Source organism: Diabrotica virgifera, chromosome 9 (genome assembly GCF_917563875.1).
Source record: "Diabrotica virgifera virgifera chromosome 9, PGI_DIABVI_V3a".
Classification (NCBI taxonomy): Eukaryota; Metazoa; Arthropoda; class Insecta; order Coleoptera; family Chrysomelidae; genus Diabrotica; species Diabrotica virgifera.
Window position 1 is genome coordinate 177,959,555 of NC_065451.1, and position 72,089 is coordinate 178,031,643.

The following is a 72,089-nucleotide window of genomic DNA, read 5'->3' on the forward strand; positions in this document are numbered from 1 at the left end:
AAAATGTATGATTTATTTTGCAAATTTCTAAGCAACCAATAAGGATAGTCATATTCAGCAAACGCCATATTGAAGTTTTTTATACGATTTATGAGTTTATTACTCTCAAATTTGTTTAGAATGCTAAATTTTTAGGCAATAGACGAAAAAAGCGAAAATTTACCGTTTTTTGATCTTTAATTGTTTATAATTATGTTAGCCTGGAGGGGGTTGTGTCACCAACGGGATGTATTTTTTCCTTATTTCTCTGAACTAAAAGCAAAAGTTTTCTTAAGCCAAAAGCCGATCATAATGACGAAACGTCCAATAAAGGGGTATTTTATAAAATTTGTGCTTTATACCACAGATAGCCAAATAGTTGATAAATATATAAAAGTGCGTACTCACATGACCATTTTTCTCTGAACGAACCGAAAGGGCAGAGCGCGATGTAACAAATTGCTCTAGTTCATACGTGTTCGCGAGCAAAATTCTGAGAAACCGAAAGAGGCGATAATTTTTGGAGGAGTGTCGATAACCGTTGAAAGATTAAAAGCGAGCATTTGTTAGTTCATGCTCAGTGGGTATTGGCGTTATAACCAGATTCTTTGCTGCCGTGGTCGGACGAACACTGAAATAAAATTAGTAAAACATGGGAACACGGCGAATAAAATGAACACTTCAAATTACCTGAGAATTTACTTGTCGAGTCAGTACGCGCCTTTAAATATCAATAGCATGACAGGTTACTTTCAGTACCCTTTCAAACTAGGGATGGAAAAAACCTACCGGTTTAAACCTAAAACTGGTTTTTTTACTTCGCAATAACCGGTTTTACCGGTTGTTTTTTTGTCCCGGCTATAACCGGTTTTTTCTTTTTAAAGTAAAAACCGGTTATTAGGTTTTTACGGTGATTAGGATTAGGTTAGGTATTATTTCGGATCCCAATCATAATTATTATTCTCAAGTAATTATTCCAAACAAAACCATAATTCAAATTTTATTTTATTTTGTAAAATACAGAAGCAAACTGAAAGTGCAATCTCACATCAGCCAGAAACAATTATTAAGTTTTATTATAATATTTCCTTGAAAAGGTATTTGTAATCATAATATTTACATAAGAAGTTATCTGGTTGAATTAGACGCAAACATCATCTATTTTTCACACTTAACTCTTGACATTGAAAGTGGGTGAATTACTTTTTTCTGATTACCAAAAATAATGCTCTGACTATGAATATCGAATTACTAATTATGAATACGAATCTCCAAGAATTTCGCTACGTTTTCAAAACGATACACTCATACAGGAAGTATTAAATGAGTTAAAATGTTACCTATTCTACAAATATTCAAACGTGTTAAAAGTAATACATGTTCTTTCGATAGTACTAATTTTGATTATATTGATATCGAGTCGAATGGAGTATCGCAAACAAAAGTGTATTGTAAATGTAACTTTGTAACCTATTGGATTAAAAAAACCGAAAACCGGTTGTTCCAAAAACCGGTTTTTTTGGCCGGTTATAACCGCCAGGTTAAACCGTAAGCAAAAAAACCGGTATAACCGAAAACGGTGTTTTGTCAAAAACCGCCATCCCTATTTCAAACTAAGACACTGGTGTCTGACACCGGTGTCACCGGTGTATGGATTTCTGAAGAATGTTACTTTACAGATTGAAAAGTTTTAAGTATTTTATGAACGCTTCTCAAATAATTATTAGCCAATAAGGTATCAGCCGAGATATTTGTAGTTGAAAATGCAATGGCACAGCTATTTTAATTAATATATTGTGTCCCTTCATTTTTAACTTCAAATATCTCCAAAACTAATGAGTTTGTCGGTAAGAATGAAGGGTACAATATGTGCATAGAAAGTATTGGAGACAAGAAAAATTGTATTAAAATATTCCGCCAGTGGCGTAGAATATCCCGCCAATGGCGTAGAATGTGGGAACGGTCAGCCATTTACTTTCTCCTGTCGTACGCCTCTGGTAATAGCCAGAACGGTTTATTTAACAAATTTTAGTAGGGTGTACAGTATCTACACTTTCTACCAAGTATGATAAGGACATGCCAAATACTTTTAAACTACTGGATACAAATATTTAATATTTATGTAATAGGGATGTTTGATTTAAGAATTTAAAAATTATTTGTATTTAGTACTTTAAAAGTACCTAGTTGAAATATCTTTATCATATTTGCCAAAAAGCATAAGTACTGTACACCCTACTAATTTATGTTAAATAAACGTTTCTGTCTACTACCAGAGGCGTACAGGGGAAAGTGAATGGTTGACCCTTCATAAATTCTACGCCACTGACGGAATTCCCATTTTAGCATAATTTTTAGATTCTGCAATACTATCTATGTAAATAATATACTCTTTATTCGTAACGAGAGAATCATTAAATTTCGAGATATTTGAAGTTAAAAATGAAAGAGCGCAATACATTAATCAAACGAGCTATGCCGTTTCATTTTCAACTTCAAAAATCTCGAAAACTAATGATTTTATCGTTACGAATAAAGGGTATATTATTTACCTAAAAAGTATTAGAGAATAGAAATATTGTGCTAAAATAACAATTCCGCCAGTGGCGTAGAATTTGGGAAGGGTAAACCATTCACTGTACCCTGTCTTACGCCTCTGATAGTAGCCAGAAACGTTTGTTTATCATACATAATTTAGTAGGGTGTACGGTAACTATACTTTCTGCAAAGTATCATAAGTATATATGTATGTCAAATAGTTTTAAAGTAGTGGGCAAAAATAATTATTAAATTTTTAAACAAAACAACCAGTAACTCAATAACGAGGAACATTTTATTTAAGTGATTTGGGTTAACTCTTAATATTTTGAGGTCTAGAATCTATAACTCAAAGATTTGACATTCTTAACGAATCACTCTGTATATAGATGGACTTTTGTTAAAAAATGTTTCTCTTAAAAATCTGTAATAATTAATATGTAATACTCGTTGTTTGTTTTTTCATAGCAATTCTTAAAAAATATATAGAACTAAATTTTCAACGAAAACTTTTCGTTTATAAATTCGCAAAGTCTGTGCGTTGCCGCTCCTGCAATACTTAGAGCAGATTTATCGATGGATTCTTATATAGTTTTATCTTCTAAATCCAAATCTGAAAACGGCATTTCGATATCTCTAACCGTCTTCGAGATAATCGACCTTCTAATAAAGTCTAAAATGTGACCTCACAATCCTTTTATTTTCAGCCGACACACTAAGCGAACGGCTCCACGAGTGACAAGTTTACACCAGCAGTAGCCGTAAAACGAACTTAAGGTTCCGCGGAACGGAATAGGAATAACCGAACTGAACCGACTACGCACAAGTCCTGTAGTCGGTGCCTAAGAACGTTCGACAGTCGAATGTTCTTAGGCACTGCGCGGTGGCTCATTTATTTCCATGTATAGCAAAATCTGCCGATTGCTCTTAGCCGAGCCGATCGCTCTATGCCGATTCAGTGCACGGCCTGCTTAAGTTCGTTTTACGGCTACTGCTGGCGTAAACTTGTCGCTCGTGAAGCCGTTCGCTAAACATCAGTACAATACAGATGCTTTGTTGATCTGACTCCTCAGGTCCTTTACTGGGTCATGAGTGCTTGAAATATCATCTATGCCAAGATATATGTCGTACATTTAGCTTTGTTGGTAGAAATGTTCATATTTAGTTGGTGGCTTAATTGAAAGAGCTGTCTCTGAAGATCATCTTCTGATTCAGCAATAATTGCTACATCATCTGCGTAACACACCATACCAATTCTTTTGTTACCCATTCTATATCCGAGATTAAGAGATGTTACTTTGTTTATAATTTTGCCCATGAGTAGGTTAAACAAGAAGGGGCTTACACTGTCTCCTTGTCTAATTTCTCCCGGTGTTGGAATATCTTCAGTAAACTGGTCTTCTGCTCTAACTTTGGTTACGTTGTTGTTATTTAGGTTATGGACTATCTTTGTTATGCTGGTCGGTGTTTTATATTCTATTAATATTTAGAATGTCTCCCAGGCGAACTCTGTCAAACGCCTTCGTCAGAGCAATGAAGCAAATATACGCTGGCATGCCGAACTCTATAGCTTTTTCTTTTATTTGTTTTATTATTATAAGTCTTATAAGTACATCGTAAAAATGTTTTGATATGAATATTTCGTAATAATGGTTAAAATTAAATAAATTGAAAAATTATCTGCCCACACCTACGCCCGTAATAAACACAACAATACAATATAATACAATACAAATCCACACCGACATATTGGAATTACTTATAAATATTAATGTCGAAAATTGATCAATAAAATAATACAATCAACAGGCACCAAAATGTTTTCCACTATTGTCGAAATGAAGCTTCAGTTGCTGTTACACTGCTCCGGAATATGGTTGTATGCTCTTATCTTATCATTTATATCGCGTCAAGATACTGCTTAATTACTCTAAGGTTGGGAAACAGGTGACAGTTCAATCAGATGGTGCAACTGCTCGGTATTGTAGGTGTTTTATTGTGATTTTCTGTGAGTGTTGTGGCAATATACTTTACGTATGGAGAGAATAAATGCTTCAAACAAAAACCTTTTTGAGTGTCAAGTTCAATCTTGATGTTGAGTTTACGAACATACTAGTTTTATAGGTGAATAGTTTAAAAGAATTTAGTTTATTTAGAAATTTAATTCAATCAGAAGGTGCAATGGGCTGCTCGGTAATGTAGGTGTTTGTTATCATGTATGGTGGCAAAATTGGCTTCCGTACGGAAAAATTAAAAATATACTCCACGTAAAAAACTTTTTGAGTGTCAAATTTAAATTTAATGTTGAGTTTGCCAACAAACTAATACTATATAGCCTAATAAAATTTAAAAAAATCAAAATGTAATTCCGTACAGGTTGCAATAAATTTTATATCAAAGTTTAGTTGAATACAAAATATATTTTCAAAAAAGTATCCAAATCATATAAGGGGATCATTGTTTAAATAATTAAAAAGGGGTCATTTTTGCACAATATTTACTTTTTTAACTGCTGAGGTAATTTACATTTTAATAAAGGTCTTTAGGATTTTTGTCTATAAAGCTGAAGGATAAATCTTTTACCTAAGACTTACTAGATTAAATTTGACCCCCTATTTATTTAAATAATTGTATATAAAATTAAAAAATTAAATTTGCAAAAAGTTATTATTTTCGTTTTAAAAAAAGGACTATATATTATTTTATTTTATAGGAGAAGTTGCTACCAGTATTAGGCAAAAAACATTGGTTAAAAATATTTCATAATTTATGAGATATTTAATTTGTTTATTAAATGTAACTATTCTGGCTAATTGGCTCTGCCAAAGCCATTTTTCAAAAAAAAAAAAAAAAAAAAAAATGTAACTATGTTCTCAATTGCAAAAACGCGATTGTTACCAAAAGAATATAAATCTGTGTAAAACCTCATTACTTTTATTTTTATGTATATTTTCGATACATGTATTCAAATTTAAATTTAACTCGCCTCTAAAATGGCATTTGAAAATTGTTCTAATTTGTTTATAATTTGTTTTTTTAATAACGTCGTGGGGATTAAACATTATGAAATCCGGTTCCGATAATCGGGTTCCTGGAAATTTTTCACTAATTAACAATTTTTTTGGTCATTTTTTTTTTCTTCTTTTTTCCTTATAGTAAAAGATATAGTAGTTTTGCTTATAGAGGGGGTTTCATTAAGAATGTACTATCTCTCAGTTGTAGATTCTAGACCTCAAAATATTAAGATATAACTAAATTCGCTAAAATTAAATATGGCTCCCTATTGAGTTACAAGGTGTTTTATTAAAAAATTTAAAAAATATTTTTGCTAAGTATTTTAAAACTATTCTAAGTATCCTTTTCGTGCTTGGTAGAAAGTGTAAGTATTATACACGCTATGAAATTATGGTATATATAAGTTTCCAGCTATTACCAGAGGCGTACGACAGGGGACAGTAAATGGTTGACTCTTCCCAAATTCTACGTCGCTGGTGAAATTGCCATTTTAGCGCAATTTTTAGATTCTCCATACTCTATGTAAATAACACCCTGTTTACTCGTTACGATAAAGCCATTAGTTTTCGAGATATTTAAAGTTTAACATGTAACGGCACAGTTATTTAGTTATTTTGAATAATATATTTTGCCGCTTAATATTTAGTTAAAAATATCTCGAAAACTAATGATTATATTGTTAAGAATGAATAATATACTCTTTAGTCTTAACGATAACATCATCAGCTTTCGAGATATTTGAAATTAAAAATTAAGCGGCACAGAATATTAATCAAAATAAGTTTGCCGTTACATGTTTAACTTCAAATATCTCACAAACTAATGACTTTATCGTTACGAGTGAAGAGTAAGTTATTTACATAGAGAGTATTGGAGAATCTAAAGATTGCGCTAAAATGGCAATTTCGCCAGTGACGTAGAATTTGGGAAGGGTCAACCATTTGCTTTTCCCTGTCGTATGCCTATGGTAATAGCCGGAGACCTGTATTTAACATAATTTAATAGGGTGTATAGTACCTACACTTTCTGCCAAGTATGAAAAGGATACGTCGAATAGTTTTAAAATACTGAGCAAAAATACTTTTTAAATTTTTAAATAAAACACCCTGTAACTCAATAATGAGCCATATTTTATTTAAGTGATTTTGGTTAAATCTTAATATTTTGAGGTCTAGAATCGATAACGCAGAGATTGGACATTCTTAATGAAACTCCCTCTATAAGCAAAACTATATTTTTTACTTTTACTAAAAGGAAAAAAGAAAAAGAAGAAAAAACGACACAAAAAATTTGTTAATTAGTGAAAAATTCCCAGGAACCCGATTATCGGAACAGCATTTCAAAATGTTTAATCCGCGCGACGTTAAAAAAACAAATTATAAACAAATTAGAACAATTTTCAAATGACATTTTAGAGGGAGTTAAATTGAAATTTGAATGTATCAATACATTTATCGAAAACATACATAAAAATAAAAGTGAAGAAATTTTAAACATGCTCTATTCTTTTGGTAACAACCGCGTTTTTGCAATTGAAAATATAGTAATATTTGATAAACAAATGAAATATCTCATAAAATATTAAATATTTTTTAACCAATTTTTTTTTGCTTAATACTGGTAACTAGGGATGGCGGTTTTTGACAAAACACCGGTTTTCGGTTATACCGGTTTTTTTTGCTTACGGTTTAACCTGGCGGTTATAACCGGCCGAAAAAAACCGGTTTTTGGAAAAACCGGTTATCGGTTTTTTTAATCCAATAGGTTACAAAGTTACATTTACAAGGCACTTTAGTTTGCGATACTCCATTCGACTCGATATCAATATGATCAAAATTAGTACTATCGAAAGGACATCAATATCAATATAAATAAAACACAATTTTTAATAAATCCATTTTATTCTATTAATTAATATATTTATTTATTATCTAAAATATCCACCAATTTTCCTCTCCTCCCAAACTTAAAGAATTCTCCAACCATTTCAACTTATAAAAAATTTCCCAGACTCTTTGAAATGGGATTTAAACAATAATAATATCAACATAAATATTTTACTTAAAACTAAATTGGATAATTGGATGTATTACTTTTAACACGTTTGTATATATTTGTAGAATAGGTACATTTTAACTCATTTAATACTTCCTGTATGCGTGTATCGTTTTGAAAACGTAGCGAAATTCTTGGAGATTCGTATTCGTAATCAGTAATACGATATGCATATTCAGAGCATTATTTTTGGTAATCAGAAAAAGTCATTCAACCACTTTCAATGTCAAGAGTTAAGAGTTTAGTGTGAAAAATAGATGATGTTTGCATCTAATTCAAACAGACACTTCTTATGTAAATATTATGATTAGAGATACTTTTTCAAGGAAATATTGTAATAAAAATAACTGCTTCTGGCTGATGTGAGATTGCACTTTCAGTTTGCTTCTGTATTTATAAAATAAAATAAAATTTGAATTATGGTTTTGTTGGGAATAATTACTTGAGAATAATAATTATGATTGGGATAAAAAATAATACCTAACCTAATCCTACTCACCGTAAAAACCTAATAACCGGTTTTTACTTTAAAAAGAAAAAACCGGTTATAACCGGGACAAAAAAATAACCGGTAAAACCGGTTATTGCGAAGTAAAAAAACCGGTTTAAGGTTTAAACCGGTAGGTTTTTCCCATCCCTACTGGTAACAGCTCAACTTTTCCTATTAAATATTTTTTTGCATATTTCATTTTTAAATTTTATATATAATTATTTAAATGAATAGGGGGTCAAATTTAATTTAGTAAGTCTGAGGTGAAAGACGTGACCTCTAGCTTTGTAGAAAAAAACCATAAAGACCTTCATTAAAATATAAATTATCTCAGCAGTTAAAAAAGTAAATATTGTGCAAAAATGACACCTTTTTTTAAACGCTTTTATTTAGTTCAATAGTTTGCGTCAAATGTTTAGACGTTAATTTGCCTGCCTTTTCTTCAATGCAAATGAATGAAAATTTGCAGACATACGCATTCGCGGGAACAATACACGAATAGTCAATGAAAAAATTTTTTTCATGTTTATTAATTGTTTAAATAAAAAAAAACGATTTTAATGGAAAACGCTTAAATTCTCTTGTTTTTTACAATGTAGAAACTTAAAACTTTTACGGATTGTAGCTAATGATATGAACTATACATAATTTCACTTTTTACGTTAATTTTTTACGTTATGCTTTGTTAATAAACAATAAAGTTTCAAATTTTTTGCCGATTCCGACTACTTTTCATGTTAGTACATCATAATATGTTTTATACATATTTTAATAAACATGACGATATATTTTAATGTTTAAAAAGTGTAAGACTAAAAAGTAAAAAATAAAAAAATATGAAAAAAAAAATTTTTGAAACGCTTTTCTTTAGTTACGAGTGCCTAAAATTAAAAATATTATAAAAAAATCAACTAAAAGACAAAAAATAAAAATAAATTAAAAAAAATGTAACATATTCGGTAAAGAAAAGCGTGGGGCGAAAACCGTTTATTCGATGAACACGCGCCATGCTTTTCTTTGACGGATGTGTTAGATTTTTTTAATTTATTTTTATTTTTTGCCTTTTAGTTGATTTTTTTATAATATTTTTAATTTTAGGCACTCGTAACTAAAGAAAAGCGTTTCTTAAAAACTTTTTTTTTCATATTTTTTTATTAATTATTTAAACAATGATCCCCTTATACGATTTTGATACTTTCTTGAAAATATATTTTGTACCGGGTGTCCCAATAAGAATGGCTCTCGGCTATATCTCAGGAACCGTTTATAGTAGAGCTTTGAAATAAAAAATTTTGTAACAAAAGTTGCCTCAGGAAAAGCCTGGAAATTATTTTCATAATTGTGGGACCACCGCTAGAGGGCGTAATTGAATATCAAAAATTAAAAAATCTAAATTTTACAAAATTTTCCTAATGAAGGGGCACTGGAAATCCGATCGTCGTATTCTTCATAAAATTCTACGCATATTTGATTTGACGAGTTTAGGTCTACCTTTGGAAATAAGAGGTGGGGGTGAGTGGGAACCTTGTTATGAAAAACTGGCTGTGAGTCCGGTTCTGCTTAATCAAATTTTGCAAAATTGGTCTTGTTGAAGATAGATCTTTTTCATCAATGTAAAAGTTATGATTTCGAACCAACTTACTGAGTAATATGCCAGCTAGAAGGCGTTATTTAATTTTTTTCAGAAATCTAGTGTTCCTTGGAAAATATTAAATACAAACATGCATTTTTAATACCATATTACAAAATTAGACAAAATTAGCAACAGAATAGCGAAAACCGCATGTTAATACCTTTTTTCTATCTCGAGATATCTTACAAAACGTGTAAATTTAAAAACATAACTGTTACTGTTACCGGTAAACGAAATAATTCAATAAATGTAGTGTGCTATGGACACAACAAAGAAACATTTTCCAGCTGTCAACGTATATTAGGTCTTTTCAACGCTTCTCATTTGTTTCGAGCCTCGTTGATATCTCGTATATTAATATTATACACGGATTATACGGCATATGACAGAGGCTAGAAACAAATGAGAAGCGTTGAAAAGCCCTATTACAAAGAAATAAAAACAACTATTTAGTGATGACATAAACGTTCAAATTTTTGCCCATCATTTTCGTTGCAAACATTTACTCTTTCAAGAGTAGATTGAACAGCAGTCTCAATTTCTGCTCTCGATATGCTTTGAATGGCGTTTAGTATTCTCTGGATAATGTATTCTAGAGTAGTGTATGATGGGCAACAATTTGAATATTTAGGTCGTCACTAAGTAGTTCTTTTTGTTCTGTGTTATATTTAATTTTAATAGTATTGTTTCTCTTGATATTGTTGTTTTAATTAATTATATTTTTATACGTTGACATCTGGAAAATGTTATTTTGTTTTTTTCCACAGCACACTACTTTTCATTAACTTAGTTTACCGGTGATAGTAACAGTTATGTATAAAATTTACACGTTTCTCGAGATATCTTGAGATAGAAAAAAGGTATCGACATGCGGTTTTCGCTGTTCTATTGCTAATTTAATCTAATTTTATAAAGTATGATTAAAAATGCATACTTGTATTTAATATTTTCCAAAGAAAACTAGATTTCTGAAAAAAATTAAATAACGCCTCCCAGCTGGCTTATTACTTATTATAGGATGGTTCAAAATTATCACGCTTACATTGAAGAAAAAGATCTGTCTTCAACAAGTCCCAGTTTTCAAAATTTGATTTAGCAGAACCGGACTTACAGCCATTTTTTCATAACAAGGTTCCCACTCACCCCCACCTCTTATTTGCAAAGGTAGAGTTAAACTTGTTAAATCAAATATGCGCAGAATTTGATGAAGAATACAATAATCGGATTTCCAGTGCCCCTTCATTAGGAAAATTTTGTAAAATTTAGATTTTTTTTATTTTTGATATTCAATTACGCCCTCTAGCGGTGGACCCACAATTATGAAAATAATTTCCAAGCTTTTCCTGAGGCAAATTTTGTTAAAAAAATTTTTATTTCAAAGCTCTACTATAAACGGTTCCTGAGATATGGCCGAGAGCCATTCTTATTGGGACACCCGGTACACACCTAAATTTTGATATAAAATTTATTCCAACCTCTACGAATTTACATTTTGATTTACATGTAGTGTAATCTTATTTTACTAGACTAATAGGTGAATATTTAAAATTGGATTTTTTTATTACCTAGTAATTTTTAAATTATCAGAAAATCACTCGAAATTATCTTTTTGGAAAATACCGGGCCGGTAAATGTTTTTTAATTACAATGTATAACTAACTGACAGCAGATGTTTTTATAAAAATATACCTTTAACAATTTGATTATTTTTTGTGTATACAGGGTGTCCAGAAACTCTACCGACAAACGAAGACAGGAGATTCCTCAGAAAATTTTAAGACAATTTAACCCAATTCGCCTAGTCCGAAAATGCTTCCTAAAGGAGCTAGAGCTCTTTGAAGATGGCGTCATGTAATTAGTTTTTCTTAAATACCTCCAGAACGCTTCTATTTAGAAAAACGAAAATTGGCATGCACATTTACTTTTTAGAGGTGGATCGATTCCATCCATTGCGAATTTCTAGTACCGGTCATAGGCGTCCGTTTTGAGTAGGGCAACGGTTATTTTATCGCATAACTTTTTTGTCTTCAACTTTTATGCATTTTTGACACTGGATTATTAATTTGTGAGATATTCTAGTACTAAAAGGTACTCTTGCTTTAAGTCGGTAGGACACACCGTTTTCTAGAAAAATCGATTTGAAAGTTTTTCGTTTTTGGAATTTGAAAAAAAAAATTGAAAAAACTTAAAAAAAAGATGTATTTTACCAACGTAAAGTGAGAGTAACTTTTAGTACTCGAATATCTCATAATTTAATAATCTAGTGTCAAAAATGCTCAAAAATTAAAGACAAAAAAGTTATGTTATAAAATAACTGTTGACCTACCCAAAACGGACGCCTATGACCAGTACTAGAAATTCGCAATTAATGAAATCGATTTATGTCTGGAATATAAATAAATGTACCAATTTTCGCTTTTCTAAACAGTTTTTTTTTATTTTTCTTTTAATTCAAAAAGCGAAAAATTTCCATATCAATTTTTCTAGAAGACGTTGTGTCCTACCTACTTGAAGCAATAGTACCTGTTTGTACTAGAATACCTCACAATTTAATAATCCAGTGTCAAAAATGCATAAAAGTTAAAGATAAAAAAGTTATGCGATAAAAAAACAGTTGCCCTACCCAAAACGGACGCCTATGATCGGTACTAGAAATTCGCAATGGATGGAATCGATCCATCTTTGAAAAGTAAACGTGCATACATATGTTTGTTTTTCTAAATAGAAGCGTTCTGGAGGTATTTAAGAAAAACTAATTACAAGACGCCATCTTCAAAGAGCTCTATCTCCCTTAGGAAGCATTTTCGGACTAAGTGAATTTGGTTAAATTGTCTTAAAATTATTTGAAGAATCTCCTGTCTTCGTTTGTCGGTAGAGTTTCTGGACACCCTGTATATTGTGTGTTCTCTCCAGTTCTTTCTTGTTTGCCAGTCCCCTTCTTGTAGATTTCTTCTTTCCATTGCTTCGTCCACTCGATCTCTGAAAGATCTTCTGGGTCTGGCTCTCTTCCATCTTCCTATCAATTTCCACTCTGTTATTCTCTTTTTATCCAACGTTTTTGTCTGCTCTTCTGACATATCCGTACCAGATTAATCTCATCTGTTCTATGCAGTCTATTATATCTGAGTTCATTCCCGTTCTTTTATTAAATCTCTACATTATTTATTCGATCCCTTCTTGTTAGTTTACAGCTTCGCCTTATAGCCCAATAAAATAAAATAAAATCAAAATGTAATTAACGTACAGGTTGAAATAAATTTTTTATTAAAATTTAGGTCAAAACAAAAGATATTTTCAAGAAAGTATATGATTCATATGAGGGGATCATTGTTTAAATAATTAAAAATTGGTAATTTTTGCACAAAATTTACTTTTTTAACTGCTGCGGCAATTCTTGTTTTTATTAAGGATTATACAATTTTTTTCTGCAAAGATGAAGAAACTGTCTTTTATATGAGACTTACTAAAGTAAATTTGACCCTTAATTTATTTAAATAATTGTAAATCAATAAAATATTTTGTTTTGCAGAAAAAGTTGCGCTACTATAAATTGATACAAAAATTTGTTGATAAATATTGAGTAGTTTGTGAGATATTTAATTATTTGTTTATAAAAAATTACCATTTTTTATATATACAAGTGTTAAAGGTCTCATTTTATTTGCTTCAAAATGGCGTTTAAAAATTGGTGTAATTTGTTTAAAACTTGTTGCATCACCGGGATTAAAAATTTTGAAATTATTTTTCGATATTCGTGTCCCTGGTAGTTTTTCACACAACTACAAAAGAAAAAAAAATCCTAGATCCATTTTTTGCCGAGATAGCTTTTCCAAGTTTAAAAATTCATAATTTGTTTATGTATCAATATTAACATTTTAAAGTGCTTGAGTACATCTATCAATCTTACTACTTGACAATGTCATTTATACATAGAGTTAAAATTTTAGAATATTAAAAAAAATGATTTTCGTAGCGACCTTAATTGAAAACTATTTGCATGAAGGGTGGTGCAGTGGTACTTTGCAATATCTTCTTTAATAATGGACCAATTTCAATGTTTCTTTTTAGTTTATGGTAGCTTATAAAAATAGTAACATCTAAATGACACTTTTAACTCTAAATATTCGTCAATTTGTTATAAATAATTTTGTTTCAAATTTTTCATTTCTGTAGATGTTTTAAATAATTATAAATAATAAAAGTTGACACAAAAGATTTTTTCTACGAGCGTTTAAAAATGTCTACTTTCGCGCACGCGTTTTAGTTTAGAAAGTTTTACTTTTCCGCACGCGTTTTACTTTCCGCACGCGTTTAGATATTTTAATATGGCCTTAAAATAATTATAATAATGCAAAAAACTAATATTTAGATATTATTTACTATTTTATTTCAAATGTATCTTATTGTGTTCCTGTTTTAATGAAATTAACGCGACAATTCGATGAAATAAAATTATTTTGACATAATATTCGAAAGTCAAATCGGTAGACAATAACAGTAGTTTTGAATTATCGTCATGGAAACCAAGATTCGTCATGCTAACTAATTAAATTGAAAGTTTGGTTTTGACAACATTGTCAAAGAATTAATTTGTGTATGTATTTTCATATTAATTAAATTAATTGATTAAAATTTGGTCATTTTTTAAAGACTCGTAGAAAGAATATTGTTCTTAACTGTTGCAGAAAGTCTCTTTTCCGCACTCGACTGCTTGCCGAACTCCCGCTTCGCGTCGTTCAGCAAACTGTAGTCGCGTGCGGAAAAGTATGACTTTCTGCACTTGTTAGGAAAATAACTAATTTTTATAAAAAAAATAATACTGAATTAGCATTAAAAATTTGTTGACTTTTTTCTTTGTACAATATTCAAATATATGTTTTTTACATTTAATTTTATAATCTTTTTAACAGGTAATACACTAAAACTTATTGTGTATATATTATTATTTGTTAATTTTTATTCACTTATATACATTACATATACATATTTATATAGAGGTTGTCCTCCATTTTTTTATATATTATATTTTGTAGGTATTCACATTATCCTTGCGAGATTTTGCCAATGATTTGTACAAAGAAAAAGTTTTTATGATTCTTTAACAAAATTTTACTATTTTGTTAAATTTTTAAAATAAAAATTTGTTTTAATACTCTTTTGTGATTATCTTTGGTGCCAACTTTTATTTATTACAATACTAGACAAACATTTTTTTTTTGAAAAAAAAAATGGTTTATGACTAGTTAATGATTATTTATGGCAAGAAGGGTCATGCAGATGTTATTATTTTTATATGCTGCCCCAGATTAACAGAAAACATTGAAATTTGCTCATTATTAACGGAGATATTGGAAACCACTCCTCCGCCAATTTTCAGACAAAAAGTTTTCATTTAAGGTTCTACGAAAATTATCATTTTTCAAAATATTCTACAATTTTTATTGTGTGTATAAATGACATTGTTAAGTATTAAGGTTAATAGATGTAGCTACTCACGTTCTTTTAAATGTCAATATCAATGTCAAATTAAAGGCTTATTAAAGTTGATGAGACATTGGTTTGCCTAAAAACTACTGTAGATAAAATTGACAGTAGGGTTGTTAGTAATGACAATAGGATTATAAAAAATGAAGCCTATTTGGATGGTATTATGCAGGTTACACGGAATAATACTCTCAGAATATATGGGTTACCAGAACAGGAACAGGAGAATTTGCCTAGGGTGGTTAAAGAATTAATCCATTCAACAATGAAAGTCGAGAACTTAAGTGAAAATGATATCAATAATGTGTATCGACTGGGTAAGAGAGAACTTGATAATAATAAACCAAGAATTGTTTTACTCGAAATGGTATCCTATCTAAAGAAGAAAGAAATTTTGATTTCAAAAAAGTTGTTAAACGGTACCCACATATTTATTAGTGAAAACCTTACGAAGCCGCAATATCAGCTACTGAATGCAGCAAAACAAAAATACGGTAAACAAAATGCATGGTCCAGGGATGGCAAAATCTTTATTAAGGACGAAGGTATCAAAAATATTACGTCGCACCAAGATCTTTAAATCAGCTACTTAATGGTAAACGTGGCAACGTGACAAGATGGAGGTTTGGTCATTATGTGCGTAGTATCTAGTACAAACGATTTGGTACCTTCATTTATCTTTCCACTTTTTATGGTAGACATGTTTTTTTTTTTATTTTAATCTAATTTAGATACTAATATTTAGTTGTTTAATGTATTTGGGAACTCCTCATTTTGTTAATGATTGATCAGTACTTATAATTATTGCTTTCTTTATTTTTAATTATGGTATTATATATGGTAACAACTTGTTTTGTATTTAATTAGGTTTTTTGTTTAAGTTTTGCGTCCAAGGATATTAAATTAAGTAATTATTTTATATAAGTTGTATAATCAATTATGGAGCTCCAGAGTTTTTTTTAATGAAAATTAGCGCTTATTACCAAAATTCGAGGTTTAAGGACGAAAACGACAGATTTTTACCAAAGTTTGTTGATAGAAACCTTTGATATTATTGCTTTGACGGAAACCTGGTTAAGTAATGCCATTAATGATTCTGAATTGTTTGACGAAAGGTATGTGGTTTATAGAAACGATAGGGACCTTGTAAGGACGCGTAAGGCAAGAGGCGGAGGTGTTCTGATTGCAGTTCATAAAAAATATAAATCTAAACAAATCTTAGTAAATACTGAATTAGAGGTACTATTCGTTGAATTGGATGTATTTGGAAATAAATTAATTCTTAGTAACGTATATTTGCCCCCCCCCCCCCCCAGTCGAGCAATAACGATTATATAGCTTTTGTTGATCTGTTTTCGTACATAGATAATACAATGAACACATCTATTTTAGTTTTTGGAGACTTTAATTTACCTTGTGTAACCGGTGTTGACTATAAATTTGAAAACAACACTTCTCTCAAATATTTGTCAATTCATGAATTAATTAGTATGCATAACTTTCAGTCTTTCAATAACATTGTGAATGAGGATGTGCGAACCTTAGATCTAATTTTGAGTAATATTGATATTTTAGTTAGTAAAAATAACTATCCATTTACAAATAAGGATAAGAAACATCCAGTTTTGAGTATAGAATTTAACATGATAAAGACAGGAACAATCAATCATCATGAGATGAATAATCTAACTAACCAATTTAATTTTAAAAAAGCCAATTTTCCTATGTTGTGTGATTTATTGAGGAACTGTAGCTGGGATAATTTAGGATGTATACAAGATATTGACATTGCAGTTGACTATTTTTATCACAAAATTTATGAAATATTTGAGGTGTGTGTACCTAGATTTCGAACTAAGAGTAGAATAAACAAATTTCCTGTGTGGTTTACTCCAGACATTATTCGTTTGCAAAGGGAGAAAGAGTGTCATAGGGGTATGCAAAATGTAGCGGTTTATCATGTAACTGAATATAAAAGACTGCGAGCACTTTTAAAAAATAGGATCAGGGAAGCGCATGAGTCATACATACATAATGCCGAAAACAGTATCAATACTAGCCCTAACTTATTTTGGAATTTGGTAAATAGAAACAAGAAAGCGAGTATTGACACTGAATATATAATTAATGAAAACAATGAAATAATTTCTGACAGTAAAACAATTTCCCAAGAGTTTGCTGATTATTTTAAGTCTATATATGACCATAAATCTTCTACATACGATTTAAATTTTATTAATTCTAGTCACAATAATTCTCCTTTGCTCAGTTTCACTAAAGTTACAGTGCGTGATATACATAACGCATTTTCAAAATTAAAACCAAAGTTTTCTTCGGGACCTGATGGTATTCCGGGGTATATATTTAAAGCAAGTCGCGACTACCTTACATATCCTCTAATAATTATCTTCCAAAAAATAGTAGATAATAATTATTTTCCGAAATTGTTCAAAATGACTAAGGTAACTCCTATCCATAAAAAAGGTTCACGAAATGATTGCAAAAATTACAGACCTATTGCAATTTTGAATTGTATAGCAAAAATTTTTGAACACATCTTACATGAAAAAATGTATGCACATGTACAGAAAATGATATGCCCACAACAATATGGATTTTGTAAAAATAAATCTATTGAAGCTAATTTATTATTATTTACTAATTATATTAATGATGTCATAGTCAACAAGAACCAGGTAGACGTGGTATACACTGATTTCGCCAAAGCCTTCGATAAGGTCAACCATGATATTCTATTAGAAAAATTATTGTACTTTGGGCTAAGCAATTCATTGCTAGAACTTTTTGTAACATACTTGACAGACAGATGGCAATTTGTATCATATAAAGGAGATAAATCGGAGGTTTTCCTGGTGGAATCAGGTATACCACAAGGTTCAAATTTAGGACCGCTATTATTTTTACTGTTTGTGAATGAATTACCTTCTTTTATTACATCTCGGTGCCTTTTATATGCGGATGATTTAAAAATATTTAGAGAAATTAAAGATTTGAATGATTATTTTCAATTACAGTACGATTTAAACGAGATTTATGATTGGTCAATACGTAATAAATTGTATTTTAATTTGAACAAATGTACGATCATGACATATAGTCGTCAGGCAAACCCTAGTTATTTTATGTACAATATGGGAAATAATAACTTACATAGGGTCAATGAAGTGACGGATCTTGGTATTACGTTTGTAAATAATTTAAGTTTCAACTTACATGTGCAAAATATTATGTCTCAGTCATACAAAATGATGGGACTTATTAAACGTGTAATATATAAATTTCATAATATCGACTCAATTAAACGGCTCTTTAATTCATTTGTTAGAAGCAAATTAGAATTTGGGAGTATTGTCTGGAGTACCTTAATAAATAGTGGTCACATGCGCCAAATTGAATCAATTCAAAACAAGTTTATTAAATATTTATTTTACAAATAGCAAGAAATATCGCCAGAATATGATTCGTATCAACCATTAAGAAAAGAATTTAATATAAAAAAATTAGAGCAAAGAAGACTTCAACGTTGTTTAATTTTTCTCTATAAACTATGTAATCACTTAATAGACTCGCCTGATCTTTTGGGGCCAATACAATTTTATATCCCGGATTACAGAACCCGTCCAAGAAACATATTATTTTTTGTAAATACTTCTACCCCACTTAATAAAATGTGCAAAATTTACAACGATTTAACAACAACCACTTGTCTGGAATTATTTGGAATAAACTTGCAATTATTTAAACGTCTATTGCATGAATAATATAAAGAGAGGTTTTTTTTTATTATTATTTTTAACGTTTTTGCTGGTAAACATCTGTCGTTCTTGTCTCTATTACCTCGAATTATTACATTATGTGCATGTTGTACTAAACTGTTGTCATTGTAGATACGGATACATGTAAGTAGGGAAACCTGTTTGTATCTGTTATTAATAAATAAATATTGATAAATAAACAAATTATGAATTTTTCAACTGGGAAAAGCTATCTCGGCACAAAATGCTGCTTTTAGAACATTTTTATTCTTTTGTGGATATGTCAAAAATTACCAAGAATACGAATATCGAAAAATAATATCAAAATATTTAATCCCAGCGATGTTATTAAAAAAATAAGTTTTAAACAAATTAAGCCAATTTTCAAACGCCATTTTGGAGGGGTCTTTAATTAAAATTTTGATTTGTCATAATATTTATCGAAAATATGCATAAAAGCAAAACAAATAAGACCTTAAAAACTTGTATACTTTTTAAAAACTTGTAAATTTTTTTGTCAATTTATAGTGATATCATAGCGCAACTTTTTTTGCAAAACAAAATATTTTATAGTGCTTATTTATATTGCAAATAATATATTTTTGGAAATTTGTTTTTCAATTTTGATTTACAATTATTTAAATAAATTAAGGATCAAATTTAATTTAGTAAGTTTGGTATAAAAGACTGTTTCTTCATCTTTGCAGAAAAAAATTGTAAAATCCTTAATAAAAACACGAATTACCGCAGCTGTTAAAAAAGTAAATTTTGTGCAAAAATTACCAATTTTTAATTATTTAAACAATGATCCCCTCATATGAATCATATACTTTCTTGAAAATATCTTTTGTTTGGACCTAAACTTTGATAACAACTTTATTCTAACCTGTACGGAATTACACTTTGATTTACATGTATTGTAATTTTATTTGATCGGTCTATTAGGAATTCGGTCTCTGTTGCCCTTATTTTGTTTTTGTATTTCTTATTTATTATCCAATTTTCATACCCATAAGTCAGGATACTTCTTGTCATAGTGTTGCGCTTATCCCACAGTACCATTCAATTTTCGCATGCAGCCTCTTGTTTGTCCCAGTCTATTTTTTATATCTTCTCCAGTTGTTTCTTTGTTGGATATTATGAAACCTAAATACTTATACTTGTCTGTTCCTTTGATTTGTTTACCTTCGTCTCTTCCCAACTGTGTTATTTCTGTGTTGTTCGTTGTTGGATATTCAGTTTGCTTTAGGTTTATTTTCATTCCATTCTTTGTATATTCCTATTCCAGTTTTCTCATCATAAAGCTGAGGTCATCTTTGTTTTTTGCGATCACTATTTGCTCGTAAGCAAACTAAGGGCCGGTTGTTCGAACGCTAATCAACAATGATCACTATCAAATATTTAATTACTGTCACCAAAACTGTCAATGTCAACTTTTATTGGGTTGCTGAAAACATAATTGATTAAAATTATGAGATTAGTTAATCAATTAACATAACAATTATTAACATAATTAATTAAGTAATTTCATATTATGTTTTCAGCAACCCAAACAAAGTTGATATTGACAGTTGGTGACAGTAATTAAATGTTTGATAATGATCATTGTTGATTAGCTTTCGAACAACCGGCCCTTAGTGTGTTTTACTGACAACTTCAAAGTTGTGAATAAGTGATGGAAAATATAATACTGTTATAAAACTGACTTTTCTATGATCTTTTAGGCACTAATGTTTAGTTTTAGTTGACTTTATTTATTTTTAATAACTTACTTCTAAACAAATGAAAAACACTGAATTTATATCCTTTATTTTACAAACTACGATATCTAATTTATTTGTTGCACCAAATCTACTAATTTATCTAATTACAAAATTCAAACAGTATACCGCGCCCGTTACATATCAAAGTACACCGATGGTTTCAAATTCACAACTGACCTACTAATTCCAAAAACCCCTATTTATACATTATTAAAATGTTCCAGAATAAGAATGATTATCACGGAAGAATTCATCTTATTCTAGAATAACAATCAAAGGATTATTTACATAAATATTAAATAAGCATTTTCTAGAATGAAAAAGAAATATCGAGCTGTGTACCTGTTAAAAAGGTCCCCCTTTTAAAAGCATTCACAAACAAATAAATCAAATTTGCAAACAAAAAGGATTTTTTAAATTATAATAAATAGACCAGGACCTGCAAACAGTCGGGTGACATAATTATGTCACAATACGCTAGAATTGAATTTCTGAAGATTATATTTGTTTTTAATTTATTTATTTTATTGGGCTATTGAAACGCTTGCGTAAAGCTCTAACTTAATATATTTAATAGTTCAAAGTTATTAACCGTCAATTAATAAGTTTAAGGTCCATTCCTATGTATTTTCTATTTTTGTTAACCAGTTATCTTTATTATATTAATATCATTTCTGATCTTTCCATCTGCACTTTGGTCTCCCTCTAGCTAACCACTCACGAATTTTCATGAAAATCGATGGAGGTTCAACGAAATCGGAGGTAATAGCTCATATCCACCTTCAGTGACTGCACTAATATTATTTAATTAAAAATGTAATTTATATTAGGTACACCGATAATTCTGGCTTAATCCGAGATAAACATAATACTTGATTTTTTAATAGTAATTTTTAAATGATCATACAAAACACTCAAAATTATCTTTTTGGAAAATACCTGGCTTGTATATCTTTTTATTACAATTTATGATTAACTGACAACAGATGTTTCTATATCAACATACCTTTATCAATTTGATTATTTTCAGATGTGTACCTACAACTTCAATAAATGCATGAATCAGTGGTATACATATAACTATAAAATCTTCCGAAAGTTATACTCTCTTTCATTTATCCTCATATTGATCCATTTATTTTCTTCTGTAATTTCCCCTTCCATTTCCATACCCTTAGTTTTGTCTAGATTGATAGTCAGACAATATTTTTTAGTTTCTTCTTCAAATTTTGTGAACATTTTTCCAAGTGCTATTCTTGAACGTTAGTCCAGAGAAATAAGGTTTTTGTCGGGACACTTGAGCAGCCAGGTGGCAAATGAGTTTTTTGGGTACTATATACTTACTTACTACTCCGTGGCGTTACAACCCTTCGTGGGTTTTAGCCGACTCGACAACATGCCTCCACTGTTTTCTGTCTTGAGCAACCTCCATCCAATTCTCCACGCCCATAGTGCTTAGGTCTCCTGCTATATTACCAAGCAAGCAATTTGATTCAACCCGACCTATGGGAGATGTTCACCCTTTCGAAAAAAAGGACATTCGGGTGTAACAATTCATTGGGGCGAGGTGTTTTGGCCCGAGTATAAATACAGGGATCACCCCACCTCGCTCCAATGCCCCAGGCCAAACCTTTCCCCCCTATAGCACGCTTATGCGCGATAGGGGCACAACTATCAGCCAAAAGCTCTTCACAATGGAACCCTGGGTAATAGGATTCCAATGTGGTACCCTAATCGAATGCAAAACTAGGCCAGCGTTAAGCGCTCTAAGCCTTTTATCCTCTTATTTACTTATCCGCGGGAACTAAAATTGCTTGATTGGGCTCCAAGCCATTGTACCGAGTCCTAATGGGCTCCGTCCAATGGCTTGACGCTCTAATTTTATGTTGGTTTTTTTATTTTGTGTGATTTTTTTGGTGGCTTACGCCTTTTTTATAATATTTTTTTAATTGTATTGTGATTTTACCTGATCGTGTGTCTGGTATCTTGGATGGCTTCCTGGACTACCTTGGTCACTATGTTGGTGACTAGTTTGACCAGGTATTCTTCGTCTGGGAGGATCGCTGTGGTGGCTTGTTGGTTTTCGCCCTGCGTGACTTTGGCATAGGAGACTCCGTTTGCCTGTTGTCGTCTGTAGGTCTGTTGTTGTGGCCTCTGTTGTGGTGGTCTATACCAGGTTGGACTTCTCGGGCATCCTCTGTAGCTTGCGGGGTGACTTCCTTTGCAGTTAGCGCAGGTTGCCTTTGTTTCCCTGGGTCTTTTACACGTCTTCGTGTGGTGGTCTTCTCCGCATTTCACGCATTTGGGGTGTTTGTGGCACGCGTTCTGCGCATGGTGGAAGCCTTGGCAGTTGAAGCACTGCGTTGGCTCTGTCGCTTTTCTTAGGTCTACTACCTCTATCTTCATGTGACACAGATTGGTGATCAGCTTAGCCTTTTCTACGTCCTCACGTTTCAGAGTCAGTACGAACATCGGTAACTGCCTTTTGGGACCGACTCTTGTGGTCATATTCTTGGCTGCTTGGCAGACTATTTGGTGTCTTGCTTCCATCTCTTCTTGGATTTCCTCCTCGGTGGTATTTGAGGGCAATCCTCTTAAAACCACTTTGGGTTTTTTATCCTCGTCTACTGGGAAGGCTACCCATTGTAGCCTTTTGTCCTTGTGTGCCTTTGCGTATTCTTCTATTACCCTCACCATTTTCTTGTAATCTTCCAGGTTTTTCGCCTGGATGAGTGTTTCTTTACCGCTCCTGGAGATTTTGTTAGTCGTATAGACTTTTAGTCTTTGGGCTATGGTGAGGATAGCCCCTGTCTCATTCACGCTCTGCAATTTAATTACAGGCGGCTGTCTGTGAGGTGTTGCCTGTTGTTCGGGCAGCACGGTGGTTTCTTCGTTTGTTACCATGTCCTCTGTCTCTGAATCGTCAGATCGCCCCAAGGCAGGCGTCTCACCATCTGTGCTTGGTTTTCGTGACAGTGGTGGGAAGTCTTCTTTTGCCCTCGGTTTTTTAATCGGCGGTGGCTTATCGGTCGCTGGGTTATTTTCTACCTTCGGTATGGGCTTTGCCTGTTGTTGGCGTTCTAGCATCAGGTTTTTCTGGGCTTCTCGTAGCTCTTTGGTTAGTTCGTTCATCTGGCTCTTCATCTTCATCATCGATTCTTGTAGTTCCGCTCTTTCGGTCTTTTGTCGGGCTATTTCTTCGTCCTTTTCCTTCACTTGCTTCGCAAGCTGGTCTTTCGTCCATCTCAAGTTTTCCCTTAATCGCTCTGCCTCTGCTTTTTCCATATCTAGACAAAGCTTTGCATATTTTAGTTGCGTCTCATTTTCCCGTCGGAGGGCTTTCTCTATCTGGTTTTTTCTATCTGCCTCGCTTTCCATATCCTCTTTTGAGTATTCCTCGGATTTCATCTCGGTATCTTCTTCGGTTTCCTCTTCGCTCTCATCGGTTTGTTGTTCCTGTAAAAGGCTAAGATCCACTCGGCTTCAGGGTTGGTTTCCCTACCCCTATCGCGGTTGTTCACGTACCCAGACAGAACTGGGTACGGGATCCTCTTGATGTTCTCGTTTTTACTGACCTAGGGGCCGGGGCTGCCCGATGCAGGTTCCATAGAACTACACCTTGCAGTGTCTACCCTTACGGAGGCACAGTAAAAATCCCGTAGAGGGCTCCCGAGCCCGCTTTGCTTCTTCTGCTAACCGATCTCTAGCTGTGGCGTCTCAGAGAATCCAATAAAATCAAATTCCCTAAGTTTCACCACATCCAGTCGATCGGCCTTTGCCTCTCCTTCTTGCCTAAGGCTTAGAAGTGCACGATTTCGCTATCACGCTTACATTCGTGATGTAATGAAAATTCCTGCTAGTCGTACAACTTCTTCCACCGTTGGCTCCTCGTCGTCTTCACGCCTCAGAGAGTGAAAACGCTCAACTGCTGCCTCGCTTACATTCAAGGCAGGACTGAAAAGTCCACAGCCGAGCTATCCCCACTTCTCGTTGGCTTCTCCTCTCTGCTGATGCTCCGCTCCGCTCGCACGCGTGTTACTTGTTCGGTGGTCGGCACCGAACTACAGCTATATTACCTCGCCACCCGAGTCGAAGGCGTCCGCGTGGTCTCCTTCCAGTTGGGACTTCCTCCCACACCAGTCTTACTGTTCTTTGGTCAGAATGTCTTCTGAGGTGTCCCGCCCATTGGAGTCTTCTGGACTTTATTTCTTTTATGATGTTGACGTCCGGGTAGAGTTCTTCGAGCTCTTTGTTAGTTCTTATCCTATATTGTCCTGATGCTTCATCCAGCACAGGACCAAAGATCTTCCTTAGGATTCTTCTTTCCCAAGCAAGTAGTCTCTCTCGTTTGCCTTTGTTATCGTCCACGTTTCGCTTCCATACATCACCACGGATCGTATGATTGTTTTATAGACTTGTATCTTCGTACGTCTTGTTAGTTGTTTTGATTTTATAAGGTTTTGGAGGGCAAAAATACATCTGCCGGCCTGTATCCTGTTGTTTATTTCTTGTGATCCTTTATTGTCTTCAGTTATTGTTGTTCCAAGATACTTGAATTCTCTAACAAGGTCAAAGTTAAAGTCATCGATGGTGATGTTCTGACCAATTCTGTCTCTGTTTTGGTTATTGCGGCTCATATACATATAGATCGTCTTGTTTTCGTTAATTTGGAGCCCCATCTTCTCTGCTTCCTTCTCGAACCTCACGCAAGTCTCTTTCATCCTTAATCGTGTGTTACCTATTAGATTGATATCGTATTACCGTAGTATCGTATTATCGATACCTATTAGATCGTACTGTATACCTAATACATTATAAACACAAAAATGCCCGTCACAGTTTGGACGAGAATTTTAGTTATTAACAAATATGTGTCAAAAATGGCAGTATTTTCGTTTAAATCGCTACAGGTAAAAATAGGGTAATTAAATATCTTATTTAGAGCATTCATCTTTTAGTAGATGAGCAAAGGTTGAAAATGGCAATTTTTGAATTTTGGTCTGATCAGTTTTTGCTTCGGTAATTGCAAAATAAGACTAAAATTTCGAAAATAAAAAATTTGCTAGAACTTTTGCGAAAATAAACTTACGACTTTATTATTGCACGGAAAGTTGAGACAGCCACTACATATCATGCACAAAAAATTTCAAGACGATTCGTCAATTAGTTTAAATTTTATTCAATTTGTTTATCCAAAAGAGCTTTTTTTTCAATATTATTGTTCAGAAAATAATAACGATACAGCAGTTCTGTGGAAACTACATGAAAGAAGAACACTTATGTTTTCAAAGAATTTAAAAAAATCAATCAAAAGTTATGTGTATCATTCCGAAAACATTTTAATAAATTACAGTCATTTTTGGCTTAAAATCAATTTGAATAGATTTGTTAATATTGACTGTAGAGTAAATCTACTTTGGGATTTCAAAAGTTGGTATTTTTACACGAATTTTTAAAAAAACTTTTCGCCTTGGTTAAATACGGTCAAAGTTAGCCACTTTTATTATTTAATTCACAATTACTTCTATAAACATAAAATTCTCCTGTAACAGTGTTAGTTACCATACTCCTCCGAAACGGCTATACCGATTTTTATGAAATTTTAAACATATATCCTGTAGGACTGAGTCCTAATCTATTTTTTATACCCATAAGTTATAAGGGTGGTTACCCCCCTGAGATTTTTTTTATTTGTTTGGACAAAATTGTTTACGTAGAATTAAAAAATACATACAACCCTTAATTTTCACTCTTCTATCACCAACCCCCATTTTTAATAGCCATCTATATATTTACATCTATAAAATTCTCCTGTCACAGTGTTAGTTGACATACTTCTCTGAGACCGCTTGACCGATTTTTATTAAATTATATATGAGCGTTGATTGAAGTATCCCTGAGTGATAAGCGGTAAGGGGGTTCCCCCTAACATTTTGTAATGTTAGGTAGGGATATGTGTACATAACGTACTCACAAGACTACGAGTACATACAAATTGAAAAAATTATTATCAGAATCCATCAACAAGCTCCGGAGATATTAATCGCAGCATAAGTTTGAAGAATCAATTTTATTTTTTGAGTGCACGGATTTAAATAATTCCCCTCCACCGACCACGATCGATTTTTTAAAGCTTTATTAACCACTTTATTGAAGTTCAAAGTTTACTTAAACTTTTACACATGAACTATATACCTTGAGCTTCAAAATGGGCTTGAAAATACTTTAGTAAAATGTTTTCGGAATGATAAAAATGACAACTTATGGATTTTTTATAAATTGTTGAAAATATAACTATTCTTTTTTTTTATTAACAAAAAGTCGCATCCACCTAATGGTTATTAGCGACGTAACAATACATAATAGGTTAACCAAAATGTGGTACAATATAAGTATAGTACAAAGGTAAGGTTACATGCATTATCTACAAAAACTTGTTAGATTTTATCGAATACACCAATTGTTTTTAAAAAGTTAAATTAAATTAAATTTTTTGGTTCTTTATTATTGGCACCCAGAACTGACATATTTGACACGATATTAAAATCAATCCGTTCTTGTGTATATTTTGGCATTCAATGTTTGACAGTTAGTTGTGCGTTACACGATTTAGTCCTGTCGCCAGGGGGGGTACAACGGCCTTCTTAATTCAGATGGACTTACCCAAGTTTTTTTTATGTATTTTGGCCCGTAGAACACGAATTTTTTGGGTAACAGTTGATTCGGATGTCGATAAGATTGTTATAAACAAAGAAGTTGAGGAATTACATAACAGCGATTTCTCGCAAAACAAAACAATTTTTTGTATTTTTTGGGTCATTCTAACCAAAAAATGTTCCTACAAGTTTTTTCGTAGGATGCATACTTTTCGAGATAATCGCGGTTGAACTTTCAAAAAATCGAAAAATTGCAATTTTTGAACCCGAATAACCTTTGAATAAAAAATAAAATAGCAATTCTGCTTACCGCCTTTAAAAGTTTAAGTCAAATTTTATCTGTTTTGAATATATGCATTGCTAAAAATTTATTTTTTGATTGTTAAAAAAAGCTATAAACACATAGTGTTTCCCGTGCCTAATACATGCGTTTTAACGCATGCTACGTAGAAATAGCCCCGCTTGCACTTTTACCTCCTCTACCTACTCATTCGATTTTAAATGAGAAATCATTGAAAACATCACTCAAGCACTAGGTGTTTATAGCTTTGTTTTAACAATAAAATAATAAATTTTTAGCAATACAAATAATTAAAACCGATATAATTTGACTTGAACTTTCAAATGCGGTAAGCAGAATTGCTATTTTATTTTTTAATCAAAAGTTATTAGGGTTCAAAAATTGCAATTTTTCGATTTTTTGAAAGTTCAACCGCGTTTATCTCGAAAACTATGCATCCTAAAAAAAAATTTGTAGGAACATTTTTTGGTTAGAATGGCCCAAAAAATACAAAAAAATGTTTTCTTTTGCAATAAATCGCTGTTATGTGATTCCTCAACTTCTTGGTTTATAACAATCTTATCGACATCCGGATCAACTGTTACCCAAAAAATTCGTGTTCTACAGGTCAAAATACATAAAAAAAACTTGGGTAAGTCCATCTGAATACAGGAGGCCGTTGTACCCCCACTGGCGACAGGACTAATTCATAAATAGGTGGTTCAGATCTTGAGAACAAATATGAGTGAGTAAGCCTGGTAAGGTCTAGTAGTAGGCGGTTAAAACTGCTTACTCATAACAACTTTTATAAACTGTTTTGACTTTTTTTACTGTGTCTTTAATTTGCCTGAGCTTTGAATTTGAATTTTGCCATTCATCGAGCCAGTCATTTAACACATATTGTTTTATCAACACTTTCAAGTCATTAGGGGCACATTTTAATAGCGATTCTGAGTCCGCACTAGTCACTGCACTACACGCACTTGAGTCTGCATCTTCATTTCCACTAATGCCCACGTAGGAAGGAATCCAAATGAAGTTGACTATTCTACCATTTTTGAGATAAGTGAAGAAATTGGATATATCTTTTGTACCGATGTTATCGCACTAAGCGAATCAGAAGGAATGTTCTTGTCGTTAGAAAACTCAAGTGCTCTGTAGAGAGCGAATAATTCGGCTGTGTATATACTGCAATACGGGAAAGTCGAAATAAGTGGTACTAAAATTGCAACTGCCCCACTTGCGAGAGCTGTGTTAGTTCGGTCTTTACGAAAGCATGTAAAATGTTGGCGAATATGGGTTAGAAGATACGAGATTATTTTCCTGTAGACATATAATTTCGGGACAGTGTTCTGATTGAATGATATTGAGCATTGGTAAGCGATGGAAAAGTCCATCAATATTTCACTGTAAAATTGAGTTGGATGTTATGTTTCAGTTAAAGAGAGATCACTCTCAGTAGTAGCGTCTTCACCGAGAAAACGTATCAGTAGGGTTTTTAGCCTTGTAAAACGATGTTTTGTGGCTCTGTCTGGAATATATTGATAAGAGACGGTAAGCAAATTTATGAGGCCAAGGAAATCAGATGTGAATTCTTTAACAATTTCAATACGGGATTGGCTGCCTTGAATATTTTCAATAAGCATCATTAATTGGTCATAGCTTAAAATGGACGGTGTTGATTGTTTACTTAGATATGATTCAAGGGATTCCGGGATAGGTAATGAGCGTTTAGGTTTTTTATTCTTTTGAGTTTTGGTTTTATGAGGTTCGACAGGAAGAAGAAATGTTTGATTATCAGCAATATTTTCGACAGGTGGGGATAATGTTTCCTCTATGGTTCGTTTGGTGGAGGGACAGGGTGATTTTTTCGTGATCGCTAGTGAAGTCTGTGAAATTATCTTTATATTTTCGGCTGTAGCAGAAGATTCCAGTGGAGTATTTTCGTTAGTTTTTAAATCTTGAGTTGCTTCAGAAACGGGCTGTATAATTTCCACTGATGTAGAGTTAGAGGTGTTTGGTGTGGATACTTGTAGAAATATTTCGGTATTTTTATTTTGATCATTATTAAAAGTTTGGTCGATTTGATCACCAGCATTGGTAGGAGAGTCAGAAGATTGAACAGTAGGGGGGGCTAAGGGTCCTGAAGGCTGAGAAGAAGAATTATTATTGCGATATAATATCCTGCGAAATAAATATTCTGTAACTAGTATTATCATAATTTAGAAGAATTGAATCTGAGATAGTCGTGTTATGCGGACTAATAAACACTTGCCTTCTAAAACTTTTTATATGGCTATATTCTGGAAGAGAGGCACTGATCTTAAGGAAAGTGATTGGAGAAACTAAGTTTAGGCCGATATGTTTTAATTCTTGGATGATTACTTCATGTGGGATACTTGGACAAACATTTGATAGCACTATTCTTTCTGCAGGCGTTATGAGCCTTCTAGCCCTGACTATTTCCCCATGTACCTCTATAGAACCATAGTTTGTCATAAAATCCTCAACAGCTTGCTTGCTACTTAAATACATGCATATTCGATTATTAGATAGGCGAGACGAGAATAAGATATTTTTGGGATTTATTAAGTTACCTAAAGAAATAAGGTAATCTTGAAGTGTACTATTAATAGCGCTAATATTGCGTTTTCTTTTCCTGGGAAGAAATTTTGCTTTGAAACTGCGGTAGAATAAGATTTATTCGCTGGGACATTCTGTATAGTAACATCTGATGACATATTGATAATTTATTTACGGTACTACCGAAACTAATTACTTTCGTTTCCCGCAAAAAACAAACTGTTAAATTGTTTATAATCCATAAACCTGTGTCTATTTACAATAACTGCTGTAGTAGACAGGAATATAAACTAACAAAACTGGTTTAAGTACACAAATATACGATTAAATAATACATGTGGTATAAAACCTACAGTTTAAAGTTAGTTTGATCACTTTAACTATAATTAAAAACTGGTAGTTTCACTGGTAATAGGCAAAATATCAAGAGCCGAGACACTACGTGTTTACAGCTCATTAACTTTTTCGGTACTTATCTATAACTATTCTTCTTTCACATAGTTTCCACAAAACTGCTATATAATTCGTATTTTCTGAACAATGACATTGCAAAAAAGTCATTTTTTCAAATATAGCTTTTCTAATATATTTTTCAAATGGGGCTCTGTACCGCCATTCTTTATTATACAGTACGTAAATCGTTCAGCTGGACATAGGAAACATACATTGTATACAGGGTGTAACAAAAATACAGGTCATAAATTTAATCACATATTCTAGGACCAAAAATAGTTCGATTGAACCTAACTTACCTTTGTACAAATGTGCACATAAAAAAAGTTACAGCCCTTTGAAGTTACAAAATAAAAATCGATTTTTTCCAATATATCGAGTTTTATTCCATATATCCGATATATTTCCAATATATCGACTATTAGAGATTTTTTATTGAAAATGGACATGGGGCATTCTTATGGAGTAGTTTCTTAAGAAAAAATTATAGTGAAATTTGGACACCCCTTAAAATTTTTATGGGGGTTTTGTTTCTTTAAACCCCGCTAAACTTTTGTGTACGTTCCAATTTAATTATTATTGTAGTACCATTAGTTAAATACAATGTTTTAAAAACGTTTTTGCCTCTTAGTACTTTTTCGAAAAGTCAGTTTTATCGAGATATTTTTAAGATTTTTCAAATCCACCACATATTTGTATATGGTTATGTACGATTATGGAGACTTGGTAATACATAATATGAAAATTTATTTATGATTTACATTTTTAGGTATATTTTCAACTATATTAAAAAAGAAGCCACATCTCGATAAAAGATGAATTAACGGAAAAATGCAGAGGCAAAAAAGTTTTAAAAACACTGTGTTTAACTAATGGTACCGCAGTAATAGTTTAATTGGAACGTACACAAACATTTGGGGGGTTTAAAGGCACAAAACCCCCAGAAATTTTGTATCTTAACATTTTTAAAAACAAGCCGCATCTCGAGAAAAACTGCCTTATCGAAAAAATACTAGGAGGCAAAAAAGTTCTGAAAATATTGAATTTAACTAATGGTACCACAATAATTATTTAATTAGCACGTACACACAAGTTTGGGGGGTTTAAGGGAACAAAACCCCATACATTTTTTAGGGGATGAACAAATTTCACTATAATTTTTCTTTAAGATGTTCCTGCCATAAGAATGCCACATGTCCATTTTCAATAAAAAAATCTCTAATAGTTTTCGATATATTCGAGAAAATCGATTTTAATTTTGTAACTTCAAAGGGCTGTAACTTTTTATGTGCATATTTGTACTAAGGTAAGTTAGGTTCATTCAAACTATTTTTGGTTCCAGAATATGTACTTTAATTTATGACCTGTATTTTTTTTACACCCATATTTAGATACATAAATACATACATTGTATTATATTGAGATAATTGTGGCAACTGAGCTCTCTCGATGACAATATGGTTATTAGCATTACGAGGCATTAACCTCAAAATTGATAACTCATTTCGACTGAAACAAATAAACGTCAATGTTGTTGTGAAGCTATTTACTTGTGGCATTTTTATAAATAAGTATTTTCTATGGAAAATAAGCCACAATTTTACTAAAAAATGAATTTATTAACGTTTCGAAGCCCAAATCGGGTTTCGTTGTCAAAATACAAAATATTATTAAAATAAACAAAAATGTTGTTGCTAATTAAGAAAATTCTTCTATTTTATATTATAAATATTATTTATAATTTAAACATATTAAAGTCAGAATTTGGTATTAGTTTTTTGAAAGTAAATTAAATGTAAGACCAAATACTTACGATGTTGGGATAGTATCACGAGGTTTTTTCCTGGTTTTCCCTCGTGATTTATTATGGAATCTCTAACGCGAGAATTTTACTGTCATCGTTGCATTTGGTTGTGTTTTTAAAGACAGATCACATGCTATGATTTTTTTGTGACGTATATTCTTGAGTTGGGATTGATTTCATGTAATCGAATGAACTATCTATTAGTAAAGTCGTCCCAGGAACGCAACTCATAAATATTGGCGATATCATTTTAAAGTCTTCTACTTTAAAATGTATAATATACGTCTGAATTGCCAATATAAATGAGTCAGATTAAATAAATTATTAGAAGAATTTTTTTACTTAGCAACAACATTTTTGTTTATTTTAATAATATTTTGTATTTTGACAACGAAACCCGATTTGGGCTTCGAAACGTTAATAAATTCATTTTTTAGTAAAATTGTGGCTTGTTTCCCATAGAAAATACTTAAAAATAAACGTCAAAATATGACAATGTAGTAGCTAAACATTTTTGGCCTAAAGGAATGGGAAAACTGTTTAGTTTTGAAATTATGTAGTTTTTAAATAAAAAATATTTTAAAAATTAAAGATAATTATTAACTCATTAATCATAAACTTTGTTTTTGATTTATTTATGGACAGCCTTGCTTCAAAACTCAATCATTCTATTCGTTCTAACATCTCTATTGCACCAAAAACTCGTACTCGAACAAAAGCTTCAACGAACACAGGTTAGCATAGTTGCCACAATTCTCTCAATGTGTATTCCCTATGTCCAGCTGAACAATTTACGTACTGTATTACGAATACGTGTGCCAAATATCTCGAAAAAATATTCAAAATTACAGCCGCAATCTTGGAACGCGTTTTTGCTACCTGTTGATCGCTACTGTTTCCTCTTAACAACCTGTATAAGGTTTTTACGTGAATCGATGGTTTTTTCATAGATAGACTGGGGTATGAGATAATTATTGTAATAATCTTTTATAGAAGTTAAAATTGTTGACTATATGTTTTGAGTTGTTTGTTTCACAATATAAAAAACCAAACCACCCCTTAATTAACAGTTTCGTATTTTCATACTTCGTTTAAGTTAATATAGCTATCTCGTAAAGTTAAGTAAAAAACTACACCTCGTTTACCTATTTTCCAACCCTTTAGTTTAAAACAATGTTAATATTCGTTATCGCATTTAACTTTTTTTATTGATTTGAAATGAATGAATCATAATTTATATGTCGAAAAGTAGGCTAAGTACATGTTGATGAAGTTCAAAGATTCCTTGCCGTGGAAAATTGATTTTCAATTAGTTTTCTTACAAAGTGTTCGATTTGTTTGAATAAACAATAAAAACAAAACAGACATAACATATAAATTTTACTATACCTATTGTAATATAATAGTGCAGTGGTTCCCAACCTTTTATGTCTGGCCTCTAAAACCTTCTGAGGTTTTTTCATATTCGCGACCTATCCCTCAGCCATGATAGAAAAAAATAAGGAACATGATCACTGTACGCTACTCAGCTACTGTAAGAGCCACGCCGCGACCCACTAGTGGGTCACGACCCACCGGTTGGGAAACGCTGTAATAGTATATTATGCACCGAGCATTTAATGATGGTCATTATGAAGCGAGTATGAGGGATACGAAACGAGCCGCCCAGCGGCGAGTTGGAGTTACACTAACTATGTATTCGGTGACTACAGTAATTTATATAATATACAATAAAATCTAATGATGAAACAAAGTGTTAACGTGATGTTAATAATATACTGTTATTATGGAACGAGTAGGTACGTTTTAAGTACCTTTAACAACTGTAATCATTGTTTACAAGTCCCGCAAAAGGTCTCGCAAAAATATTGATACAGCTCAATTACAAGACGAGAAAGTTAAGGAATCAGTTCAAAGACAACTGAACGAAAATTTAATTTGGGAAAATATCGGTGAGAATGTCGATGAGGGCTTAAATAAAATCGTAACAACAGTAAAAGGAATCTGCGAGGTCAAAGCTAAAAAAGCAGGCTTGGATGACAGAAGACATATTGGATTTGATGGAACAACGGCGATTAGCGAAAAACAACGAAACACTTTATAACAGTATACAAAGAGAAATTCGACGTAAAATACGAGAATCAAAGAGTCAACATATAGCCAAACAGTGTCAAGACATTGAAGAACTTGAAAACAAATATGACACGTTTAACATGTATAAAAAAGTGAAAGAAGCGGCTGGTATCTTCAATAAGAAACAAACTGCATTGCTACAAGATGAACATGGTAAAGTAATATTTGAAGTAGAGGACAAACTTAAAGAATCGGAAAATTACGTTACGAACCTATTCGAAGACGATAGGAGTAGTTCACCACCCGATATTACTAACTGCGACGGACCCCTAATAACACGCTCTGAGGTAATAAAAGCCATACAGTCATCAAAATATGGCAGAGCGACTGGTCCTGATGAAATTCCAACTGAAATATACAAGCTTATAAATGATAGCAATGTTTTAGAGGCTATAACTTCGTTTTTCAATACCATTTATACCAGCAGACAACTTCCTAATGGCTGGTCTAATTCACTGTTTATAGCTCTACCTAAGAAGACAACAGCAAAAACCTGTGCTGATTATAGAACCATCAGTTTGTTAAACCATTTATTGAAAATTTTTCTGAAGGTCGTATCTACAATGGTCGTATCTACAATAAATGCGAGGAATACCTGGATGACACACAGTTTGGTTTCCGTAACGTGTTTGGAACGAGAGAGGCATCGTTTGGAATGAACGTACTTCCTCAAAGATGTCGAGATATATCTGTAGACATATACTGTTGTTTTATTGACTTCCAAAAGGCATTTGATCGTGTTAAGCACTCTATATTGATCGAAGCTCTAAAAGACATAGGCTAGGACGGCAGAGATGTTCGAATAATTGCAAATTTATATTGGATTCAAACAACATCAGTTTTAGTAGATGGTGTGGAATCACCGGCTCTTAATATTAAAAGAGGAGTACGGCAGGTATGCCTCTTGTCACCACTGCTTTTCAACGTTTACTCCGAAATAATTTTCAGAGAAGCTCTTTCTGAAAAACAAGAAGGAATACTTGTGAACGGTGAAGTCATCAATAATTTGCGATATGCGGACGATACAGTACTCCTAGCTTCTAGTCAAGAAGATCTGCAAACACTGCTTGATAGTGTCGTTGAGAGTTGTAGAGAGGCAGGTCTGGATCTGAACATACGGAAAACCAAAATACTCGTAATAAGTAAACAGTAGCATATAAAACCGTCTGGTCTATATATGTAAATAATACCAAACTTGAGCAAGTTGATAAAATCGTGTACCTTGGACAGCAACTAAATTGTAACGCAGAAAGTCACGGCGAAATTAGATCAAGGGTAGAGCAGGCTAGAGCTGCTTTTTGAAGGATGTCCAAGGTGTTATGTAACAGAGACCTAAAATTGGCATTGAGGATCCGCCTACTTCGCTGCTACGTGTTCTCGGTCTTACTTTATGGTGTCGAGTCCTGGACTGTGAATAAAATCGATCTAAATCGCCTTGAGGCTGTCGAAATGTGGTGCTATAGAGGGATTTTAAAAGTTTCCTGGGTGGAGAAGATTCGAAACTCCACAATACTAGAACGTCTCAGCAAGACTACTGAGATCATAAAAAGCATCAAGCAGAGAAAGCTGGAGTACTTCGGACATGTGATGAGAGGTCCCAAATATAGGTTGCTACAAAATATTATGCAAGAAAAAATGGCAGGCAAACGCAGTTCAGGACGAAGAAGAACCTCATGGTTGAAGAACTTGTTAGATTGGTATGGTGTTGATACGGGCATGCTATTTAGGGTGGCAGTGAATAAAATTAAGATAGCTTTGATGGCGACCAACGTTCTGAAAGGACATGGTACATGAAGAAGAATCATTGTTTACATACACTGCATGTCTTATTTGAATTTAGTGCATGTTCTTACATCGATTAAACTGGCAGAGCCTTTGACAGACGCTTGTCAGAACACAAAACGGCTGTCAATAAGCTACCTTTATTAGAATCTATAGAAATTAATAAATTTAAAAATACAGATATAATTCTGGATGAACAACTTGAGACAAACAGTTCCCCATTCCTCAACCTATTCAGTTAGAGACTTTAAAGTGCAGACACATATCAAAACACATCACTAAAGAAAGGCACTTTGCCGAAACCGCTGTATTCACATTAATTTCATTAATTTGTAATAAATTTTGTGGAAGTAATAAAAATAAAAGTTTTTAGTATTTTATTCTTACATAAAATAAATTTCCATTATAGTAACGGTCGAATCTATCAATTATTCAAATTATTAAACATTTGTCGAAATCTATTATACAGGGTGGTTCATCTTATTCGCCTCGGTGTCTGTACGGAAAACCACTTAATATTTAAAAAAAATTTCTTCACAGAAATATACAGGGTCATTAATACTACAATCTAAAATAATGTGAATTATACAGGGTGCTCCAAAAAAGAGTGGTATATCAAAGTTATATTTTTTCTTATGGAATGCCCAATATCTGAGGACATTATTTAATTGACCTTAAAAAATTAGCTTACTTTCATAAGTCTTCCCTATACCTAAATACAGGGTGTTTTGATTTATTTCGATTTTTAGATAAATGTAAGGTTTTAGAAAAAATTAAATATCTACGAAGCTAAGAATCAGTAACAAATTCTTTCTTGGATCTTAATAATAGACTATTTGGAATACTTAAACAGATGCTTATTGCAACAAACTTTCTTACAGGGTGGTCAAAATATGAGATTGTTCTATTAACAAATTCAAGCTGTAATAACTTACTTATTTTAAATAGAACACCCTATATCTTACTAGTCTATCGCGTAGAAAATTTATTTAGCTTTCAATTCTTATTAGGGTTTCCTATACCTATCTCCCTTCATTTTTTAAATATTTAAAGATTCCCTAATTTGTAAGCTTTAAAAATTAGAATTAAGTACCTATGTCGCGTCGTGGTTATGTACAACACATCACCAACACCGGCAAAATACTTAGACAAAATACTGTCATTAATAAAATTTTCATTGTTGTTATCATGTAATCACATAGAGTGTTGTATTATTTTAGTTGATTTTGGCCTACATGTGACACTGAATAATATGTTTATATTAAACTGCATACCCTATATTAGATGGCGTATTCTGGAAGATATTTAAATTATATTTCATTCTGTATAAGTATTTTCCATATCTTAAACCGACGGTTATTAAGTAAATTTAAGAACACCACTTTTTGTTTGAATCTTTGGATCGCAATTACAAACAATTAAATGAAATGGCTACCATGACGAAAACGAGCCTATTGTACAAAAATATGTTAAAATGGGTCTTTACAGAATAACATGGGAATTTATATTTACAGAAAAACATGTGTATTGAGAATGTTTACATGGAATTGAAGAGATTTTAAATATCTTCCATTATAAAGAATAGAATATCGAGTATGTCATTTAAAATAAGAATACTCTGTGTGATTAAATGATAAAAATGTGAATTTTATTAAGGAAAGTATCTTGACTAAGATATTTAAGTATATTGCCGGTGTTGGTGATGTGTTGTACAAAACCACGACATAAGTACTTAATTCTAATTTTTAAAGCTTACAAATTAGGAAATCTTTAAATATTTGAAAAATGAAGGGAGATAGGTATAGGAAACCCTAATAAGAATTGAAAGCTAAGTAAATTTTCTACGCGATAGACTAGTAAGATACAGGGTGTTCCTTTTAAAATAAGTAAGTAATTACAGCTTTAATTTGTTAATAGAACAATCTCATATTTTGACCACCCTGTAAGAAATTTTGTTGCAGTAGGCATCTGTTGAAGTATCCTAAATAGTCTTTTATTAAGATTCAAGAAAAAATTTGTTACTGATTCTTAGATTCGTCGATATTTGTTTTTTTCTAAAACCTTACACTTTCATAAAAATCGAAATAAATTAAAACACCCTGTATTTAGCTATAGGGAACCCTTATGAAAGTATAGCTTATTTTTTAAGGTCAATTCAGTAATGTCATCAGATATAGGGCATTCCATAAAAAAATATAACTTTGATACACCACTCTTTCTTGGAGCACCCTGTATAATTCACATTATTTTTAGATTGTAGTATTAAAGGCCCTGTATATTTCTATGAAGAAATTTTTTTTTAAATATCAAGTGGTTTTCCATACAGAGACAGAGGCGAATAAGATACCTGAACCACTTGATATTTAAAAAAAAATTCACAGAAATATACAGGGCCTTTAATACTACAATCTAAAAATAATGTGAATTATACAGGGTGCTCCAAAAAAGAGTGGTATATCAAATATATATTATATCTTATGGAATGCCCTATATCTGATGACATTACTGAATTGACCTTAAAAAATAAGCTATACTTTCATAAGGGTCCCCTATACCTAAATACAGGGTGTTTTGATTTATTTCGATTTTTATAAAAATGTGAGGTTTTAGAAAAAAATAAATATCTACGAATCTAAAAATCAGTAACAAATTCTTTCTTGGATATTAATAATAGACTATTTAGCATACTTAAACAGATGCTTATTGCAACAAAGTTTCTTACAAGGTGGTCAAATTATGAGATTGTTCTATTAACAAATTCAAGCTGTAATAACTTACTTATTTTAAATGAAACATCCTGCTTACTAGTCTATCGCGTGGAAAATTTACTTAGCTTTCAATTTGTTTTAGGGTTTTCTATATCTATCTTTTACAGGGTGGTCAAAATATTAGATTGTTCTATTAACAAATTCAAGCTGTAATAACTTACTTATGTTAAATGAAACACCCTGTATCTTACTAGTCTATCGCGTAGAAAATTTACTTAGCTTTCAATTCTTATTAGGGTTTCCTATACCTACCTCCCTTCATTTTTCAAATATTTAAAGATTTCCTAATTTGTAAGCTTTAAAAATTAGAATTAAGTGCCTATGTCGTGGTTATGTACAACACATCACCAACACCGGCAATATACTTAAATATCTTAGTCAAGATACTTTCGTTAATAAAATTGACATTTTTATCATTTAATCACACAGAGTGTTCTTATTTTAAATGATATAATCGATATTCTAGTCTTTATAATGGAAGATATTTAAAATCTCTTCAATTCCATGTAAACATTCTCAATACACATGTTATTCTGTAAATATAAATTCCCATGTTATTCTGTAAATACCCATTTTTACATATTTTTGTACAATAGGCTCGTTTTCGTCATAGTAGCCATTTCATTTAATTGTTTGTAATTGCGATTCAAAGATTCAAACAAAAAGTGGTGTTCTTAAATTTACTTAATAACCGTCGGTTTAAAATGTGGAAAATACTTATACGGAATGAAATATAATTTAAATGTCTTCCAGAATACGGCATATAATATAGGGTATGCAGTTTAATATAAACATATTATTCAATGTCACATGGAGGCCAAAATCAACTGAAATAATACAACACTCTGTGTGATTACATGATAACAATGAAACTTCTATTAATGACAGCATCTTGTCTAAGTATATTGCCGGTGTTGGTGATGTGTTGTACATAACCACGACATAGGTACTTAATTCTAATTTTTGAAGCTTACAAATTAGGAAATCTTTAAATACATAAAAAATGAAAGGAGATGCGTATAGGAAACCCAAATAAGAATTGAAAGCTAAATAAATTTTCTACGCGGTAGACTAGTAAGATACAGGGTGTTTCTTTTAAAATAAGTAAGTTATTACAGCTTGAACTTGTTAATAGAACAATCTAATATTTTGACAACCCTGTAAAAAGATAGGTATAGGAAACCCTAATACAAATTGAAAGCTATGTAAATATTCTACGCGATAGACTAGTAAGATACAGGGTGTTCTATTTAAAATAAGTAAGTTATTACAGCTTGAATTTGTTAATAGAACAATCTTATATTTTGACCACCCTGTAAGAAACTTTGTTGCAATAAGCATCTGTTTAAGTATTTTAAATAGTCTATTATTAAGATCCAAGAAAGAATTTGTTATTGATTCTTAGATTCGTAGATATTTATTTTTTTCTAAAACCTTACGTTTTTCTAAAAATCGAAATAAATCAAAACACCCTGTATTTAGATATAGGGAACCCTTATGAAAGTATAGCTAATTTTTTAAAGTCAATTCAATAATGTCATCAGATATAGGGCATTCCATAAGAAAAAATAAAACTTGGATATACCACTCTTTTTTGGAGCACCCTGTATAATTCACATTATTTTTAGATTGTAGTATTAATGGCCCTGTATATTTATGTGAAGAATTTTTTTTAAATAATAAGTGGTTTTCCGTACAGACACCGAGGCGAATAAGATGAACCACCCTGTATAGTGCGCCATTGTTTGTGAGAAGGGTGACTTAGCTTATAAATAAAAAATTATAGAAGCTGTGGCTTTAATTTTAGAAAAATCTTTATATAAGGTTTCTTGTGTAAAATTTTCTGAATGTTTCAATGCTTTAGTCAGTTTTTTCTAAGATTTATATTTTCATAGTTATAAATAAACAACTAATTTCGCAGTTCATTTGTTTAATAAAAAATGAAGCACACATTTCTGGAGTAGAACTTTTTGATATGTTGTTTATTAAACATTTCTTAATCAAATTACAAAAAGTTCTATCTAGTTTGATTTTTTCCGAAGTCAAAATCTCTATTGATTAGACTTAATTATTGATCTCTATTAGACTTAATTTCTGTCATTTTTTACAGATTAGATGACGACTGAAAATACCGATGGAAGCTAACAATCCATCCTTACAACTTAGTGTTGACAATCTAGAAAAACCACATCGCTTCAGTCTTCAGCACAATCGATCAGAATTGGTACCATCGAGTTTCAGGCAAACACAATCGCAAAGATATGATTCAGAAGGAAGAAGAAAAATAAAGAAAGCAATAGTGATTCCCCCGTCTTCAACAATCGCTGAAGTATCTGAAGAGGCTGAACCCGACGAGAAGAATTTTGACCAATTTAAAGTAGAAAATGAAAAAAGAAATAGCAAAGTTTCGAAGAAAAGCGAAAAGTCAATTTATGCATTCGATAACGCAGCTTACGATGGAAATTTGGACAAACGGAGTATATCCAGCAGAGCAGGGTCTTCAAGACAACCAAGTGTACAGAGCTTAGAGTAAGTTATCTCTTACTTTCTTGTTCTTATTGCGCCGTCTATTTTCAAAGGTAATTCATATCTTTCACGTCTCAACACATGTCACAGGTATTGTATTTTCCTTTCTTTGATTCTTGTTGTTTACTCATGCGTCGAAGTACCTCATTTTTAATATCTTTTTGTAACCATGGAATTCTCAGCATCCGTCTCTATATATTCGAGATTAACAACTACAAAGGGGCGATCATTATTCTCAGCAATGAAGACGAATAATCTTCAGCAAATATCTACTAAAGAACCAATATACTGGCCATCTGACAGGAATAAGATTACCGATGGATCAGCCAAAACAACCATCTTCTTCATCATCATTCTCTTTGCCTTATCCCTATGCGAGGTCGGCTTCCCTAATTGCATTTCTCCATATAATTCTATCTTGGGTCATATCACTATTAATACCCTTTACCAACCTGTCCTGCCTAATCGTCTCCCGCCACGTCCTCTTTTGTCTTCCTCTCCTACTCCTTCCAGGAATCTGCATTTCAGCACTTCTTCGTATTGGTTGATTAGCGTCTAGACGTTGAACATGACCAAACCATCTCAACATATGCTCTCTCATTTTGGCATCAATTGGTGCCACATCTAGACTTCCCCTAATATACTCATTTTTAATTTTCTCCCTTTTTGTCACTCCACTCATCCATCTAAGCATTCTCATTTCCGCTACATGCATTCGTTGTTCCTCTTTCTTTTTCACTGCCCACCATTCAGTTCCGTACATCGTAGCCGGTCTTATGGCTGCTTTATAGAATTTTCCCTTCAACTTCATTGGAATTTTCCTGTCACACAGCACACCACTCGCTTCCTTTCACTTTATTCATCCAGTCCTAATTCTACTGCATGCATCTCCATCTATTTTTCCATTACTCTGTAATACCGATCCCAGGTACTTAAAACTATTGCTTTTTACAATCAGTTCACCATCCAAAGATACCATTTTATTTGTAATAACTCCATCTTTAAATGAACATTACAAATACTCTGTCTTTGTTCTACTAAGTTTTAAACCTTTTTCCTCCAGAGCTTTTCTCCACTGTTCCAGTTTTTGTTCTAAGTCTCTTTCACTATTTCCTACTAACACGACATCATCAGCATACATTAAGCACCATGGAACGTTACCCTGTAGTTTCGCTGTTATCTGGTCCAAAACTAATGAGAATAAATACGGACTAAGCACAAGCACAAGCACCGAGCCTTGGTGCAATCCTACTTTCACATTAAATTTATCAGTCTCTCCCACACCTGTCCTAACACTAGTCGTTACTCCCTCATACATATCCCTCACATCCTTTACATATTCACCAGGGACTCCTTTCTGTTTGAGTGTCCACCACAGAATCTCTCGAGGAATTTTATCATATGGTTTCTCAAGATCAATGAATACCATATGAGCGTTTGTTTCTTTACTCCTGTATTTTTCCATCAACTGCCTTATAATGAAAATTGCATCTGTTGTTGATCTGCCCTGCATAAAGCCAAACTGATTCTCGGAAATTCGGTCTCTTCACGTATCCGTCTATCAATTACTCTTTCCCATATTTTCATGGTGTGGCTAAGCAGTTTCATAGCCCTGTAGTTTATACATTGTTGTATATCTCCCTTGTTTGAGTAGACAGGTACTAGTATACTGCTTCTCCATTCATCTGGCATTTGTCCAACTTCTTTAATTCTATTAAATACACCTGCTAGCCACCTTGTTCTTGTCTCTTCCAATGCTCTCCATACTTCCCCAGGAATATCATCTGGTCCGACCGCTTTTTCTTTCTTTATTTTTTGAAGCGCTTGAGCCACTTGCTCGTTTGTTATTTTGGTGACCATTGCTGCTACTGTCTCCGTTGACTCTACAGGCTCTCTGTCAAATTCTTTATTTAATAAGCTATCAAAGTAATTTCTCCATCTCATTTTGACATCCTTTTCGTGAACTAGTATTTTATTATTTTCATCTCGGATATATCTAATCTGATTAAAATCTATTGCTTTCTTTGCTCTCTGTTTTGCTATTTTATATATCTTCGTTTCGCCTTCGCTGGTATCAAGTTGATCGTATAGGTTTGAATACGCTTCTGCTTTGGCTTTTACTCCTGCTACTTTCGCTTCCTTTTTCGCCACCATATAGTTTTGAAGATCTGTGTCGGATCTGGTTTCTTGCACCTTTTTATATAATTTGCCCTTCTCTTCTTTTTTTCCTTGTACTTTGTTTGACCACCACCAAGTCTCTTTATCCTCAAACTTTTTTCCTGGCGTTTTCCCAAGTATTTCAATAGCAGTCTCTCTAATACTACCGGCCACTTTTCTCTAAATTGTATTAGGGCTTGCTTTCATGTTCCAACATATTTTGTCTACTATTCTTTCCCTGAATAGACCTTCTTTCTAATCTTTTAGCATCCACCATTAGATTTTTTGTGGCCCTCTCCGATATTTTGGTTTAGCTTCACTTTTTACTTCAATATCCAGAACAAGCAGCTTATGTTGTTGGCTGACTGTCACACTACCTATTACCTTGCAGTCCTTGCATTCACGTATGTTTTCTTTTCTTATCATGAAATAGTCTACTTGGGATTGATTTTGTCCACTTTTGTACGTATTAAGATGAGTTTCTCTCTTTTTAAAGCATGTGTTAACAATCGCCATATCTAGTGCTGTTGCTAATTCAAGCATATCATCTCCAGCTTCATTTGTAGTTCCAAAGCCTAATCCCCCATGTCTTGCTTCGTATCCTACCTCGGCTTGGCCCACATGTGCATTGAAATCACCTCCTATTATAACTTTCTCCTCTGACGGAATATCACTCAGGACGTCTCCTTATTGGTCATAGAAAGCTCTTCTTTTATTCTCATCCAGACCTGTTTGAGGAGCATACATACACAACATTCAATACATCCTTATCAATTACAAATTTCACTGACACCATTCTATCACTCGTTCTTACAACTTCCACTACGTTACCTTTCATTTCACTATCAGCAATTACACCAACTCCATTTCTAGTGTTACTACTCCCTGCATACCACAATTTGTATCCTTCACCTAGTTCTTTCACACTTTGTCCTTTACACCTAGTTTCTTGAATACAAGTAATTTAAACTCTCCTTCGTTTGAGCGCATCCACTAACTCCAGACTCTTACCTGTAAGACTACCAAGATTCCACGACACTATCCTGATTTTTTTAAATCTATCAGCCAAAACAACCATCCCTACATAATAATAAAACCGATTGGGGAGTATTCCGGGAAAAATTAAATAATTTAATCACTTTAAATCTTCCGGGAGGGGAGTCTTCAACCGGGTGAGTTATTTTCTAGGGCAATTTTTGGGAGTCTAATCTCATTAATTCGTCTTACATGGTTGTACCACATCCTCTTGCGCTGCCTTTCCCATCTTACAACATCTTGAATTTTGCATTGCTCTATATTGTTTGTATTTCTCACTCTGTATCTTCTTGTTTTCCCAACTATTGTTCTTATGGTTTTCATTTCGACATCCCTTAGCATCTGTTTAGTTTTGTTGGTGTCTTTGCACACTTCTGTGCCATGTCATGATCGGTCGTGTGCAAGTCTTGTAGATTCTAATTTTACTATCTGTGCGCATATACGGATTTGACCAGACTATCTCCCACTGACACTGACATCCTGACAATGCAGATGCTTTGTTGATCTGACTCCTCAGGTCCGACTGGGTCGTTTACATATTCGATTACCTACAGACAGACACACCTGTCCTCAATTGTTTTAGAATCCATTTAATCATTGTTAGAAAGATGTGTCAAGAATAATTCTGACATTTTAAAAATCCACTCTCTAATTATTAAAACATGATCTACACCAATCTTTTATTTTTTAGGGTTGTTCGCGAACAATACTGCTGCTTTGCTAGAAGAACAAACTGTGAAAAGAAACTTTTAGTTACAGTGACTATTTTAAGTATAGTTATTATTGTGTTGGTTATAGTTTTAGCTCTAATAGCATCTCACCATGATATAGATATAAAGTCTACAATAAGAGATTTATCATCATAGAGAAGAGACTGTTTATAAATTATAGGTATTGAATCATAATCATGTTCCTTTTGTATTTTCAAGTTATTGTTATGGAATTGTGTACTTAGATATTTAAACAAAAATGTTTTTGTCACATTAGTTTGAATATGTCTTATAATTTTGACCAATCTTAAGACAATGTTAAGACTGAAAAGGTAATATCCAGGGCCCCCGCTACCATAATATGTGCAAAGTGTGCAATGCACACGGGCGCCATCCTATAGGGGTGCCAAAACCCGGGGTCAAAAATTGCAAAAAAGCAAAGAAACAAAAAAACAAAAATTAATTTTAAAATAAAAGTTGAGAAATTAAATAATATTCAGTTTAAACCCACACGAAATTTTATTAGTATATTCAGGTAGTCAGGCATTTTAATTTATTTTGTTATGCTTTTATTCTGTTTGTTTTATTTTGATATTTTAGTCTACTAATAATAGTCCATTTACTCACGGTTTTTGTTGTAAATTTTAAAGAACCTCTTATATTGACATAAAACTTGTCATACACATAGCTAACAAGACAAGAAGTGATACCTACTGTACCGATGTGTGCTTATACTCTGGGGGTAAAAGGGGTATTCTCAGGGGGATACGCCCGAGAATACCTGGGGGTATTCTCGGGGGTGAGAAAACATTCGTTCAAAATAAAACCGGAATTGGATAAACTGACTAATTCTAAGCAACTTTTGTTGTATAGAGATTTTCACTAAGTCAATTCTTTTCGAGTTATTTGCGAGTGAGTATGTTCATTTTTCAACACAAAAACCCCGTTTCTAGACGATTTTTCTCAATTAAAAACTAATTATTTTATCGAAACAATACTCTCAGCAAAAATATAGCTTACAAGAAAGTGAAAAAAATAATTTATATAATAATATGAAGTCCGCAAAACCCAGCAGAAAGCAGAGTTGTAGCTAATGAAAAGTAGGTTCTTACTCGTCAAGTTTCAAATCGAATATTTCAACGTGAAATAACCATAAAATTAACCAATTTTCGGGGAAAACTCATTACAACTTCTTTAAAACGTTTAAGAAAAGCTTTATTTATATGATCTGTAAGTTTCATCGGTTTAAAGTGCGTATTTTTGAAAAAATTTGGTTTTAAAGTAATTCTTTTTTTTTGAAAAAATTTCTTTTTCCAAATAACTTTAAAATTAATTAGTCATACCAAAAATCTCAAGCAGTAAAAAAATGTAGATTTTGCTTTTCTGAATATTTTGGATGTTTTGTTTTCCTATAAGACAAAAATTGGAAGATTTTGCATACACTCATGATTAGTGACTCGTTCAGCCCTTTCGCCCTTTTAACTACAGCCTTTTCAAAAATAAGCACTTTGAACCGATGAAACTTGTGGTGCAGCGGTAACGATTAATCTCATTTGGGATGCTAATTAGGGGGTGGTTTTCATGATTTTTTTACAAAAAAAAGGGACCAACATTATTTTTAACTTACTTACTTACTCTTGATGTTAAAAAATATACAGTCGAAAAAATAAAACAATACCCATGAATGATCACATCAATCACTTATTTTGTATTTGCGGTCTTTTTCTATAACAAACGTTTGTTATTTATAGAAAAATACTGCAAATACAAAATAAGTGATTGATGTGATCGTTCATGGGTATTCTTTCATTTTTCCGACTGTAGCTTCTTTTAAACACTTTGAAAAAGTTGTATGCTGAGGACTATGTTGGTTGGTACTTGGTTTTCCCTGATAAGTGCTTGATTTTTTGGTTAGTTTACGTTGAAATATTTGATATATAATTTGACGAATATGATCCTTTTTTTCATCAGCTGAAACTTTGCTTCTACTTTGTTTGCAGACTTCATACATAGGTACACCGTTTTTTTTTTCACTCTTTTATAAGCTATATTTTTTTTGATATAATACTTACTTTTTTTATCGGAAGCAACTCCCTATGCACCACCCTAATTAAAATTAGTCATTGAATTTATTTAGTCTTTTTTATTTATGTACATATGATTGATAGGTTCTAGAAGTGTGACCAGCTTAGGATAATTAGTTTTTAAAAAAATGGAGTTAAAAGCGAACAATGAATTTTTGTAGTTTGCAAAAAATGGCATTTTCTTCAGAATAGAAAGATTAGCATCAGAGATACGAGAAAATGTTTAAATATGAAATTGTAGCTTGTTTATTTCCCAAGAACGTGGTTTGCACATATTTTTTCTACGATAAAAATTGAGTGAGCTATTAAAACTTGTAATCACATGCAAAAACCACCTTTGCCCACCCTTTCAAAGTCACCTCTTTTTGCGACTAAGGATTTTAAAAAGATTTAATATTAATATGCTTATAAATCTTATAAAACCCTACAAAATTTTTTTTTACCAAACTTTCTAGGATTTTTTTTTTGGCACAGGCTTTTGCCATTCAGCCAGTCACAACTTTTTTACGTTCTTCCTAAAGCAAAGAAAAGAAAGTAATTATCACAATACCTATTTGATTATCAGTAAGGAATAACATGGTTACTCGCTTCTCGTCTAGGGACCCATTAAGACATTAAATTAATACACAAACTAGACTGGGTCCGGAAAGAAGGTTTTAAACAAATGGGGTAAAACAAAGGTTACTAGTTTAACTGTGCTCACAAGTTAAGGTTACTTTTTGAAATAAATTCTGTTAAATAGTCATATACGGTTTTATTATTTTAAACATTTTCAATTTTATTTCCAAAGAAGAATTTTGTACATTGTAATTAACAATAATATTATATTTAATATAATGCACCCACTTCAGGAAAAAAGCACACTAGGCAACTTAATACCTGTATTGTAACCTTAATCCCTGAAGGTGTACAATCCAATTGTACAATTTTAAACAGTAAGTACTTGTGGCTGGTATAATTTACATACTCTATGATTGACAAAATACAATTGAAAGTGAGAGGAGAGAAGACCTAATCGGCATGGCGCAACTATATTTACTAGAAGACAGTTTGGCTAGAAAATTAATTTTTAGAAAATGTTGAATTCAATTGTTTTAGTTAATATCATATTTTTTATGGTTCTTTTAAACTGTTTATAATTTATTATTGTTTTTATATTTTTTGGCAATAAATTAAATAGAGTTGGACCATAATAAAATAGTGATCGTTTTGTAATTGTCTTGCTGAAAAATGGTACTTTAACCAAAAGTTGTTGAGTTGTCCTTGTATACTTTTGATGTTGATTTATTTTTAACTTACTTGAATTGGAAAATACCCAAATTAATGATTGCTGTATATAAATAGATCGGACACTCATTTGTTTTAGCTCTTTATATAAAAGTGATGTGGAGAAAAGTTTACTTTTTTTAAATATTATTTTAAGAAGTGTATTTTGAGCTGTCTGTAAAATATGTAAGGTATTACTAAATGTACCACCCCAAACAACAATACAATATCGTATTATAGATTCAATCCAAGAGTTATATAGGATACTCAAGGTTTTTTTTGAGAGAATGTCTCTTAATAAGTAAAATTTAGGCATTAAGGATCTAATTCTTTTTGCAACGTCTACCACATGCTCACGCCATCTCAGATGCTGATCAATTATAACTCCTAAATATTTAATAGATTTAGTTTTTTCTAAAGAGGGACATGGACATGCCTGCACACTGTTGCAATCTGAACTATGAATTTTTAAACTAATATTAGTATTAATAAGTATACTAATATTATTTAATGACAAAAGGTAGCAAATGTTATAAGGAGGAAGGATTTTATGTTTGATTAAATTTTTTATTAAGTCATCAGTTTGTTGTATATATTTCGTACATTCAAAGAAAATATGGTTTAAATCTGCTTTTTTTGACAATCTTCACATAAATTGGAACTTAAAATTCTAAGTTTTGCTAGATGGGCTGGATAACACGCGAGTCCAGATCTCATTCTGATAATAGATGTAATGTATCTACGTGGGACAGAGTAATTTTTAAACCAAAATTCACTCGGGATTGTGGGTTGTATCAGTGCATATTGTGACTTGGAGTGTTGACTATATTCATAATATTCTTGTTTCCACTGTTTGTTTAGATCATTCTTGATTTTTATAAATACATCTGGAATGCAGAGCTTATAATCTGTTTTCACACCAGAAGCAATGGCTTCCTTAGCTAATATATCTACATGCTCATTATACTCGAGCCCTATGTGAGCTTTAATCCACAAAAATCTAACTGTTCTTTGCTCATGGTGTAATTCAAAAATAATTTTTTTAATTAGAAGAATGTAAATATTTGTGTTTTTACTGGGTAAAAACATAGTCTCAATGGCTAAAAGAACCGACAAAGAATCAGACGCAATTGTTGCGGAGCTGTCATTGGAACTCTTAAAATACTTTAATGCTTCATAAATTGCTATGGCTTCAGCAGTAAAAATTGAAAAATTATGATCCAGTGTAATAGCTATTTGTATAACAAGGGAGGAAAGTGCTACTTTTCCTCCCGAGAATGAAGTTTACTGCCCGACGCGTAGCGGAGGGCAGTAAACATTCAAGGGAGGAAAAGGCACTTTACTCCCATGTTATACATATGGTTTTTCCACCTTCCTCAAATAACAAGTCATTTTTTCATTTTTACTTAATTTATTTATGTAACTAACCAACAAAATTTATTAGAACTAAAACTAACAAGTACGTACAATATAACTGTCAGCTGTCAAATATAAGTCAAATTAATAATGTAAACATTGTAAAATCAAAATAACAATTTACTGTTTTTTACCATTCTGCAAAATACAGAGTGTTTTATAAATAAACGTTAAAATGTATAGAAACTTACGTAATAGAAAATAGATATTGTACAGGGCGTCAGTAAGTTACATTTCATGAATGAAATACCATGACGTCACTTTTACTTTTCCTCCCTAGGGAGGAAAAATATTTTCCTCCCTAGGGAGGAAAAGTACAACTTTGCTCCTACAATCAGGTTCGGAAAAGTATACTTTCGGTAGAGGTAGGTGGAAAACATGTTTTCTATACTTTTTGAGGGGATATAAAAAGCGCATCCAGTGCCAAAAGAAGACTTTGATGCATCTGTGTAAATAACTGTTGATTCTGGCCAGTTTTCTAATAAATTTCTTAAAATATTGAAGCTGATTGCAGTATTTACATGGTACCTTGGTTTAATTACCGTAATAGTTTGTAAAAAATCATCAAAATCTTCAAAACTTTCTAGGATAAAAAATAAGAAAATTACGGTTAAAAAATCAATATATTTTTTTCAAAAAAAAGAAGAAATCCAATTGGAAGCATAATAATAATAATGTAAGTTAGCGGTGATTTTAGTTATTGGCCTTATTCATTCTTCTTCATTTATGTATTATTAATAGATTTTAGAAGTTTGACTTGCTTGGAATGATTAGTTTTTAAAAAACTGCGAGTTAAAAGCGAATAACGAATTTTTGTAGTTTGCAAAAAATGGCATTTTCTTCAGAATAGAAAGATTAGCATCAGAGATACGAAAAAATGTTTAAATGTGAAATTGTAGCTTGTTTATTTCTCAAGAACGTGGTTTGCAAATATTTTTTCTACGATAAAAATTGAGTGAGCTATTAAAACTTGTAATCACATGCAAAAACCACCTTTGCCCACCCTTTCAAAGTCACCTCTTTTTGCGACTAAGGATTTTAAAAAGATTTAATATTAATATGCTTATAAATCTTATAAAACCCTACAAAATTTTTTTTACCATACTTTCTAGGATAAAAAATAAGAAAATTACGGTTAAAAAATCAATATATTTTTTTCAAAAAAAAAGAAGAAATCCAATTGGAAGCATAATAATAATAATGTAAGTTAGCGGTGATTTTAGTTATTGGCCTTATTCATTCTTCTTCATTTATGTATTATTAATAGATGTTAGAAGTTTGACTTGCTTGGAATGATTAGTTTTTAAAAAACTGCGAGTTAAAAGCGAATAACGAATTTTTGTAGTTTGGTAAAAAATGCCATTTCTTCAGAATAGAAAGATTAGCATAAGAGATACCAAAAAATATTTAAATATGGAATTGTAGATCATGTAGTTACCAAGAACTTGGTTTGAAAAATTTTTTTGCGGCAAAAATTGAGTGAATCGTAAATGAGTACCTATATATCGAAACACGTTGATTTTTTCGATATAAAACTAACATTTTCGATAGCGAATAAATCGAAAACTATTAATTTTATCAAAAAAATGTATAGAACATTTTTTGCTTAGAATGAATGTTTTTATTAACATTTGCGGTCAAAATATAATAAAAATTTCCACCCCCGAGGTAGGGTGGCAACCACCCCCATGGTAAAAGCGCCTTTCGGCATTATATATATATATATATATATATATATATATATATATATATATATATATATATATATATATTTTGATCCTTGGACTATCCAATACTTATTCTCAAATTTTCAAGCAAATCGATCCATTCTGTAAAAATTGCGAGGTGAAAACCTTTGGTTCCTGGACTATATTTGCGAAAATCCGTCTAAAAACTTGCCTTTTTTTTGTTGAAAAATGAACATAAATTTACTTGCAAATAACTTGAAAACTATTGAAAAGTATTGACAGAGTATTGAAAAGTATTTTTTGAACGTACAGTGGAACCCCGATAAGTCGGATTAATCGGGACCGCGGCCGATCCGGGTTATCGAATATCCGGGTTAGCCGGAGAATATGGTAGAAATTAATAAAATACGGTATACTTACAGATAAACTCCATTATAATTGCAAAAATATGAAATACATATACACAGTAGATCTAAATTACGTACAGTTGTATACATATATAGTATTGTTTATTTCTTGATAAAAATCTCAATCAAAGTGATAAAAATGTCTGTTTTGACAATTTTGTCTGATAAAAATTGGTTCCGGTTAGCCGGACTTTCGGGTTATCGGAGGCCAACTTATCGGGGTTCCACTGTATGTTTTTTCACCCCCGAGGAGGGGTGAAACTCACATTCTAAAGTTCACTTTTCTGGTTTATTTCAAGCACCTACCTAACTTCGAAAAAAAAAATAAAAAACATGATCCAAAATGCCTTAAGGGGCGCCAAAATCCTTTTTTGCACACAGGCGCCGGTACCTCTTACGGGGGCTCTGCTAATATCATCTTTGAAGTAGATTTAGTCCTGAATCCGTCTACCTAAGGAAAGATGAAATTGTCACGGAATCACAGGGGCTAAGAGGGGTACACTGGATCTCCCTCGTTCACATATTAATTAATACAGAAGGTGAGGATGGGATACTATACACTGCGAGAAAATCGGGGATACGTACAGGCAGTGGCGTACTGATAGATCAGCGGGCCCTGGTTCAGTTGGGACGCGGGCCCGCTCGCCCAATAAAAACACACATTGTATTGCAAAAGTTTTTAACAAACATTAAATATACGAATCATCATATATCATCATATATCGGTACCCCGTCAAAATAGCCCCGTCAAAAAAGCTCCGACAAAATAGCCCCGACATAATATCCCGCACACAAAATAGCCTGCAGACAAAATAGCCGCGGAATAATAGCCCCCCGACAAAATAGCCCCGATAAAATAGCCCCGACAAAATAGCCCCGACAAAAAAGCTCCCTTCAGAATTCGTCATGAAATAATTCCTTAAAAATACATTTTTTCGGAAATGGTACTTATCCTCTATTCAGATGTTTATCTTAACTACATTAAATAAAAATGGTCTTTTCAGAGAACTCGAGTCCTGTCTTCCCTTCCTCTTGGAAGTTTGAACATTTAAGTTAAGCGCAAATCAATGTTTATTTATGATATAATAGTATATTACATACCTAGCGGGAAAGTACTCTATTTCAGCCGAGCGGCAAGGTAGTTTACCGAGGTGCGAAGCACCGAGGTAAACTACAGACGCGAGGCTAGAATGAGTTCCCGCGAGGTTTGTATACTATTTTACTCACAATTGGTTAGTAGTTTATGGATTTCTAATACTCACAATCTACCAATAATAATTTCGTTTCAAATAATATCTGTATGCATTTTCATTATGTGATAAGATGAATTATTTTAAGTAACCTGTGAGATCGTTGCTAGGTAACAAAACAAGTTTGTTGAATCTGACATTTAGGCGATTATTTATTTCAGCAACATTATTAGCAAATACAGGTGGAGACATCCTACAGTTGAAAAAGTTGGGGGGTGGGAAATCCAACACAGTAGCAGAGAAATATGTGGAGAATTCATTACATGGACAAATAAAAATTGCTAATATGTTGTCTCATGTAGAAAATCCAGAAACGTCGGCGTCATCATCTATTTCTGAAACTCATAATTTTGAGCAACACGGTCTTACTTTAACCGTTAATAGTAATCATAATTCCAATGTAACTATTAATATTTATAATTCCAAATAGTTTTCTTTTTGTTATTGTTGTTGTTGTTTCTTAATTAAGTGGATTCTATTATTTCTAAACCATCTTTTAATCAAAAATGACATTGACATTTGCAGGTAGAAAAGTGACAGATGCTAGCCGGGAAAGTACTTTCCCGGCTAGCTGGGAAAGTAAAGTAAGTAATAAGTCGCTTCCTGATTACTTCAAAGGTTAGAAATCCATAAATTACTAACCGATTGTGAGTAAACATTTTTTTCTGTTTTCGGGCAACAGCAAAATGCATTTTAAATTAAATAAATTAAATACATTCCTCCTTTTTGTCAAATAATTTAAATTAAAAAAAAGTTTTTGGACACCTTGTATAAATAATTATGTAATTGTTTATAAGAGGCTGTTTTGGCCGGGGCTATTTTAGCCGGGGCTATTTTGTGTGCGATCTATTTTGTCGGGGCTATTTTGTTTGCGGGCTATTTTGTCGAGGCTATTTTAAATATTAGAAATCTCCTTACAAATAATTCACACATCCACTACTTCGGGCTGGGAAAAATTTTTTGAATAGAATCAAAGATCCAAACACCAGTTCTTAGAAATGATATTTATATTTTATGATATATGATTCATTACAATGATGATTATGATATATGACGTGACCCGTCAAAATACCCCGGTCTAAACAGCCCCGTCAAAAAAGCCCCGTCAAAATAGCCCGAACACAAAATAGCCTCGACAAAATAGCCCGCAAACAAAATAGCCCCGACAAAATAGATCGCACACAAAATAGCCCCGGCTAAAATAGCCCCGGCCAAAACAGCCTCTTATAAACAATTACATAATTATTTATACAAGGTGTCCAAAAACTTTTTTTTAATTTAAATTATTTGACAAAAAGGAGGAATGTATTTAATTTATTTAATTTAAAATGCATTTTGCTGTTGCCCGAAAACAGAAAAAAATGTTTACTCACAATCGGTTAGTAATTTATGGATTTCTAACCTTTGAAGTAATCAGGAAGCGACTTATTACTTACTTTACTTTCCCAGCTAGCCGGGAAAGTACTTTCCCGGCTAGCATCTGTCACTTTTCTACCTGCAAATGTCAATGTCATTTTTGATTAAAAGATGGTTTAGAAATAATAGAATCCACTTAATTAAGAAACAACAACAACAATAACAAAAAGAAAACTATTTGGAATTATAAATATTAATAGTTACATTGGAATTATGATTACTATTAACGGTTAAAGTAAGACCGTGTTGCTCAAAATTGCACTGGAAAATAACTATTTCCACCTACCTCTACCGAAAGTATACTTTCCCGGACCTGATTGTAGGGAGCAAAGTTGTACTTTTCCTCCCTAGGGAGGAAAATATTTTTCCTCCCTAGGGAGGAAAAGTAAAAGTGACGTCATGGTATTTCATTCATGAAATGTAACTTATTGACGCCCTGTACAATATCTATTTTCTATTACGTAAGTTTCTATACATTTTAACGTTTATTTATAAAACACTCTGTATTTTGCAGAATGGTAAAAAACCGTAAATTTTTATTTTGATTTAACAATGTTTACATTATTATTTTGACTTATATTTGACAGTTGACAGTTATATTGTACGTACTTGTTAGTTTTAGTTCTAATAAATTTTGTTGGTTAGTTACATAAATAAATTAAGTAAAAATGAAAAAATGACTTGTTATTTGAGGAAGGTGGAAAAACCATATGTATAACATGGGAGTAAAGTGCCTTTTCCTCCCTTGAATGATTACTGCCCTCCGCTACGCGTCGGGCAGTAAACTTCATTCTCGGGAGGAAAAGTAGCACTTTCCTCCCTTGTTATACAAATAGCTATTTCCACCTAACTCTACCGAAAGTATAGTTTTCCCGACCTGATTGTAGGGAGCAAAGTTGTACTTTTCCTCCCTAGGGAGGAAAATATTTTTCCTCCCTAGAGAGGAAGAGTAAAAGTGACGTCATGGTATTTCATTCATGAAATATAACTTATTGACGCCCTGTACAATATCTATTTTCTATTAGGTAAGTATCTATACATTTTAAAATTTATTTGTAAAACACCCTGTATTTTGCAGAATGGTAAAAAACAGTAAATTGTTATTTTGATTTAACAATGTTTACATTATTAATTTGACTTATATTTGACAGTTGACAGTTATATTGTACGTACTTGCTAGTTTTAGTTCTAATAAATTTTGTTGGTTAGTTACATAAATAAATTAAGTAAAAATGAAAACATGACTTGTTACTTGAGGAAGGTGGAAAAACCATATGTATAACATGGGAGTAAAGTGCCTTTTCCTCCCTTGAATGATTACTGCCCTCCGCTACGCGTCGGGCAGTAAACTTCATTCTCGGGAGGAAAAGTAGCCCTTTCCTCCCTTGTTATACAAATAGCTATTTCAACCTGCTTTTATGGCTTTATCGACAATGATAATTTGCCCTTCTCTATTTCTAAAAAGATTAGTGCGTGGCTTATATTTGTCTCTGAGCCACATTTTTTTAATGTCTTTAAAATATTGGATCTATTTCTTGATTGGGTACCAAAAAATGAATCAGTTCGACAACAAATATCCGTTTGATTTTCCCATCCAATACCGGTGAATCTTAAACTGCCATCTTCAGCAATTACAATCACTTTTTATAGCAGCAGTTAACAGGGTCACCAGACGAGACAAAACAAGAAGTAAGTATACCAGCTGCAGCTTAAAGCTATTAGGTATGTATGCAATTGAATACAAATTAAAAAACTAGCTGATTCAAATGCAGCATCCTTATAAACTTATAAGCATTAAATATTGAATGGTATTTATTGATGACGTATACAATATATTCGATTCATTATGTGGACCCACACAGGTCAATTAATTGGAGCAAATACCTATAATATCCAACTTAAACAACTTACTATGTCACTCCAACGGTAAGACAGGTTGCTGTGACAGCAAATAAATAAAATACTTCAAACACAATAAATTAGTTAATGGATTCTCAGCGGCGTTCCCACATATTAGATCTTTAAAAAATAAATGATTTAATTACAGAAAAAAAAAACAGTAATAGTAGCCCGATCAAAGAACAATCGGACCCCAAAAAAATAAAGGAAGGATTAAAATTTGGGAATAGGTAGTTGAAATTGTCTATTATTATACAGGGTGTCCCGAAAAGATTGGTCATAAATTATACCACAGATTCTGAGGTCAAAAATAGGTTGATTGAACCTCACTTAACTATATACAATAGTGCACACAAAAAAAGTTACAGCCCATTGAAGTTACAAAATAAAAATCGATTTTTTTTCATCTATCGAAAACTCTCAGAGATTTTTTATTGAAAATGGACATGTGGCATTTTTATGGCAGCAACATCTTAAAAAAAGTTAAAGTAAAATTTGTGCACCCCATAACAATTTTATGGGGGTTTTGTTCCCTTAAACCCTCCCAAACTTTTGTGTACGTTCGAATTAAATTAATATTGTGGCACCGTTGGTTACACACAATATTTTTAAAACTTTTTTGCGTCCTAGTACTTTTTCGATAAGCCAGTGTTTATCGAGATATTTTGAATATTTGTCGAATCCACCACATATTTGTATATGATAAGTACGATTATAGCGACCTGGTAATATGTAATCTGAAAATTTATTTATAATTTACATTTTTAGGTATATTTTGAAAAAGAAGCTACATCTCGATAAAAGGTGACTTACGAAAAAAAGACTAAGAGGCAAAAGTTTTAAAAACACTGTGTTTAACTAATGGTACCACAATAATAGTTTAATTGGAACCAAGGGCGGATCCAGGACCGATTTTCGGAAGGGGCCCTGAACTTTTTTTGCGGAGGGTACCGGGGGTCTGGAGGTAAGTTTTTTTGTAAGGAATAACACATTAAAAAATGAGGATTGTTTACCGTACCATTTATTTTTAATTTATTTATTATATTTAATTCCGTAATTTATTCCGTAATTTCCGTAATTTATTATAATTTAGTTTTATAAAGTATTCAATACTGAAACATATGATTTGAGTATTCTGCTATAAATGCATTGTTACCAACTTTCGCTTGCATATAAGTTTCCCCCCTTTCCTCTGAGAGGCATACCCCGCAACGAAGGTGTAGAACGTCGTTAAGTCAGTAGCGATTCCTACACATTTCTTTGAATCCAAGTGAAGTTCTTTCAACAAGTTTAATACTGTTTTTCCCAATGCTTCTCCTGTCAGACCTTGTTCTTCCCCTATTTCTTGATTTTAACTAATTATTTTTATGTTCCCATAAGCGTCAATGAGCGTCAGAGTCTTTCACGAATGCTGTTATTGTGTATGTATCTCAAATTTAGAGAAAGTTGTTCCACATGGGATACATCGGTCCTTTCGTCAAATACGGTAGAGTAACTAACTTGCACTTTGAACCTGATTCATTATTTTATTCAATTATTTCTTTACCACAACATGTTATCAATTGATTATAACTGGTGCTACTAATGTATGTTGCTCGGAAAGATGCTGTAGATAGGTGTTGTTTAAGAGTCTTATCTCTTGATGCGATTTTAAACCTTAACAATTCCCCTTATTGCTAGCTCCAGCATTTTCGTCCAGAAGCAGGAGTCCATCATCACGAGAGCCTCTTAGAGGAATATTTTGTCGACCTAAGAACATTATAGACTCTACTATTGGTCGTAGTGTTTCTCTATTTACATGTATTTGTTTTTAGACCTCTGAGAGTATATCTGGTTAATGACTGACTTTTGCGGGTTGCGAAAACTCTGTAGAAAATCTAGCCCAACCTGAACGCATTCCTTGTGGTATGATGATTTTTCATGGGTTTGTATGGCTCCGTCTTTGCCCATGAGTTTGGAAAGAGATATTAAAGGTTTCATGACAAGGCTTTGGGCTGTCATCCCTTTATTGTGACCATATTTTTCATTAGAAAAATAAAACGCAATACTTGTATAACACTTTGATTTACAAAACATCCTGTCATTCTTGAAGCTTCCGTTACCACTTTTGTTTAATTCTAGTCTAGAAAATATATTTATCCCCTATTTTGTACATATATATGTGATTGAAACTAAAAACATTTGAACTGCAAATATTTAAATTTATATTTTTTTTTATTCTCGGAGGGAGCCATGGCCCCCATGGCCCCCTCCCTGGATCCGCCCTTGATTGGAACGTACACAAACTACAAACATTTGGGGGGTTTAAAGGAACAAAACCCCCATAAAATGTTTACGTAAATATATTGAAAAAGAAGCCGCATCTAGGTAAAAACTCACTTATCGAAAAAATACTAGGAGGCAAAAAAGTGTTAAAAACGTTGTGTTTAACTAATGGTACCACAATAATGAATTAATTAGAACGTACACAAAAGTTTGGGGGGTTTAAGGGAGCAAAATCCCCATACATTTTTTATGGGGTCGACAAATTTCACTATAATTTTGTTTTAAGATGTTCCTACCATAAGAATGATACATGTCCATTTTCAATAAAAAATCTCTAAAAGTATTCGATATATTGAAAAAAATTGAGTTTCATTTTGTAACTTCAAAGGGCTGTAACTTTTTTTATGAGCACATTTGTACTAAGGTAAGTTAGGTTCAATCGAACTATTTTTGACCCCAGAATGTGTGGTATAATTTATGACCAATCTTTTCGGGACACCCTGTATAAGAAAAAGTTTACAATTCTACATCCCCTCCATTTAAAAAAATGGAGGGGAATACCCCCTCTCGAAGATGAAAAAATACATTCAAAATAATACCGGAATTGGATAAAATGACTACTTCTAAACCACTTTTCTTCTATAGAGTTTTTTCACTAAGTCAATACTTTTCGAGTTATTTGGGAGTGAATATGTTCATGATTAACAAAATAAAACATGTTTTTGGACGGTTTTTCGTAGATAACTCAAAAAGTAAGTATTTTAGCGAAAAAAATATTCTTAGAAAAAATATAGCCCATAAAAAATTGAAAAAAACTGTGTATACTTGAGGTGTGTAGGCCCAGTAGAAGCAGAGTTGCAGCTAATGAAAAACAGGTTCTTCTTCGTACAATTCCAAATCGAATATTTCAATGTGAAATTACCCATAACCGGAGCACTTTTAGGGAAAAATTCATTTTAACTTTTTTAAAGTGTTTAAAAAAAGGTTTAATTTGTTTTTTAAAAAAACTTGTAATATTAAAAGTAAGTGAATTACGCTCAAAATATTGTTGGTCCCTTTTATTTTTTGGTAAAGAAATCGGGAAAATCACCCCCTAATTAGCATCACATATAAATTTTAACGTTACCACTTCACAAGTTACTATGTATTATTTATATGATCTGTAAGTTTCATCGGTTCAAAGTGATTCGTTTTGAAAAAGTTGTAGTTAAAATGGCTTGAACGAGTAACTAATCACGAGTTAAGGCAAATTTTGAACAGCCATCTCATCTCTAACAAGAAAACAAAAGATTAAAAAATTTTCAGAAAAGCAAAACGTACATTTTATTACTCTTTGAGATTTTTGGTATTCCTAATTTTTTTTTAAGTTACCATAAACAATTACGATTTTTTTCAAAATAAAAAAAAAATGTTTTATTTTAAACCCAATTTTTTTCAAAACTGAGCACTTTGAACCATATGAAACTTATAGATAATATAAACAATACATAGGTAAAGTAACTTGTAAAGCGGTAACGATTAATTTTACTTGAGACGCTAATAACGCTAAAAAATAAAATGGACCAACAATATTTTGAGTGTAACTCACTTACTTTTAATGATAGAAGTTTTTAAAAAACAAAAATAAACCTAAGTTGTTATTAATTTTCTCCGAAAAGTGCTCAGTTTTTTGGTTATTTCACATTGAAATATTCGATTTGGAATTTGACGAAGAAGAACCTACATTTCATTAGCTGCAACTCTGCTTCTAATGGGTCTGCAGACGTCACGCACCATTTTTTTTAATTTTTCATAAGCTATATTTTTGCTAAGAATTTTTTTTGCTAAAATGCTTACTTTTTGAGTTATCTCCGAAAAACCGTCCAAAAATATTTTTTTTTGTTAAAAATGAACACATTCACGTAGACAAGGCGAAAGCGGCGGGTTGTTGGGAAAAATATCCTCATGAGATTTTTTTGCATAATTATATTCGTAAGACATCCCAGAATAAAGTTCAAGAAGTCGCCCACGTGAAAAGTGGTCCAATTTTTTTTAACAATATTTTTTTAATTTAATTGCAAAAAATCAATATTTTTGGCCCGGACAATTTTTTTTAGAGTTTTTGGACCATTCTGGACAAAAAAGGGTCTCACATAATTTTTCTGTAAAGTTGATCGTTTTCGAGTTATAAGCAATTTAAAATTGAAAGAAACGAAAAATAGCGAATTTCAAAGCTTAATAACTCGGTTAAAAGTTATTACTATGACAGTCAGAAAGTGACTAGATCAAAGTTTAAAGTCTCCCCTATAAGATAATGAAGAAATTTTTGTCATTATTTTATTACTGAGATGATATTTTTAAGTAATAATAATGAGCGCCATGCAAGTGTTAGGCGGCCGTAAATGCTGAGTGCGAGAGAGGCGCCATTCCGGCAGTCCAATTCTGCATCTTACTCTCACTCACATTTACAGCCGCGTCAATACGATCTAATCGCTCATTGTTATTAATTAAAAATAACAGCGGTATTACCTTTTTGAAATATTAATATATATAGGGTGAAAGAATTGAAAAAGGAACAACATATTTTTACATAAAAAAAACAGTAAAAACACAACTTCTGGTAAGCCAATTCTTCCGGTTCAAGACCTCGATCTTATTTATCAAAAAAAGAACCTTGATGCCAAATTTTGCTGCAATCGGACTTTTTGTTATCAAAAGTCCGCTGCTGACAAAAGTTATCGTGCTATTAGTCATACATGTATAGTCGCCATTTTGAATGCCCGCCATTTTTGTAAAAGGAACAAAAATTGAGATGATCTCATATCTAAATTTGAACCTTTATATGTGTAGTATATGTGGTCCAAATTATATGCTTCTACCATTAAATGCACAATAATTCTTATAATATTTGCACGAATCTGCGCACATAGGTACATGTGAAGATACGTTATGCATTTATTAAATGGTCATTAACATAACTAAATAGTTCAAAATATTTCCTAAAAATATTTTTACGCTCTTTTCAATGGCGGTATTAACTTTTTGAAAAATTAATACATACAGGGTGAAAGAATTGAAAGAAAAGCAATATATTTTCACATAAAAACCAGGAAAAACACAACTTTTGATAAACCGATTCTTCTCGTTCAAGACCTCGATCTTGTACATCAAAAAAGGAACCTATATACCAAATTTGGTTGAAATCTGACGTCTCGTTCAAAAGTTATCGTACTATTAGTCACATATGTATAGTCGCCATTTTGAATGCCCGCCATTTTTGTAAAATTCAAAATCTGAGATGGCCTCATATCTAAATTTGATCCTTTATATGTGTGGTATATGTGGTCCAAATTATACACTCCTATCATTAAATGCACAATTGTTTCACATATCGGCTGCACAATAGGGCTTATCAGAGCACCCATGGCTGCTTTCCGTTCTGTACATAAATTGATCTGTTTCCGTTCGAAAGCCACCCTAAGTTAATTTCTCTTGCACATTGCAAGATTTCAAAAATATCTGCCTGAAATACAGAGATACCGATATTCTCCTAGTGAAATAGAAATATTTAAATTTCCACCACTGCCGAATATACCTGCACTTGATCCCTCTGCAGTTTTATGCCCTATTGTATAGATTACCCAGGTAACACCCTGTAGGGTTATGTCTTGGTAACTTGGGAAACATTCGAGAGTTTCCTTTGTCCCATCCCTCTTGTGGTAACGTTCGCTTGGAAAGGTACTTCATAGGTCTGGATTCCGCGTATGAAAAAAACGTTGATTAATAGCAAGCTGAAAATTTGTTAATAGCTTAAGGGTGTCTAGTCGGACAAAATTTGATGTATGGGAACACTGGAACAGGGGCAGTTTTAATTGTGGAACAGGTTAAAAATTTGGAACGGTCAGACCACGAAAACGGTACATTTATTTTGTCCGACAGAACAGACTTAAACTCTCCGAACAGAGATTAAACTCTCATGCAAAAATCAGACTGCTATTTATCACCTGTCATATTTCCTGTCATTTGACATATTCTACATGTCCTCATTAAAACGCCCATTTGGTGATATTCTTTTTCTCATGATCATCTTTCAGCGCGTCACAGTTTTTCGATTTCTTTCTAACGTATTCAATTGTATATGACAGAAAAAAAGGCACGTCGGTGATTACTTCTAGTTCTGTGATTATTTTAGTTGTCGATATATGGCGCCATAATTAAAAAAAATAATTTTTTTTAATTAGATAATAATATTACAAATATAATCTGTATAATTTATAAGACTATACAAATCAAAGAAAATACCATTTTATAAATGCAAGAAACACATTTGATTTGTTTTTATTCTAAATTGAAAATAAAATGTGACAACTGTCAGATTTAACTAAAATGTCATGTTAGAATAAATGTCATAAATGTGTATTATCACTGACTTACCCTTTTTCCTATCATTTGTGACGCACTGAAAAATGATCATGAAAAGGACAATAAATAGCAGTCTGATTTTTGAATGAGAGTTTAATCTCTGTTCGAAAAGTTCAAGTCTGTTCTATCGGACAAAATGCATGTGCCATTTTCGTGGTCTGACCGTTCCAAATTTTTAACCTGTTCGACAATTAAAACTTCCCCTGTTCCAGTGTTCCCATATATCAAAGTTTGTTCGACTAGACACCCTCAAGCTATTAACACATTTTCAGCTTGCTATTAATCACTTGCTTTTTTTTCATACGCGGGATCCAGACCTATCAGGTTTGTATTTGGGTGCCATATGATCAGAAATCATCATCCATTTGGCATCTATAGTTTCATATATTTTATTACTATGTCCTGATCCTGAACCTGTACGCAGTGGCGTACTGCAGTGCCGGTTTAACCTAACTTCGGGCCCTGGGCGCTAATAATTTAGGGGCCCCCTTAATTGTTATTCGTTGTCAGTTTTTTTAACAAGAAAATAAATGTATTTATTGTAACTTACAATATTTTCATTCATACAATATCAATCCATACAATATTTTTTTAAACCAAACAAGAAGAAGAAGAATAGTAAATGTAAAAAATATTCGAAAAAGTACATTCAAAAATATATAAAAAAACAGAAAGTTACACAAAACAACGCATGACAAACAAAAAAATATATTTAAAAAAATACATATGACAAAGATTAGATGACTTTTTCTTGACTAGGCATTAGTAATCTGTCATATAATACTATCACAATTTAGTTGCTCCAACATTTCCTATAATACAATAGTGATATGCGCCTAGATTTTCTTGACCCAAATTTAGCGTTAAATATATTTTTATTCTTTTTAAAGCCGAAAAAGACCGCTCGCCTGACACAGTAGAAGTTGGTATCGTGAAATAAACTTGCAGTAAAGGTAAAATACTTGGAAATGTTGCCTACAATCCTTACATCCTGGATGACACCAAATTTTATAAATTTATTCAACTTTTGGCATGCTATCATCATCACGTAGCGCTACAACCCTGGCTGGGTCCTGGCTGACTGTACAACTTTCTTCCAATTTCTTCGGTCTTCCATCAACCTAGGGTCAAATGGGATATTCATTTTTCGGAGATCTGCTTGGATGTTATCTCTCCATCGCATTCTGGGACGTCCGAGTGGTCTTTTGTCAGTAGGAATCTCCTCCCATACCAGTCTTGCAAGTCTCTCGTTATGAAGTCTGTGCACGTGGCCTGCCCATCTTAGTCCAAAAGTATTTTTCGTTCAAAACGTCTGAGCTTTTCTTCGTTTGATTTGGTCATGGTCCACGTTTCGCAACCATATGTTAGTACAGGTCTGACGATAGATTTATAGATTTTGATCTTGGAACTTCTTGTAAGATTTTTTGATTTTATAAGCTTATCCAGTGCGAATAGACAGCGATTTGCTGATTGGATTCTGTCTTTTATTTCTTTAGTAACATCGTTGTCAGCTGTAATTATGGCCCCCAGATACTTAAAACGTTGTGCTCTTTCGAAGTTAAAGGTGTTGACCGTCACATTTTGTCCTATCCTGTCTCTTCGTGTCGATCTATTTATACACATATATTTCGTCGTCTCTTCAATAATCCTCAGCTTTACTTTGCTTGTTGCTCCTTCCACCTTGTTGAAAATGTCTTTTGTGGACAATATGGAGTCTCCAACGAGATCAATGTCATCTGCGTGAGTCCACTATATTATAGGCATGTTATAGAATGAGTAATTTCACTATGCAAATTCTCTTTGGTTTTATCAATACCTTTTTTATATTTCACACATAAAGTATTAATTGACGTCTTGACTGCTTCTTTATTTAGCGTAGAAAAACATCTAACAGCTGATGTAACATCTTTGTAGCATTTAATTCTCTTTAAAAGAACAAAATACTTCAATTCCGAATCTTTCTTTCCTCTTGAATTGTTTCACTTTCACCTGCTTCATCGAAAAATGTTTTGTTCTTCTTTGTTCTTTGAAGGTCAGTTGTATAGAATATGTTTGAGATATCCTCGTCTTCGTAAAAAATATTTTTGGCTTCTAGTTCAACTTCCCTTAAAATATTATTTCTTACGTCTTCAACAAATCTCAAAATAGATGTCATTAATTCTACTTCAATTGACACGCTTAAGTCCACAGTTTCTTCACGTTCACGTTTTGCTTGATTTTTTGTCCAAATCAGTGTGAATAGAACTGTCTCAAAGGTATCCATTTTATTCTGCAGTGTCTTGGCTTCATTTTTAATTGCTAATTTTTCGTCTCTGTTATTGCTTAACTGGAAAAAATAGATTTGATGAATGATAGATCCCTAGTTTTTAACTAAAGCATTTACAGAGTCAAAAGTGTCAAAAGAGTACAAGTTTTGATTTCATTACTTCCAAGAATTCATTGCAAATTTAGTGATACAGATAGCTAATTTAACTTTTTCATTTATTCGCATTCCGTTGTAAATGCTCAGCTAAAAAGTAGTGAAATTTAGCCTAGTATACAAGACAACTTAAGTAATTTCCTTTATGACGACTTGTTAAATCCTCATTGTATCCTTGAGAAGCAAGTAATTTGGTAGTGAAAACAACTCTTCTTATGAAGCTTATCCAATAGTCAGCTTCGCGTTCTACTTACTCTTTCAAGCCAGCGTCTATAACTATAACTCCAATTAATGATGATCTTGTTCTTAATGTAACCATAGAGTTTGGATAAAATTTACTTTCTTAATGTAACCATAGAGTTCAGATGAAATTTACTTTCTTCGTGAGATTTGAGCAAACTATTCAAATGTTTCCAGTGAATCCGTCCAAAATCAGTTAACTATTTTTTCAATTGAAAAAAATTTGCACGGGAAACAATAAACACTTGCGTCGTATATTAGCCAAGCTCTCTATTTTCTTTCCTTTCATTGGGTTTTCCTCTATAAAAGTTGCTTTTATTTAATCTTCTATAATAAGGTTTGTCTCCATCTTGGTACATTGTTTTACAATTTTCTCACCCCTTGGTTTAAAATCACTCTTTGGTTTAAAAGTTCACAGTTTTTAGAAAGTCATCATCAGTCTTAAAATCAGACCATTTCGAAATCGCAGGTATTTCGTCGTCTTTTTTTTCCATTTTGGAAAATATGTAGATTATTTAGCGGACTAAACTTTTTTTATTAAGAAAAGGAACGGGTCTCTACGGGCCCCTCCAGTGCATAAACCGGCACTGGCGTACTGAGCATGATTCCGCGGGTTCCGTGGATCCAGGGCTCGGGCCCCGCAGGGGCCCACTCTAAGGGCGATGCCACATTATGCGTTTTGATCGGATGCGTTTCCACCGCATCCAGTCGAAACGCATAGTGTGACAGGTCGGTCCGGTTGCGTTGGAAACGGATGCGTTTTGAGACATCGGTACGCGCTTACAACTGCACGAGACTAAACGCATAGTGTGACAGGTCGGTCCGGTAGCGTTGGAAACGGATGCGTCTCCACCGCATCCGATCAAAACGCATAATGTGGCATCGCCCTAACGCAATTTTTGCTCCTTTTGTTTCTAATTTGATGAGAACATTTTGAACTACACAAGTACACACTAGGAAATGTAACTGCTTAATAAATTTTAACTTTTGTGTAGGTACTTACCCTAACAATAAAAACGAAGAATACCTATTCATCAAAAAACAAAATTTATTAAGAAAGACAAGGAACTGGATAAGTCCGGAATTGTATGAACTAACTAATTCTAAGCAACTTTTTTCTATACCGTTTTTCCCTAAGTCAATACTTTTCGAGTTATTTCCCAGTGAAAATATTTATTTTTCAACAAAAAAAAAACACTTTTCAGGCGTTTTTCGCAAATAATTCAAAAAGTAAGTATTTTAACAAAAAATATATTATCAGTAGTAATTGCACAAGAGCTCTAAAATTATTGAATTTTTCCCGAGTGTCACTTTGGCAGTTTTAATTTCACGAGCCGAAGGCGTGTGAAATTATGTCAAAGTGTCACGAGGGCAAAAATTCTATATTAATTTTAAAGTTCGAGTGCAATTTGCTGCGATTATTTCATGAATAAAACTGTTCAAAACCAAAATTGTATTGTAATTTATTTATGTAAGTACAAATTAGTGAAATTAAACAAGCAGTTGTTATAAATATGTATTTGACGGTTGAAAGTCATCACTTTTATAATTTTTAAAACATTTGTCATTAATGTCACTGAATGTATTTTTTCGTAGCAACGAAGGGCATCTGACGTAATATGCTTAACGACGGGAGATTATCAAAAATTATCACCTTAATTTGCATGTCTGTAGCTTTCTATTGGTCAGAATCTACTATGAATGAAATAATCAGGAAAATTATAGTTTATAAAAAAGTGAAAAAAATGGTAGTCTGTAGACCCAGTAGAAGCAGAGTTGTAGCTAATGAAAAGTGGGTTCTTACTAGTCAAATTCCAAATTGAGTATTTCAACGCGAAAACTGATTTTAACTTTTTTTTAAAAGTATTTAAAAAAAGCTTTATTATTGTTTTAACATCAAAAGTAAGTTACGATCAAAAGAATGTTGGTCCTTTTTTTTTTGTTGGTAAAAAATCGTGAAAATCACCTTCTAATAATTAGCATCCGAAATGAAATTAATCATTACCGCTTCACAAATTACTTTACTTATATGTATTGTGTATAAGATCTGTAAGATTCATTGGTTCAAAGTGCTTATTTTTGAAAAGGCTATAGTTAAATGAGCTTAAACGGGTTACTAATTACGAGTTTACGCAAATTTTGAACATCAACATGCAAATTTTAACCAATTTTTGTCTTCAGGAAACAAAAAGCCCAAAATACTCACAATAGCAAAACATATAGTTTTTTACTACTTGAGGTTTTTGGTATCACCAATATCTTAAAAGGGACCAACTTTATTTTTTGCGTTTCATACTTAATTTTAATGCTAGAAACTAAAAAAAAAACCAAAAAATAAAGAAAAAACCATAAAATCCTTTATAAAAGGTATATTTGTTAATATCCCTATACAGGGCTACATCACAAAACAGAACTAGTTTTCAATCGGTTGACCGATCATCATCAGGTACCTCGAGCATGAAACATTGGATATTTTAAACATCCATGTTTAAATTCACATCATTTTTCTATGTTCCTTCTTCTTCTTTAAGTACCGTGCCCAAATTTTTAGGCGTGGGTAGCTTCCATAACAATTTGCCGATATCGTTCTCGATCTTGTGCGGCATGTAACAATTGATCTGCTAATAAGCCAGTCCATTGACGAAGGTTTCGGAGCCATGAATATTTCTTTCGACCAATTCCTCTTTTTCCGTCGATCTTTCCATTGAGTATTAACTGCAGCATCCTGTATCTGCTACCTCTCATTATATGCCCCAGATATTCAAGTTTTCTCTTTTTTATCATCTTCATTAAGTCACCTTCGCCTTGACCTACTCTGTTTAAGACTTCTCTGTTTGAAATGCGTTGAACCCAAGATATTTTGAGCATTCTACGATACGACCACATCTCAAAGGCTTCTAATTTGTTCATCATGTTAACCTTCATGATCCAGGTTTCACATCCATATAGTAATACAGGATACACATAACATTTTAGGAACTTGATTCTTAGTTGTAAGTTCAGCTGAGAGTTGCTCAGAATAGATCTAAGTTTCATAAATGCTCCTCTTGCAATTTCTATACGAGTTTTAATTTCTTCATCCGGATTTAGTGTCTCGTTTATCCAACATCCTAGGTATTTAAAATGGTTAACTTTTGTTATTGATTCATCATTGACAATTAGTTGCATAGGGCCGACGTCTTGTTTACTAACCACAAGTAACTTTGTCTTTGTTGCATTTATATTAAGAGGAAACCGTAGCGATCAACAGGTAGCGAAAACGCGTTCCAAGATTGCGGCTGTAATTTTGAATATTTTTTCGAGATATTTGGCACACTTATTCGTAATATAATAAAGAATGGCGGTACAGAGCCCAATTTGAAAAATATATTAATATGTGGAAATTACTCTGTAATTAAATACAATATTAAAAAAACGAGCCTGTACCGCCATTAATAAGAACAAAAAAATACACTTTCTTCAAATAAACTTTTTTATCCGATGCCTAGATTTTGTGTCATTTTGGAACTACTAATGGAATAAAAAATTTTAGTAGTTCCAAAATGACACAAAATCTAGGCATCGGATAAAAAAGTTTATTTGAAGAAAGTGTATTTTTTTGTTCTTCTTAATGGCGGTACAGGCTCGCTTTTTTTATATTGTATTTAATTATAGAGTAATTTCCACATATTGACATATTTTTCAAATTGGGCTCTGCACCCCCATTCTTTATTATATTACGAATACGTGTGCTAAATATCTCGAAAAAATATTCAAAATTACAGCCGCAATTTTGGAACGCGTTTTTGCTACCTGTTGATCGCTACTGTATCACCTTAAGTCCGTTATTGGAGCATTCTCTAGTGACTCGATCTATAAGGAATTGAAGATCTTCGATATTTTCAGCCATGATCGCGGTGTCGTCTGCATATTCAAACAACCTATTATGTTGAACTCTATCAAACGCGTTCTCAAAATCTATAAAGCAGACGTAAATTGGTTTCTGTACTTCCCATGATCGTTGAAGTAATGTTAACATTGAGAACAAAGCTTCCCTTGTTCCCAATCCTTCTCTGAAACCGAATTGTTTGTTTCCCATTGTCTCTTCACATTTCTGCTTGATTCTATTAAGAAGTAGCTTGAGAGAGTGGCTCATGAGACTAATTAGTCTAAAGTCTTTACATGATGATGTATTAGGCTTTTTTGGGAGTGGAATAAATGTAGACTCTAACCATATCTGTGGCATCTATGTTCCTATGACGGATTAATTATAAAGGGTTTTTACCCAAATATTTTTTACTTTGGTATTTAGCATGTTAGATTCAAGAAAACACTGATGATGATCGGTCAACCGATTGAAAACTAGTTATGTTTTGTGATGTAGCCCTGTATAGGGATTTTAGCAAATATACCTTTTATAAAGGATTTTATGGTTTTTTGTAATAAATGGTATATAGCCAACTAAAGGAAATTTTTTTCCTCGTGGATTTTTCAAAAAATAAAGCTTTTAGACACTTTTAAAAAGTTATCATGAGTTTTTCCCGAAAAGTGCTTAATTTTTTGGTTATTTCACGTTGAAATATTCGGTTTGAAATTTGACGAATAAGAACCTACTTTTCATTAGTTTCAACTCTGCTCCTACTGAGTATACAGATTTCGTATATAGGTATACCATTTTTTTCACTTTTTTACAAGCTATATTTTTACTAAGAATATTTTTTTCGATAAAATACTTTTACTTTTTGGGTTATTTGAGAAAAACCGTCTAAAACCGTGTTTTTTTTTTGTTGAAAAATGAACATATTCACTCGCAAATAACTCGAAAATATTGACTAGTGAAAAAACTCTATAGAACTAAAGTTGCTTAGAATTAGTCAGTTTAACGAATTACGGACTTATCTTGAACGTATGTTCCGAGGGGGGTGGGTGAAATTCACCCCCAGGGCAAAAGCACACATCGGCACAATATCACTTTTTTCTTTGGCATGTTAGCTATATGCATGCCAAATTTCATGCCAATCCAAGCGGTTCTTTAAAATATACAGCAAAAGCCGTGAGTAAATGGACTATAAATTAGCTTGAGTTTTTATAAATATATGATATTTATAAAAAACAAACAAATGAAATAGAGAATGAAGAAATCTCCTTACAAATAATTCACACATCCACTACTTCGGGCTGGGAAAAATTTTTTGAATAGAATCAAAGATCCAAACACCAGTTCTTAGAAATGATATTTATATTTTATGATATATGATTCATTACAATGATGATTATGATATATGACGTGACCCGTCAAAATACCCCGGTCTAAACAGCCCCGTCAAAAAAGCGTAAGGAGATTCTCTATTTCATTTGTTTGTTTTTTATAAATATCATATATTTATAAAAACTCAAGCTAATTTATAGTCCATTTACTCACGGCTTTTGCTGTATATTTTAAAGAACCGCTTGGATTGGCATGAAATTTGGCATGCATATAGCTAACATGCCAAAGAAAAAAGTGATATTGTGCCGATGTGTGCTTTTGCCCTGGGGGTGAATTTCACCCACCCCCCTCGGAACATACGTTCAAGATAAGTCCGTAATTCGTTAAACTGACTAATTCTAAGCAACTTTAGTTCTATAGAGTTTTTTCACTAGTCAATATTTTCGAGTTATTTGCGAGTGAATATGTTCATTTTTCAACAAAAAAAAAACACGGTTTTAGACGGTTTTTCTCAAATAACCCAAAAAGTA

General features: G+C 32.5%; 1 protein-coding gene across 1 annotated transcript; it reads left to right on the plus strand.

Moving 5' to 3' along the window:
• The first annotated feature begins 4,342 nt into the window (after positions 1 to 4,342).
• Positions 4,343 to 45,896, plus strand: LOC126892851 (uncharacterized). Its single transcript, XM_050662654.1, has 3 exons — positions 4,343 to 4,641; positions 41,303 to 41,721; positions 45,602 to 45,896. Exons 2-3 carry the CDS (start codon positions 41,327 to 41,329, stop codon positions 45,774 to 45,776), a joined length of 570 nt encoding a protein of 189 aa, XP_050518611.1. The 5' UTR covers positions 4,343 to 4,641; positions 41,303 to 41,326; the 3' UTR covers positions 45,777 to 45,896.
• Positions 45,897 to 72,089: the final 26,193 nt, after the last annotated feature.

Bases quoted from the DNA above. Each gene is read 5' to 3' on its own strand.
- LOC126892851 (XM_050662654.1), top strand. From the start codon at position 41,327: ATGGAAGCTAACAATCCATCCTTACAACTTAGTGTTGACAATCTAGAA. The intron at 41,722-45,601 runs GTAAGTTATCTC...TTTATTTTTTAG, and splicing joins CCAAGTGTACAGAGCTTAGA to GGTTGTTCGCGAACAATACT.